Source organism: Lissotriton vulgaris, chromosome 3_1 (genome assembly GCF_964263255.1).
Source record: "Lissotriton vulgaris chromosome 3_1, aLisVul1.2, whole genome shotgun sequence".
NCBI classification, from domain to species: Eukaryota; Metazoa; Chordata; class Amphibia; order Caudata; family Salamandridae; genus Lissotriton; species Lissotriton vulgaris.
This window is the reverse complement of record NC_141689.1, coordinates 94,705,989-94,778,077: the sequence shown is the minus strand read 5'-3', so window position 1 is coordinate 94,778,077 and position 72,089 is coordinate 94,705,989.

Sequence of the window (72,089 nt, the reverse complement as noted above, 5' to 3'; positions counted from 1 at the left end):
AGGGTTACTTTTATCCCTCCACTATCCTTTTCAATCGAAATTAACAGACTAACATGTTCACTTCTCAAATTCCATATTAAACTATGCTAATATACTACCCAAATAACTGAATAAAATATCCACTACTCAAATTACTTCATAATTTTTTTTACTATACTAATTTTCAACAGTAATCCTTTATGGGTTCCAGAGTGGTGTGCTACTCACCAGAAAAGCGCTTCGACACCCATCAGGGGTAACAAGTGCTATATGAATGCAAATCTTTCTTCCCCTTTTATCTCTCCGCTATCCTTTTCACTCCAAGTAACTGACTAATATCCACCACTGAACTTACTTCATATTTTACCATAATAATTCACCACTAATCCTTTGTAGACTTCCTGAATAGCGTGCGTCAACAAGCGCTATATAAATACAAACCTTTGTTCTCCTCTATCCTTCTGCTATCATTCCAAACCCAATTAACTGACTAACCTATCCACCACTTAAAATGTACTTGCATGTTTCACTATACTAATTCAACACTAATCCTCTATGGGTCCCGGAGTAGCGTGACACTCGCCGAAAAAGCGATTTGACACCTCGTCAGGGGTAGTAAGCGCTATATAAATGCAATTACAATACAATACAATACTTAGTCCCTTCTCCTCGGGAGGAGTAAACAGAGGAAGAGGCATGCCATGGACAAATGGGGAGAGAGAATGGGAGCGCGACGATAGAGCCAGCAAATGGCAAGTCTATGGGTAGGCTGAATCACACAAAGACCATAGAACAGGTCTTGTTTCGAGGCAGCGCATGTGCGCCGTCTAGAGCTGAGACCTACAAAGTAACAGCTAACTGCTGTACCATATAAAACATGGCATACATTGTTACATTGGTAGAGCTTAAGTCAATATTCCCATGACTGTGTTTGGGTATGTGTGAGTCATCCATCCTTGCATACCTCTCCTTGTGAGCCCTGAGGTAAGTAGGGCCCCAAGTAAAATCCTGTTGTGAGGTGAGCCAGAGGGAAGTAGGGTGCTGAGGGGCTCATGCCTCTTTTCCAGTCTGTGGGGCATCAGGCACTCCCAGGGATGTCTTTGTTGCAGTTAGAGATTCCGCGCGAGAGCAATCGGTTCAACAAGATTTGTTTGGCTTACTTTTTGATTATGAAAGCAGATTGGTTGGTGCAAATCGGAGGTGGAAGGGAGCTCTAGATACTCAGGGCTGCACCAGAGAGAGTGCGGCATGGGCACTCATTCTCTTGAATCTCTGCAGTTCCAGTTGGAGGGAGGTGGAGCTGCATAGTGAACAGCTGCCTCTGGAAATGGCAACCTTACATGCTAGGTATTTGGGTATACCCGTATGTAGGCAGTACTTAATTTGAGCCAGTGTCATCAGGTGATCGGCACCAGCACTTAATTGTCAACATCAGTGCTTGTGACAGTCTAACATATGGTGGCGCTGTCTTTCTAACTTAGAGATGAACAGCAGTTGTTTATTAATTCAAACTAGATTTAAAATTATTATTACCAGCCGCCTAGGCCATTTTTATTGTTTTCGGAACCTGGAATAGTCAAATTGTCCCACTTACAGAAGTGTGATGGTTAGTAGTTGTTGGTTTTTAGCAGTGCTGGCAGGGGCAATGTGTGGTGCAAGCTGAAGTGGTCCTCTAACGAGGGCCCTGGCTTTTATTTTTTTTAAATTAAGCACTGATGTAGGGTTTTATGAGTTAGACAAGATATCTTTAGCAAGCTTCTTGCTTTGCTAGGGAGCCTCTGGTGGGATAAAAGAGAGGGTTTGACAAGTGTCTGGTGCCATTACCAGCGTGGCTGCAGCATTTAGGGCTGCGTTAACTGGCTTTAACCGTCTGAGGTAGATTTTTTAAACAACTTTTTGTGTTTATAGGCAGTATGCTAGCGTCATAATACCTTTTAGGAGAACGATGTGCTTTATAAATGCTTGTTTATAATAATAATCCTCCTCCTCACAGTTGTGGAAGACAGTTTTGATGGTCCTGTAGTGGTGCTCCACGCACACCTCAACCTTGAACTGACCTCAGACGATGAACAATTCTCATCATGAAAGTCCCAACTGGGAGAAGATGAGTCCATTCATGATGTCTGTACCTACCTTTGGGGAATAATGAGAATTTGTAAAGACAATGACTCTGTTCAATAAAGTACAGACACAGATCACTCTGGGCTCTCAGTTGGCTCACACGACCCTGAATACCATCTTGATGCCAGTGTTATAATCTGCTATGCTTTGGGTGCATTCTGTGCAGGGCCGGACTGGGGTCGCAAACCAGCGCTAGCAATTACATCCACAATCACCCTTGCACCATATTGCAAGGGTGCTTGCGTTGCAGGGAATATTGGTTTAGGTGCAGGAAGGTGTCCTCTCCTTCACATTAACAACACATAATGGCTATTACGTCTATAGGCACTCATTCTGCAGCACACATAGAAGTAGCAAATCGTCATTATGTAATGATGGTCTATGTGCAGGAAGGGGCACCTTCCTGCACATAAGAAATCATTCATGACTTTTTTCTCTTGCTATGTGTGTTGCAGAATGCAGCACACATAGAAAAGGCAGGAACAAGGAGAAATACATGTATTTCTCCTCGTTTTGCCATTCTAACGCCTGCTCTTGCATGGTGTTCTTTTTTGTCGCTGCCAAAGATTTACACCTCCTTGTAAATCTGGGTCAGCGTCAAAAAGCAATGGGTGTTGCAGTGGAACGCCCACATCAACACCCATTGCATGCCTCTTTGCCTCAGAGGACTGCGGCGGAAAGGGGTATATTTACAAGGTGGTGCTAAGCCACGCTAAGTGGCTTATCTCCACCTTGTAAATATTGAAGATGATGCTAAGCCATTGTAGCGTCAAAAAAATAACACTCCTTTGGTGATAGGGGCTTGTAAATATACCCCAGGGTGTTGTAAGTATGGCCACATGGATTATCCAATGCTAGCACCAAGAGGATGGATTCTGCTCGTGCCAGGATGATGGCCAAAGAAGAGCCGGCTGTAACAAGGATCTTTGAAGAAGAAATGGTTGAGGTCACCAGAAGGCAAACACTGGGCTGCTGATTAAATAGGAGGAAACAAGAGTCTGCATCACAATCGATGGATACTTTGGTAAAGACCCCCACTCTGAAATGGTATGTTCCAAGCAAGGAAAACATCTTCAAATTGTTGCAGAACAAACCACTTTGCATGTTCCTTGCTTGTGCCTGCTGTGCAGGGCGGCGCAGTAGATTATTCTCAAGATGAACGATGCCAGCCAAGTTGTTGCTAGTGAAAGCTCAAGAAGAGAATTGGTGAAGGAGGACTGATTGTAGGGAAAATGGAAAGACACAGAGACATCAGTAAAAGTGATGGACAAACAGCAAAATATTCAGCTAGAATCATGCCCAAATCTCACAAATTAAACAATATTATATAGAACAGATATGACTCAGCACTCAATACTATTTTCCAATTATATTGTCCACATGCAACTTGACCTGACAATAATTTCAGAATTAATTTCAACAAAGTGATATAATGCACAGACTTATAGTGTTGTTTGTCTTTCAAAATTAATTTCTTTATTCATAATCATCTTTTTTTTAAACGTCTTTCACTGTAGCCATAGCCATCACGTTTCGTCCCATCTGGGACTTCTTCAGGGCTTGTTTCACTATTTTTTGTGTATGTAGCAGTGGTGAGAGAACTTGAAACATAACATGAACTCTAAATCCTTCTTTATCTTTTCTTAATGCTTCTGAATATAAAATCCTTTCATCCTATGTAGGATGTTACCCTATAGAACCATTAGATGGGTCACTCCCTCGCATCATTTCATGCAGAGTCTGCTGAGTTTTGAAGATTTACTTCTGTGATAAGTGCGATAATTATTGCCTTAGTCTCTTCTGTAAAACAATAATTTTTGGTTATAGAAGACAAACACCTCTGACACCTCAAGTTTCTCGTCCACCTTAATGTTTTGTCCATCAAGGTGAAGATCTTTGTAGAAGAAAGTGTCACAGGCACAATCATTGGCTTTGCAGCTGCCGAGGACCTAGGGGTCATCTTATTTGCCTCAAGAGGGAAATCGTGTGAGGCAGAATGTGTGCGCCACATGCTTTATTCTCCTGAGTGTGTTGTGAGCACGACCCAGTAGATCCCTCTTGGCCATCAGGAAGTGTAGGTATGAAAGAAACATCTGAATTGAGTGGAAAGAACAGACACATCTTGACCCAAAGTTCACATTACCTGGAGGCAATGAATACTGAGCCCATCACTAATCTGCCAGAGACCGCCCAGGGAATTAAATGTATTGTTCTGAGTTCTGGTAAATGCTTGCTAAAGTACAAAACATCTGCACTGCCTTTTTAAAGACCTAGGGGCATATTAGCAAGAACCTCGTTAAAATTATCGCTGTTATAGCGGCAGGAAACTGCCGCTAAAACGGCGATAATGGGCTTGCAAATATACTTTATAGAATTCCAATAGGAGCCCAGGTTAGATGTCCTGCACATCTAACCTGGGCTTCTATTGGAATTCTATAACGTATATTAGCAAGCCCATTATCGCCGTTTTAGCGGCAGTTTCCTGCTGCTAAAACGGCGATAATTTTAACAAGGTTCTTGCTAATATGCCCCCTTCAGTCTGTATCATTACAGCTCTGCCATTTGTTAGAGGGTTCATTATTTCGATATAGTCGACCCATGTGGGTACCTGAACTACATCTATTTTTCCATTCCAAGGCCTCTCTTCAAGACCTGGCTAATGTATCTGTGCAAAAGGATGCTATGAGAAGATGCTCTTGATTCAGCTCTGCCAGGGGCCACATTGCTCTTTGTTGTGTCTTGGAATCAAAGCTCATTTTCTGTCACTGAGGACTGACAACAACTATTTTATTCCTTTATTTTGAAAGAAATAACCCTTGTGATATAAATGTGTGATGCAGCCACCTAGCATTGTTGCACAAAAGTGAAAATAAATGTTTCTGCAAATAAATAGCAACTTTTATGGCTTGAGGCCTCAATGAGCAATTAAACAGAGACATGTTATAAGGGGGCTGCCAAAAGACATATTAGGCAAAACAAAGGCACAACGTTGGAGAACATGTTCATGGATCTTTGCTGTTTAAAGCAAGGCCCCAGGTGGACACAGAGCTGAGAAAATGAGAATAAGAGGGTGTCATAGAGGAAGTCACTGGGTCTTGGACATTATTTAGGGGGCAACAGAGGTCACAGATACCCCTGACTTGCCCCCTGTGACCCTTGGCACAGCCTTTAAACCACCTTGGTCTCAGAGGAGTCAAGATAAGTCTTAGGGACACAGGCTGCTGGCCATCATGAGGTTTGAGGCTCAACTGCCCTTATCATTTTTTGGTTGAGCATCAGTGTGCATGCGCTGATCAAAAAGACCTGCTGTCATCACTCGTACTGAGTGTAATCCCGCCTGCCGCTTGCCATTGGTTCACTTATTTTCTGGCTCCTTATTGGTTGGTGCTCCTAGTACATCACTTCCGTTTTAAGGCCAGGAGCACCGGCCAACTACATTTTCATTACACTGTAGTTCTATTTGTATTTCTTTGAGGACTGTTTATTTTTTACCGTGGTGCCTGCTTCACTCGCAGCCACGCACATACCGGGCGTGACGGTTTGTTTCATCATGCCTGCTTCACCTGCAGCCAGGCACATACCGGGTGCCACGCTTTGTTTCATCATGCCTGCTTCACCTGCAGCCACTCACATACCGGGTGCCAAGCTTTCTTTCAGCATGCCTGCTTCACTCGCAGCCACGCACATATGGTGTGCCACGCATTGTTTCAGCATGCCTGCATCACTCGCAACCATGCACATACTGGGGGTCACACTTTGTTTCAGCATGCCTGCTTCACTCGCAGCCTTGCACATACTAGGTGCCTTGCTTTGTTTAAGCATGCCTGCTTCACTCACACCCATGCTCATAACGGGCGCTCCACTTTTTTCCGCATCACAATGCTCGCCCAGCTCAATTTTTCAATAACGCTCAACTTTAACTCTGCGTGGCGCCCATTTTGCAAGTGCCAAGCTTTATTTTATTTGCAGCTTCAAAGCTGCATCTGTTCCCCCTCCAGCCACCAAAAACAGGATGCCTATTTGACACTCCTCCCATGTCTTCATCAGCGGCTGGGTAAAAAGCCTCTTCCGCATCACCTTTACAGCCGCAGAGACCACGGTGTTCAGCGGCTGAGCCGGGCCCCACCCTGCCCACCTCCCCTGCAGCAGCTGATCAGCAGCCCACAACACCAGTAATGAGTTGTGTGGCTGGCAGGAACTCTGGACTCTGTGCAGTAAGGGGGGATTACGATGTAGGTGGAAAGCCTCCTCCCGACAGTTGGAATCTCCTCGACCGTGTCAGATCCCTTCAGACCGACTCGGTCGGTTTCCATTCCTACCGCCCGATTATCATGCTTACGGATGTAAACCGCACGGTCATTCCAAATCGATTCCGAGCGGCTTGCGGAGTATTTGTGTCAGTCGGAACCGCATCGACCACCCCTATGGACATCGTTTACTCCCTCTGGATTACGATGTCGATTTCCAACAGCCTTTCCACATCGGCCTGTCCCACACAGAAAGGCGGTTGGAAAGTGACTTTGGGGGCCCCTGGCTGGGCCCCCTTGGCCCCGCGGCTTACGTTGATGGCTGAGGGGCTACCTAAGGGACCCCCCTGTGAAACCCTGTCCTGTGTCGGAGGCACCATGGGGTGCCTGCGACAGGGTGCCGGGTTTTCCGCAAACACCCCATTTCCTAATAGGAGCCTGTGTTACGGCTGGTTGTCGGGTGGAACACGAGCTCCAATAGGGAACAATGGGACTCTGACCGAACAATGCTCAGTCGCATCGTCATCTGGCGGTCAGCACCGCCGACCGCAAGTTGGTTGGTCCCGATTCAGAGTCGGTGTCGGGTGGAGGTTTTCCTCTCGACATCGTAATGAGGACCTAAGTATTACATTGATCCCATGCTATTTGTTTTTTTTTTCATCATGTTGATGCCTGTTGGATCAGCATTAACAGTTCTGTGGAGGCGTGGATATCTTGGACTTTTCACCATGGCTAGGTATATATTTTGTGTTTTTGCAATTTTACACAGTACAAACATGGCCTGAAAGTATGGGAGGCTTTAATTGAGTACCAGTTACATTACACAATGACACATTTAATTTTGTTTTAGGCACAGGTAAATTAACTAACTTGCCCAGAATCACAAGATGCTAAGTCGATGCCAAAAATAAAACCTTGTTCCCAAATGAAGAAGTCTGCAACTCAGGCCGTGGCACCATATCCTCTGCCGCTGTTCTGCTTTTAATTTTTAAAGGTATAGGTTTGATGTGTTAAGAGCAAGGGATGGCACATAAAACTATAACCTTTTTAAAAATAAACAAAAGCGTATTGTGTTTACTTTTTATTTACTCAGCACCGATGGCTACTTTTGTCGTGAACCGGTGAGAACAAGAAAGAGCTGGCTGAGGGGATGTGAGAGTACATGACGAACAGGAAGCACCTTGGTGACCACAAAAGACACCGGCCTTGGCCAGACTGAGCAATGCTCTGCACGCAAGGTTGAGTGAGGCACAGAGTGAAGGCCTTCAGTGAAGTTTAAGCCTGAGCTAGTCCAAGTCATAAATCCATCTATGCATGTAAGTCACTGCTTTTGTTAAAAAAAATTGAAAGCACGGTATTACACCTGTTATCTCATCCGACAGCCTCCCTTCTACACCCACAGTATTGACAACATTGTTTGTGGACAAACGCAGAGTTTGACTATTAGCAAAAAAAAACGTTTCTTTTTAGCGGATTGACGAGTTGACATGCATTATAACTTTATTGACGCTGTGTTTGTATCCTACCTTATTGAGCCACGTGCTCGGCGAATCCTTAGACAGTTTCACGACTTGCAGAAGGATGTTGCATAACGCAAGTAAGTCCTTAATCTGTAAAAGAATGCTTGCCGATGCCCAAAATCTACTCAGAAGCCCTCGGCCGTGCACTTAAAGTGTTGGGACACAGAATGCCAGGCTGTGCACTCTTAAATCCACTTTATGTTCTCTTTAATCCACTCCCAGGCACTCCGCATTCCAAGCTCATCTTCCCTACCCCTGGCCCCCCTGCCCCAGGGATGAATGTGCCCACACCAGACCCTCCACCTCCCATATTACTGCCTTCAGGGAATCTATAGCCTGTCCAACTGTGGCAAAAGAAAACAAGCATTTGCAATGCAATAGGTCTAACATTTACTTGAGTGTGAGCTATTGGTATAGTAAATGACAATGCCTTTTATTTATGTTTTGGGTTTTAAAACATAAATAAAAGGCATTGTCATTTACAGTGCTAATAGCTTAAATGTAAATGTAAATGTAAATGTAAATGTGTTTCGATTTATATAAACTGTCGAAAATGCGAGACTTATTGCGTTCCAAATGCTTGTTAGGCCAAGCATTCGAGGCCTCTTGTATATACTTTAGTATATACTTATTATATACTTATAGGTGTATGTACTTTGTGGGCTCTAGAGATCAGCCCTAGGACTTGTCTGCTTTCACTTTTTTTTCTGTTCAACAGCATCTATTTAACTTTCTTGATAGAAAACGACCAACAGAGGTCAATAAAATTCCAAATCACTTTAGCATTCTCTAGATTCCAGTCCATAGACATTGTCTTCCACGAGCACCCGTAGACAATGATGTTTTTTTCAAATCTTGTATTTTCAGTGATAGGACCGCCGAAGGCCCTGATTTTATATCAAAAACAGAGCTTTGGACTATACCATTTCCCGCTGAAAGGCAATATTTCTCTCCATGTGTTCCCATAGCTGCTGTGTCACGAAGTTTGATGCTTACTTTCTTTCAATGTTAAAGATCAGTAGATGTCTCTGCACCCAGGCTAATGTGCTGCATATCTAAATATATATAAGGTACCAAATGTTAGACCGATTGCATTGCAAATGCTTGCTTTTATTATACTCATGATAAATATAAGTCTACTATTCACTTGACCATCGCTGGAAGTTGAGGTGAGTAGTAAGAAAACGCTTTTAAATGTATGTTGTGAGCATGCGTGTAGACAAGTGGGTGGGTGTGTGTGTGAGAGAGAAAGAAAGAGCATACATGTGAGCATGCATGCCTAAATATGTGTGAGCATGTATATGTGTGAGTGAGGGCCAGGTAGTGAGTGAGAATGAGTGAGACTTGATGTCAGTTAGTGACCATGAGTGAAGGACAGTAAGAGTGACCTCATTAGATCTACTCGTACCATTTTGGTGACTCCACTTCCTTGAAGGGCCCAGAAGTAAATCTCTCGAAGTCCTGACTCGGATGTGAATACCGTTTGCAACTGATCCCTGATTACCATAAGTAAGCCTATCCTTAGAAACTCCGAGGCCGAAGTATTAAGCCTTACATTGGAAACACAGCCCAAACAATCAACGAGCAGTACACTCCAATCTGAACAGCTGGACACAGCAAATCCATTGCCGCCAGCAAAACAAAGAAGACACCAGGCAGCAGAGGTTCTGGTATTTTACCCTCTATATACCTCCATGGGCTCTCAAGACAAACTAAACCGAGTTAACATCCTAAGACTAAAGGCATGAATAACTCATCTTGCTGGCACAACGGCCCCAACTATACAAATACTACTACATTTACATTTACATAAGGTCAAGGAATCTACTCTCTATAGAGTTCATACATACCACCAACCCACAATGTCCAGAGGCCACAAAAAGAGCGTGGACCAAAAGTGAAACTGCAGAGGCAATCATAGCTGAATTCGGCATATTTCAAAGCTAGGGCATTGATATTGCCCCCTTCCAAAAACCAGCTTATCCATCGCCATTACTAAGAGATGTAAGCCCAGAAGCAAAAACTCACCAACCTCACCTAAACTGTGAACTCAGAGAAGCACAGGGTAGATTCCGTAAACAGAGCACCAACATGGATTATGACCAACAAGACGGAGCCACGAGCAGCTGTTAGAACAAGCCAAGGTCTTAACAAGGAATCAATATCGCGTACTATCATATTATGCACAGAGGAGCACTGATGCGATCCGCGAGACAGAAGCCATGGCAGAGGAAAGGAATTCCTTCTCAGATTATGCTTGTAGAACATAAATGGCTTAACAACTAAAATTGAGGACCCAGATTCCCTGCAGTAAGTAAAAACTTTTGACATAATTTTCCTACAGGAAAACTGGCTATCGGCTCCCCAGCATATTGAGGGCTACACCTGCTTTGCTAGTCCAGCAACAGAACTGGCATATTTGGCCACTGCACTGGTGGGCTGGCAACCTACGTCTCTACAACAAGCATACCTTCATCAACTCTCATGGATTCAACGTCAAACGCAATAGTAGCAGTCACAATCTCAATCCGCATCGAGGACGAAGAAATGGAGGTGTGCCTGATTAATTCGTAAATCCACCCTAAACGCAAAGCGAAAGACTCCACAGCACTTGCAAACCAAACAGCAAAGTATGCTACAGTGACAGGGGACCTAAACCAGTATTTTATAAGTTCCTCACAAGGAGAGGAAGTAGCTATACAAAATGGAATTCACAATATCGCTATACAAAGTCATCCACCATACAGAAAGAAGTACTGCAACAGTTGCCTACTTGCAGATTTAGAACATTTAAATCTTCATGCCTTAAATGGAAGATTTTCAGATGATACTCCACCAGTTGACTCTTACTATTCCCCTACAATAAGCTTCATACTGAACTACACCTTTGCAAGTCTTGCACTCTTCCCATACATACTTGGGTATATAATGGGGGACAAGGGCGATAGCGACCATCGCCCCCAAGAATTCCAAATAACAGCAATTGTAGCAAGATCAATTAGCACGGACGCAACTCTGGGGCGTATCTCTATGTCCAACCTAAGAAGGATAAATTGTACAACAACAATACAAACTTCAAGGCCGAAGCAGCAATTTAACTCTACAACTCGTCAGCACTCAGCCCAAAAGATAAAATAGATCGATGGGAACAGTTCACAGCCAAGCTATTACATTGTCATGCAGAAACACTGGTCACAAAAAACAACTTTCAGAAAGCATGGGAGAAAAACAAACTTTCGAAGGACCAAAGACAACAGTGGAAACATTCCAAAATATCAATAAATGCAACTCTGCGCAGGCTGAGAAGATTCCCAGAGAACCCCACTGTACGAGCCTCCTTGAATGAGCAAAGGGCAAAACTAAAAAGTCTGAAATGGAACATCAACAGTGAGTGTGAGAATGTGTTTTGGGCAAAACTTCTACACAATGCAAACAGCAACAACAGCGCCCGCTTCTTGAAGACGGTGAAAGGGATTATTCACCCACACCATAAGGGCATTGGGTCACATATTTCGGAAGCAAACTGGGTAAACTTCCTTACCATCCACTTTAACAACCAAACAGACAGTGCTGGAACCCAAATGGCCAATAGTGGGACATCTGGAGAACAAGCTAGAGCAAGCAAAATGGAGATGAGAGATCAGGAGAAGTCATACAAAGAAAACAGAGCACTAAGCACAGATAACCACTCTTCGCCCCTCTTTATCAAAAAGCAGATAGCCAAAGGGAAGAAGGAAGGGGCCTCGGGTCCGAACGGAATTCCACCTGCCCTGTTTAAAGCAAAGAGTGAAGACTTGGCTGACATCCTGCAATTTCTATTTCTGGAAGTTAGGCCGGTAAACAGAGTGCCAGAATCATGGAAGTGCTCAACAATAGTGCCAATCCACAAAAAGGTGACAAAGCGGAGCCAAACAATTATCGCTTAGTAGCTCTAATAAACAACAAAGCAAAATACTAGAGGAGTTGACAAACTGGGCGGAGGAGAATTTGATAATACCACTGAATCAGACCGGCTTCCGCAAAATGGCCAGCACATCCCCTAACATCCTTACAAACTCACTATTAATCGATGCGGCCAAAGCTTCAAAACTACCTTTACATTTATGGTACATCGACTTCAGCGCTGCCTTCGATAACGTAGAGAGGAGCAGACTCTGGGGGAAATTGGTACAATGGGGCATACCACAGCATATTTTAAACATGCTGAAACTTCTTCATAAAGATACCTGGGTGCAGGTGAAACTAGATGGCGCTACCCACATCTCCAAGAAAGTGAATACAACAATGGGAATGAAACAGGGTTGTGTGCTTGCACCAACCCCGTTTAACCTGTATATGGCAGATCTCCCAAAGGCGCTCGATGTCTGTAACTCCCATTCACCAAGGATGGGAGGGAAACATTGTCTAATCTGATGTATGCAGAAGACGTAATTTTGCTCAGTCACACCCACGTTGGTCTCCAGCATCTACTGACAGAAATGCAGAACTACGCAACAGAGAGCAACCTAAAAATAAACCTGAGCAAGACACGGACAATGTCAATAAACTACAAAAGGAACCATCATAAAAGCTGGTTCCTTGGTGACACAAAACTTGACCCAGTTCAGGAATTCAAGTACCTTGGAGTCACTTTCGACAAGGATGGGTCCTTCTGGTGCCAGAAAGAGGAAGCCATAAGGAAAGGTCTGCTGATTGCACTAACAATGAAAAATCTTGCAAACAATCTGATGGGGCCTACCCTGACTCCGCTTTTAAAGGTAGTCCGGGCTAACCTACTCCCCTCAATTACCTATGGCAGTGAGGCAATGCGGGGAAGAGATGCAAAGGAGCTGGAAAACATATATGTCAAGGCCTATTGAATCATGTTTAGCCTTCCATCTAACACGTCACCTGCCCAAATAAGGCTGGAGTTTGGTCTCCTACGACAAGATCTAGCTAGGCACGGTGCTTACATCATCTGCTTGCACAGGATCAGAAGCGCCACCACAAACACACTAAACTATCTGTTGTGGTAGGATACACAGCATAGGAGCACTCCAAAGCTAGAAGCTACCTACAGCTAGCCCTAGAATCTACCCAACTTCCAGAACTCTGGGATGCACAAATAAACTATCCCAACTTCAAAATACTGGTCTAGAAAACCTTAAAACAAATCTCTTTGGTGGAAGACAAAGCAAGCTTCTCAAACAGATCACACGCCTGGAAGACCCTCAACTCCTATAAATCAGTGGCTCCACAATCATATTTTAACCAGGGTTACCCAAAGTCCATAAAAATGAACTTTCTGAGGAAAAGGATGGGAATCTTTCCGTGTGCTTAGCATCTTCCACCATGTGCAAAGGTCACCAGCACAAGAGCCATGCAGGTTGTGCAACACCAAACGAGGCGACACACACCATCTAATCTGCTTATGCAAGGACGTACAGCAAGCATGGTACAGCTTCTCAAAGAACCCTTCAGACAGAAAGGCATTCGCACCAGGAGCCAAGAGGTGCTAGCATGCTTAAAAACAGAAAACATGCAACTAAACTGTAGATTGGTCAAATGCCCCATGCTGGCGGAACAAAAAATCCCCAAGACAATATAAAGTGAACCAGGTTTGGGCAGCACACAGGAACATGTCCCTAACCAGACCACAATTAGAACATACTGCCAGAAGTAAAGGGATAACCCTCTTAATAAGTGGAGAAAACCTGACCAATACAAACACGATGACCGGTTTAAAAAAACCATGGCTGGACCAAAGGAATCACGAGTTTGCAAATCATAGCATTCAGACATAGAAGGAATCATATTATGACTAAAATCAACTCTGATTTTATATTCACAAGATTTATCCGACACTGGGTTTAATTTGGTTTTAACCTGATGATTCCAGTTTACAAGTTAACATTAAAAAAAATTGAAGGGAATTTGGAGGAAATTATTCACACACTGTTGAAATTGTAACTATACTTTTGTATTTTATGCAGTAATATTGCAATGGTTTTAAGTAACTATGCAGGAAATAAAGAACTTGAGTTGATCCCTGATTACCAGGAAACCTTGGATGAGCTCTGGGTTGTTTTCTTTGGCAGGGCCATCAAGCACTGATGAGCTCAGCAAAATGTAAAGTTGTGGAAGGTATATTTTGCATATATTTTAAATACATTTTCCAGCATGGAAGGATGTCTGAAATATGCAAGTAGCTTGAACCACGGGTCCCGTTGGCTTGGCTGGATTTTACACGTGTGAATATTATCTCACTTAGCAGAGAGCAAAACTTTTAACAACTTTGTGGGTGAAAATATAACTTTGATCCCAGTTAGTAAGCAAGGGCATGAAATAATCATATTCCATTCGTAAACATTGGTCACAAATTGTACACCAATGTATTTCAACTAGGATAGTATTTTGCGACCCAGACTATGTAACAATAGGTTAGTTCACAAAATACTAAATTACAAGGGCTCACAGAACGACCTGCCTAATTAATATTCATTAAGCGGGTCGCAATTTCCAGCCCCCTGTGATTGGCTGCAATCAAAGGGATGGTGGCATGCAAGGGACAGCGAACCACCATGCCTATAATTGCATTCCAAAACAGAAAACCTTTTATTAAAAGCAGCTCATATTCCTTAAGAGAAGCAGTGCTGCTTGTTAAAAACATGTTTTCCTTTTAGAAAGCTTCATTAGCGTCAGGCGGTTGCCCCCTAAACCACTGCCTTCTCATTCCCAGGCTACCAGTAATGGCGCCTTTTCTAATATGTCATTTTAAAGTGCGAGAGGGCTGGTAATCCCCAAGGATTTTGCTGCTTCTCAACTAACTCTGGGCAACTAAATTACAAAGAAAGCTGTAAAGCACATCCATCTTTACAATGACAACAGGACAGGCACTTAAAATTATTGAAATTGAAGGTTTATTAAAAGAGTCAGATCATTACAGAAAATAAATTACATGGTAAGGAGTCAGTCAGTGAATCAATTATCATATAATAACATAATGATCAGAATACAATACAAATAAAAAAATAGTAGAACCGGATATAGTTCAAATCAAATAAAATAAGTCAGAGGTCAGACTGACGTAGTGTCGCCTCCTAAGCACCAGGGGACAGGACAGGGTTTAATTTATAATGCATACTACAATGAAAGTTATACATCAATACAATTGGATGAGGGTCACACAGGTTGAACCAATCAGGTTAAGGAAAGAACAAATCCATTTCTGAAATCACATGATTCAGCAGTGCCCCACAGATTCATATCATGCCTTTCCTGTCCCTGGTGCCTTCCAGACACCTAAGCTGTAAATATAACTGTTGCTGCTATGGAGAAATCACTGTGGTCTTATAGGTGAGTCCTTGAGAAGACTCACACTCAGTGGAATAATGTGCTACCAGACTCTAAAGAAAAGATAGCTGCGCTTGGACATGGGAAACTACCATTACATATCAAAGCAGCTGTAGGAAATTGGCTTACTGGTTGAGGGGGTGAAACCCTACTCAAGCAGCACCCACAATCTCTGTCGGGGTGAAGTTGCAAGCAAGGCTTAACTCTTTGTTTTGGTAGGTTGACACAAAATAATTCAGGCTTAACTTAGAGGTAATTTGTAAAGTATTTACGCAGCATTCCAAACAGTAATAAAGTGAAATCACAACACAAGAAAACTAACACACTCATTCAGAAAAATACAATAAATAGAGAAAAATTATTTGACACCAAAACAATGTGGATTCAATCAGTAGAACCAGAGAACTTCAGTCATAAAGGTTTAAGTGAAAATAATGCCTAAAAGCCCAAACCACTAACTGTGGTCATCTGTTATGTTATGTTATATAGTTTTATAAACCTGCACAGCTACTCTGAGGAGTGTCCCACCGCGAGCCAACGAGGGGAGAAAACGTGGTGAATTATACAAACAGATAAGTCTTCAGGTTTTTCTTAAACAAGTAGAAGTTGTGAATACTGAGGATGAAAGGAAGCACTTTCCAGGCAGTGGCCGCTCTGACAGTAAGCGAGTAACCCCCCACTCTTGAAAGCCTTAAACGAGGTATGTGGGCCAAGAGCTGGGAGGATGACCAGAGAGGGCTGTTGGGAGTGTAGAACAGGAAGCTCTTCCGTAGATAAGTAGGGCCTCAGGCATGTAGAGCCCGATGGGCCTAAGTCAAAGCTTTAAACTTAACTCGTTGTGCTACAGGCAGCCAGTGGAGAGACCACAAATGCTATCTGATGCTAGTTCTCATCAGGATGTTAAAAACAAGTTGTGCGACCACATTCTAGACAACCTATAGTTTGTTGAGACAGTAACTTGGAAGGCTTACATACAAGGCGTTCGCATAGTCGATCCAAGAGAGAATCAATGCCTGAATCACAGTCTCCTTAGCAGCTCGAGGGAGAAGTGGGAGGAAATTCCTCAGGGTTCTGAGTAATACAAAGTAACTCCCCCATAGCTTCTTTATCTAGGTGTAAAAGGTGAGATTCTCCTCAACGCAGACTCCGAGATGTTTTGCGGGTGTTCCCATTGAGGCTGGCAAGGGTGAGTCTGCTGGCCATAGAGATTCTCTAAACCAGGGGTGGGGAGAAGGCCCACAGAGAAGAATTTCTGACTTATCCTCATTGCATTTAAGTTGTGCTGAGGACAGCCATTGAAAAAAGGCTGAAAGACACTTGCTGGACAGAGACGGAGAGCACTCTGATTTGCCCCAAGTAAACAGCAGCTGGTTATCATCAGCATATGCTATAATTTTAGCTCCTAAACCTTCAGCCAAATACATTGAGATTAAAAAGAAGGGGGCTCAGGAAAGACCCCTGAGGCATCCCTATCAACACCTCCTGAGATGATGAGGAGAATGGGGGGAGCCACACCTGTTGGGTGCACCCTTCTAGGAAAGATTTCAGCCAGTTCAGGGCAGCACCAGCAATCCCCAGATCCGCCAGGTGGGAAAGCAGCACGGAACGGGGGACAGTATCAAAAGCTGCCGAGAGATCTAACAAGATAAAGCAGCCCTGCCCCCGAATCCAGACACTCCCAAATGGCCACATAGACTTCCACCAAGGCAGACTCAGTGCTGTAAGAGGGTCTGAAACCAAATTGAGCTGGGTGAAGGAGTCCTGAACCTTCGGAATAGTTGGTAAGTTGTCCTTCTCGCAAGCTTGCACCAAAGCAGGAAGGAGGGAGATAAGGCCACAATTCACTGGAATCGAGGGTCCAGTGACTTTTTTTTAGAAGTGGCAGAATCTAAGCCTGTTTCCAAGCTATAGCAACATTGGCCTCTTGAAGTGACAAATTAATTAATCTGTTTACTTCAGGGTTCACGATCTCAGCAACTGAAGCCTAAAGTCTGGCAGCACAGGGATTGGTTGGGAGCCTGATTTTAAGGCTTTAAAAGCTCTCAATGACTCCGAAAGATCAATAGGAGAGAAAGCCGTCAAAGAAGGAGATTCAGTATGCGGAGTCTCCAGGAGCAAAAGTCTGGACAAAGCATAATTGTCCAGAGTAAAAGACGCCTGGATGGCCCGGACTTTATCAAAAAAGTAATTAGACAGCTCCTCACACCAGGTATTGGATGATTTAAAAGTAATGGATTCAGCACAAGGGGTTCTAAAGCTCTGGCCGATGGAAAACATTTCTTTAGAGTTATCACTAGCTAGCTCAATCCGATCTGCATAGTAAAGGCTTTAAGCCTGGGATATGGCAGAGTAGCACAGCTTCTGGGAGTTCCTGAGGTTTATCTTTGCTAGTGGGCAGTAATCAAGCAGCCACAGGCATTCTAGTTTTTTGCAGGGTTGTTTCTGCAATTTAAACTCCTGCGTGAACCACAGCTTTGACGAGGAATCCCTTGTGAGTTTAAGGAGGGTCACAGGTCAGAGACAGGCCACCGATCTCTTGATCCAGCTCGAAAAGCTGTCCAGAACATCGTCCAACGTGTCAAGGGGGGGCCGGTCTAGACTCGGCTAGGATGCAACTATGAAAGACTGGGTCGATTTTGGTGAAGGCCGCGCAACGAACAGCACGGCTAAGGGGAGTGTTACCGACCAAAGCCCAAGATAAATATGACAGAGGGTGATCTGACCAGGGCACTGGAAGAGGGTCCACCACCTTGATGGAAAAATTAGAGCAGATGGGTTCCAGATTATGGCCGCCTTAATACGTCGGGGTCTGGACCCTTTGAGTAAGCTGGAACAAACTGAGACAGTCTAAAAATTCCCTAGTATCCCCACCATCATCTTTATTCAGGTGGATATTGAGATCTCCCAGGAAGAGATAATGTGTAAACTGCACAGCCTTGGGAATAATGAAATCCACCAAATTTTTGAGAAAGGCCTGGCAGGCCTGGAGGGTCTATACACCAGAGTGCCACCCAGCGAGTCATGGGGGGAGACGGAAATAATGAAATCTAAGACTTCACCCTCTCCTAACTGTGAGGACTCTTCACTGCGAAAGCTCTATTTGTCCCTATAAATGACCGCGACCCCACCGCCCCTTCAGATTTCGGGTCTATCCTAGAGATCTTAAACCCGTCTGGGGTCGCCATCTCAATGATAGGATTAGGGGACTCATTGAGCCAAGTCTCAGTAATGAATAGTTAATCAACCTGATTTTCGGCGAGGAGATCAAAAACACCCTGATGATGTCTGTGAAGGGAGCGAGTGTTGATCAATGCTGCTTTTAATGAGGGCTTCTTTCGACTTTCAATAAAAGATGGCCCGGAATCCATGTAGTTGACCTTCACAGGGCCTAAACCAAAATTACAATCGCTACATAACGGAGGGGTTATCTAACACCTCCCATCTGCAATCATGGGAACACACTGATGGGCGTAGAGACAAAAGTTCATTGCGGCCACACATTCGAGGGGTTGGAAGGTCCACTGGAAAACACTGCTTCCTTGGTGCAGACGGGCTTGCCATAGGCGCACCTTCTTATGGGAAAAACAACTCTGACAACTAGAACGCGCATGGAACAAAGATGGTGTCTGTAGTTGTCAAGGAGAGGAATCAGGAAGTAACTGCCATCTGGGACTCCCCGTCACGTTCAGTTATGCAGCAAAATGCCCAAAACCCCTAATCTCCAATAAAAATTCATGCAGTGCAAGTTCCCCCTTTCAAATTTAAATTCATTCCCCTTTCAAATAAATGTTAAGAACAGTAAACAGTTTTAAGAGCAGTAAAACAGTTTTAAAAACGATAACAGTTTAAAAATGATAGCAGCGAGAGTGCCATTAGGCAGCGTGACAGAGTAACACCACAGTAAACCCCACAAGGCATTGACGAGCAGGCAACACGCATTCTTATGGGAAAAACAACTCTGACAACTAGAGCACGAACTGAACAAAGATGGCGTTTCTAGCTGTCAAGGAGAGGAATCAGGAAGTAACTGCCGTCCCGGACTCCCGGTCACGGTCAGTTACGCAGCAAAATACCCAAAGCCCCTAACCTCCAAAAAAAATTCAAGCAGTGCAAGTTCCCCTTTTAAAATGCCCAAAGCCCCTAACCTCTAATAAAAATTCATGCAGTGCAAATTCCCCCTTTCAAATTCATTCCCCTTTCAAATACATTTTAAGAACAGAAAACAGTTTTAAGAGCAGTAAAGAGCATCTACGACAACTTCGACAAAGACAACCAACACACTGAACCCTCACCAACCACCCGACACCCTAAAGCCAGCAATCAACAACTGGACAGCCCTCACTTCCGAAAACACTGAAGATGATGAAGTCAATCCACTCCGGGGCCCCCATGGACCCCTGCCCCCACCACAACAGAGCCGCCAACACCATCGCACCCATGCTCTGCCACACCATCAACCGTTCCCTGGCAACCGCCTCGTTCCCCGACGACTGGAAACACGCTGAGATCAAACCCTCATGATGAAACCCTCGGCGGACCCCACCCTAGGAGCTACCTCTATCAGTCTAGGCTCGGGTGGTTGTTTTCCGTTAGCTTCGCACCATTTTGGGTTGTTTGTGTGGGCTAGGTTGCGTGGTAGGCTGCACCCGTTTCGATTTCGCTTTCCGGCCGGTGGTGCTAGGCCGTGCGGGGTAGATCTTGGGGGTTACTTTGGGGCTAGTGCATTGGTCTAGCCGTTGGCTCTCTCCCTCGCTTCCCTTCGGCAGGCTTGCGGTGCTGGGCGTGCAGTGTTCTGCGGAACTCAGGATCGTGTGCGCGCTCACCTCATGTGTTGCATCTATGGTTTACAACAGCAATTGCAGTTATAAACCATTGATACCTTAATTTTGCAGTCAACAATTTGAAGGTGATCCCCCATTTCATGTCCCCCCTTATTTGTGATTTGAAGAAGATCGCAAAAGTTATTTTACAATTCAGAAAAGATTTTTCAATGAATTTTCTACATGAAGAAATGTCATTTTGCAGTTGCAAACCCTGTGATTTTGCGAATCTCATGTTTGTGATCATAAAAAAACGTTGCGCCTTAGGCACAAAATGACTAATGCATTTTGCATAGAACCTGCCAAGCACTTCTCAATTCCCCCTTTTGATTTGATTTCCTCCTTGGATTTGACCTGAGAGATCTCTAAGCTGTCTTTATACAGACCCAAAGAGGGCATACTTTGAACTACAGCAAGCAGGTGCTTAAAGGTGCATTTAGCATTGTGTTGATAGATTGGTATTGCACAACAACAGGCCTTGCCTCCAAAAAGTGCTTCTTTTCTGTCAAGGGAACAGAAACACACTCATTTTCTGCTTTAAAAGGGCATTGTTCTGAAACAACACCTCTTCACATGCATCCATTCAGCTCTAGACAGGCATTGTTGGGAAGCAATTTTAGTTTGGAAGTAATTTTAGCCTGGAAGTGTTTAGTGTTGACTTTCAATTGTCCTAAAATAATCAGTAGAGCTGCTAATGTTATGTTTCAGCACATCATGAAATGTAAAGAGAATGTGACTTTCAGACAGAATAATCCATTTAAAGCACTCGAAGCTCACAAACGTTGGAGTTGTGCAGCATCTAATCTCAATAAGTCAACTAACGCCTCTTTCTGTGCATATCGTAGGCAATATTAATGATAATTTCATGTATTTCAATATCTTGATCTTAGACATCTCTGCTCCACATCCTACTTGATGAACAGATTGCTCAAAACAGATGTGATCATTGCTTTAAATTTCACAGCACAGTAAATAGCCTCCCTATGTTCCCTACCATGCACGTGCTGCTTCTCAGGGGTGATGCAAGTTCTCGTTACTCCAGACTTTAAGAGGAGGGAGAATACATAACATAACACTAATGTGTATTTGTAAAACACACATTCACGCAATAGGGTGGCTTGGCGCTGAATAACAGGTGTTTATTATTACAAAACTCAATGGTGCTCAATTTATCGACCTCAGATGGATGATAGTCTGAACGGAGCCAACGGGATTAGAATCTGTGTGGAAGAAGTCGAGCACAGGCCCCCTGCAATGGACGCATTAGCCGGCTGAGACTCCAGGCCTGGCTTCTTACTGCGGATGTAATTTTGAATGTTAGTTTTCATTTAAAAACCTTCAAGATGGTTTCCTCAAGATCCCTCCCACACACAGGTCTAGTGCACCCGAGGAAGCCTGACATGTTGCTACCCGCCCTTCATCACAAAGGCAGGAACTCGTACTGTGTGACGGAACAATGAGGCACACACAATCGAGCGCTCCCACGAAGTCCACAAGTCATGCTTTGTCCTACAACTGGCCCCGCCCATGCAGATGTGCACAGCAAAGGGTGGTCTCCTCAAGAACAGATAAGCATTTGCAATGCAATAGGTCTCGCATTAGGAAAGTTTGAGCTATTGGTATTGTAAATGACACATTTTGTATTTATGTGTTGGTTTTGAAAATAGCGAAATTAATAGCTTTGTCATTTACAATGCCAATAGTTTTAACTTTCGCAAATGTGACACCTATAGCATTTGTAATGCAATATGTGTTGTATTTACGTGACTTAGATGTATTGATATTACAAATAACAATGGCTTTTAATTTTTTTAAATAATTAATACTTAAATAAAAGTTATTGTAATTTATAATGGCAATAGCTTAAAGTTTTGTAAATAACTTTTGTGCAGATTATGTTCAGTGTATTTTATTGTGACGAAAATCCAAGAACAGAAGTGAAATATTAACATCTTTTTGTGACATTTGTAATAAAGCTTGAAACATTGAGAGAACATATTTGAACCAGTTGTTGTTGAATGGTTGCACAGATTGATGCTGTGGTGGAGTTCAGTGATGCTGTGGCGTTCACTGATGCTGTATTAGCGCATAGTAATGTTGTGGTGCCCCTGAGTGATGCTGTGGCGATGCGATAGATAGATAGAGTGAGGGCGATAGATAGGTAGAGTGAGGGCGATAGATAGATAGAGTGAGGTCGATAGATAGATAGAGTAAGGCTGATAGATAGATAGAGTGAGGGCGATAGATAGAGTGAGGCCGATAGATAGAGTGAGGCCGATTGATTGATAGAGTGAGGCCGATAGATAGATAGAGTGAGGGCGATAGATAGATAGAGTGAGGTCGTTAGATAGATAGAGTGAGGCCGATCGATAGATAGAGTGAGGGCGATAGATAGAGTGAGGGCGATAGATAGATAGATAGATAGATCGATAGATAGGTAGATAGATCGATAGATAGATAGATAGATAGATAGATAGATAGATAGATAGATAGATAGATAGATAGATAGATAGATAGATAGATAGATAGAGTGAGAGCAATAGCTAGATAGAGTGAGGGCAATAGATAGATAGAGTGAGGCCGATAGATAGAGTGAGGCCAATAGATAGATAGATAGATAGATAGATAGATAGATAGATAGATAGATAGATAGATAGATAGATAGATAGATAGATAGATAGATAGATAGAAATAGATAGAAATAGATAGATAGAGAGGGCGATAGATAGATAGATAGATAGATAGATAGATAGATAGATAGATAGATAGATAGATAGATAGATAGATAGATAGATAGATAGATAGATAGATAGATAGATAGATAGATAGATAGCGATAGATAGATAGATAGAGTGATGGCGATAGATAGGTAGATAGATAGAGGGAGATAGATAAATAGATAGATAGATAGATAGATAGATAGATAGATAGATAGATAGATAGATAGATAGATAGATAGATAGATAGATAGATAGATAGATAGATAGATAGATAGATAGATAGATAGGGCGATAGGGCAATAGATAGATAGATAGATAGATAGATAGATAGATAGATAGATAGATAGATAGATAGATAGATAGATAGATAGATAGATAGATAGATAGATAGATAGATAGATAGATAGATAGATAGATAGATAGATAGATAGATAGATAGATAGATAGAGCGATAGGGCGATAGATAGATAGATAGATAGATAGATAGATAGATAGATAGATAGATAGATAGATAGATAGATAGATAGATAGATAGATAGATAGATAGATAGATAGATAGATAGATAGATAGATAGATAGATAGATAGATAGATAGATAGATAGATAGATAGATAGATAGATAGGGGGATAGGGCGATAGATAGATAGATAGATAGATAGATAGATAGATAGATAGATAGATAGATAGATAGATAGATAGATAGATAGATAGATAGATAGATAGATAGATAGATAGATAGATAGATAGATAGATAGATAGATAGATAGATAGATAGATAGATAGATAGAGGGCGACAGATAAATAGATAAGAATAAGTTTACTTTAAAAAAAAAGTTGTTGGTAGGACTTTCCTGTGGAAGTACTGGTGTTTCTAGCTGAAACTAAAGTCTACACATTCAAATAGTACACCGATAATTTGATGGAGCATTCTTAGAGATGTAGTGGTGTCAAAATGTTTTGTTCTGCTAGTAAAGGTCTAGATTTACTGAGAACACTGTCCTGTGTCTTTTTTTATCAAAAAAATGCATTCTGGCAGTTGTACTCGTTCACTTGGGATTATTCAACTGAACACACTAATGCCTTCATCTACGATTCAGTGACTATTGTAAACACCTCGATGGATGGCGGACATTGTTACTAAAACATAAGACATGAGCACACTTGCTTTGTTCCATTTATTGCTCAATTTTCACAACCACATCATTATTTACCATTCGTAAATCCGATTACTTTTGGCTCCTCACAAACAAAATCATTCACATTCTTTTTATTTAACACTTGTTACATGCCACCCAAGAAAAGTGGGATTGGAAGGCATGAACTGCACGTTGTCAAAGTTCCTGCCAAGTAAGAGGAACAAAACAAAATGGACGGAACTGGAGATGGGAGACACTTCCTGGGCCCCCGCTAAGGATACAAAGAAGCTAGCCACCAACAAGTCAGGCCTGTGAGCGGATGGACACATCAACAACAACTGTTCACATGTGAACTACATTCCGAGCAATGTTGCGGTTTATGTTTACAACAACCACACCACCAAACTGAGGCCCTGCATCTGAGACGCAGGCACTGCCACAAGGGCTGTCCTTACACGGTCAGGTCAGAGACAGGTGCCAGGAGTGTATTTTACAAGGCCTGTGATGATTGGAAGAGAGAGGCAAGTCACCATTAGAAACCATTCAAATGGACAGCAGATTCTGATTGGGCGAAAAATGGTGCCTGGCTCTTCATGGAGCTGAAAGAAACACTCAATTCAGTAGTTATTCCATACTCAGAAGCCTAAAATGAGGGGCATGGTGATTTTTTTTTAAAGCCAGCAAATAGATAATTAGTGGGTCTGTAAAACCATCATCGATCCTTCCCCACACGAAGCCTCCCACCCCTAAGCAACACCAAATGCGCACATTGCTATGTGTCAGTGGTAATTTTCAAAATATTGGTTAAAATCTACTATTAAAGAAAACAACAAGTGCCACACAGCACATGGCGCCGCGAAAGTGATAGAAATCGCGGCTCCGCAAAAGTGAAAGTAATCGCGGCTGGTGACACGAGTGGTGCGCACGCGCGTGCGCGTCGGGAAAAATTGCTGTGCACGTCGTGTGCGCATGTGCGCGTTCTAGCAAGCTAGTCGCCTGCAAGCTTGTGGTGGGTAGCACATTTGAAACCCGCTTTAAGCTTACTAAATGTCTCGCTGACAGCGCATGCGCGCTGGTTCAGCGAGACCTAAAAAACAAGCATCAGCAGGCTGGTTTCGGCCTCATTGAACCTCCTCGCTAAAATGTACCTTTGACTCAGTCTGTTGCAGAACCCACTTCTGGGCATACCCAGTATCTAATGGGCATAATGCTTTAGGGAATGCTTTGAAAACTGAACACAGAGAAAACTGAGGTTTTGTTCTTCTGCAAGAATTCCCCACCGCTGTCTGGTCTGTGGTGGCCGGAGGAAATGGGATCCTCACCCTGTCCGACTCCTACGGCAAAAAACCTGGGTGTAAAATGGAACTCTGATATGACATTTGCATCCCAAATACGGTCCATCACATTTACCTGCTTCGGAATTCTGAAGGGGATGAGGAAATTTCTATATCTACTTCCGGAGATATGCCGAAAATTAGTTGTTCATGCCACGGTGGTTGCTGATTGTGAAGCAGATAGAATTCAAGGCCTTGACAATTGCGTTCAAGGCCCAGAAAGGCAGCTGTCCCAATTACATTAAAAAACGCACCCGCCCCTAGTAGCAAACGTGCTCGTTATGCTCTAACTCACAAAATCTGCTGTGGGTTCCCCAATTTGCCAAAGCTAGCATTGGTGGCAGGGCATTCTCAGTAGTAGCAACCAGATTATGGAACGCCCTTCCTGACAGACTTCGGTTTATACCGTCTGAAGGGGAGTTTAGGAAAGCTTTAAAGACATGGCTTTTTAGCAGTGGCTAGCTTGAAACATTTTTCTGCTTGTTATCCTCTTCCTACAATGTCTTGCTGGATCACGCTAGCGCCGGGACACTTCTGTTTGAGGTAGCTGTTGCGCTTTACAAGTGTTGATGTATTGTATTGTATTGATTAATGCTGTCCATATAATTATTCTTGGCTAGATCCTAGTTAATTGTTCATTTGCTCACTGTGCTACTCCAGAGAGTGCCCAAACACTTGAAAATAAGCCTTGGTCCTTCTCAAACATGAGCAGTGCAGCCCGAAGAACTAGGCTACATCCCATTTTAAAAGTAGAACACAAGCAACACGCAACCTATGTGACAAATATCAATCTTTTTGTCCCTTTCACGTTGAGATACGGAAACCACACTCGATCACAAAGAGCTCTCTTAGTGAGAACTATTCTTCGATGGCCCTCATGGGCAACGATGATTACTAGTCAGAGACTCTCAGGAATAACAATTTTGTAGGAAGGTGTCTACCTGACTATGGTTACCCCAGATTTTTTGCCTTGTGTTTAGCTGGTTTTCGACTTAGTTGGCCTGGTTCCCTGCTAATCAGGGCCCCAGGCTATCTGCTCTCTCTGTAAAATGGATTCCATGTACCCTAGGTGCATAACTAGATTGGCTTGGGTCACCTTATCAGCCCCTGTACAGAGCACTATAGGTGCCCAGGGCACAGGTGCATCCAAGGCCTACCAGGGGCTGCAGCATATCTTTTGCCACCCCTGGCTGGCTATCTAAAATTGACACAACTGGCTAATCACTCAGCTGGGGCAAGGTGGTGTAATCACCCCTTGCTTAGATATAGTATGCCTATATCTAAACCTATCTGGACACATATAAACCTGTGAGCCACTCCAATGGCAGGCCTTAACAATCCTGAAGGCAGAGTGCGTGGTTTAATGTGAGATGGTGCTCTAGCATGAGCTGAGCCTGTCTGCAGCTGTCGGGACCAATTCCCTTAGCTGTTCCGGGATAATGCCAAACCATATACTATTAAGTGCATTATAATCCTTGCGGTTATATGTCAACTTTGGTTTGGCTTTATCAAAACATGTCGTGTAAGGTGTCATACGAATTGGAAAACTACCCCCTCGCCAGTCCTGGCGACGGGGGTAGCATTCCACCCCTCTAGAGGGGACGGGATGTTACTTTTGCTAAAACGCGGTTGATTTTTTAAAAGAGCCTCAGATCTACAAAATGGATGCTTCTGCCACAGACACATGTCTGACCTCCTGCTGCTGACCGAAACTCAGCAGAGGAGGCCTGGACAAAGGCTTTCCTGTCACAGGGAGGTGTCACACCACCCCAGACAGGAGATAGTGGATTGTAGCAGGGAGGTTTGAAAGAAACCAGACAGTGCCTGGGGAGCACAAGGCTTCCCCTTGCATAATCCGGTCAAACCGGTTCTGGGGCACACCAGCCCCAGCTCCAGTGTGACCTGGACAAAGGAAAGGGGGTGTAACCGCCCCCCTTCCTGGTCCCACCCATTGGGAGGGACCTAGCAGGAGATCCGCCCCTCAGATTGGAATAAGAGTGGGAGCAGTGCCAATGCAACTCAGATCATCCTGAAATCAACTTTAAACTAAGAAGACGACTGGACTTCGACTTTCTGATGAATAGAAGACTGAAGAGCATCTCCCTTGTGGCCTAGGAGGGGCCACCCTGTGAACACAGGCACCACCCAGCACATCAATGTCTGCTTTGCCACCACCTCCCACCGGAGCCCGAGTGCAAAGCCTGACAAGACCCAGCCTCCCAGACTTCTCACAGCCCGATCCACAGTCCCTGCAAAGAAGGGACCTGTGGAGGCACCGAGAGACGTGGGACCGGACATCTTGGACGACCCCCGAGACGCTGACTGCGCAGCACCCGAGGCACCCTCAACTCTGTGCTTTGGGGTTTAAGAAGCCCCACAACCGAGCAGCATTTGCACCAAAGATCAGCCCTCCAGCATCTCCATGATTTGCGTGGGGCCTTTTTGCTTTGTGCCACTTGACTCGCCATCCCGGCCACTTGCCACATAGTCAGCGGCCATCTTGGCGACGAAACCTACAATTTACACTGTGGGTCTGGTTGCTCCAGACCTGCCCTTGCTCCTGTAGAAAGGAGTACCCGCTCTAACCTTGCTGGTCCGAGTAATAGGCCTTTTTCACTTTCTGCATGGCTTGCATTAGCCAAGGCTTGTTTGCTTCAATCGAGTTGCCGACACCGCCATCAGCTAGAGCCTTTGTGGGACAACTCGTGATTGACTCCTGGAAGTCCTTGACCTCTTCATGTCCACGTGGCTGCAGAGAGAAGCAACACCTCATTACCTGTTTGCACCCGCCTTTGCCTGGTTCCAATCTGGTTCCTCGGTGGTCACAAGCTGTTTTACCACATACAATCCTGTAATACCAAATGAAAGGACACCACACAAGTATATATTATAAAAATATATGTGTTTATTTCTAAATTAATCCCCAGTACTCTTTATGAGCAAAGGGGCACAAGAGTTAAATTAAAAGCACAGTATAACATATACCACTTTTTTAGGTTTTGCCTAGCCAATGCGTACGAAGTACGCATGTGCTAGGAAAAACCTAATGAGTATAGTATATGTGGCTTGGAATACGCCCCCGTCTTTCATTGGCTAGCTCCATAAATGGAGGCTAGTCATTGGAAGACGGGCCTGTCCGTCAATGCCGGACCAGATTCGGGGGCGTTCCCGAGAATTTTTGGCTTTTGGCAACGTCACGCTACGTCACCCAAAAGCCCTCAGGAACGCCCCCAAATCTGTTCCGGCATTGACGGCACCCGGAAGAAGTCCAGGTGAGTGCTTGCTTTTATTTTTTGGCCGTTCCCACCCACTTTCCCGCTCTCCGTGTCTCCGGCCCCGTTCCCGCCCCCCTCCCGCTGCCTCTCCCGCTCTCCATGTCTCCGGCCCCGTTCCCGCCCCCCTCCCGCTCTCCGTGTCTCCGGCCCCGTTCCCGGCCCCCTCCCGCTCTCCGTGTCTCCGGCCCCGTTCCCGCCCCCCTCCCGACAAGAGACATCTGAAGAATTCTGGTTCACACTCCGATTACGAATGCATCGTGTTACCTGGCGTCCAACCTATAGCTCTGTGAATCCCGGCATCTAGGCGCATGAACTCCCTGGCCTGTGACTGTAAGCATCTTTTTTACCGACCTGTAATAAGGAAGCATAATACGCAGGATTCCTGGACACACCGGTATGAATGCCATGTACGACGTGCGTGGGCGGCTTGTTGGCAAAGCTTGAAGGAAACGGTCCAGAGGCTGGGAAGAGCGTGCCCGTCCCTTCCTCCCCGAGCTTCCCTCGGAGCTGACGCCTAGAAGTTTACTCCAGTCAGTCTTTCACTTTCGAGGGGGAGGGGGGCGATTTCGGCGCTAGGCACAATTTTTCTTTACGAGTGTCCACTGAAGAGTTTACCTTACGAGTGCGAAAAATTGGTATTTATTTACCTTACGAGTGTGGACAATTGTTATTTACCTCACAAGTGTGGAAAATACTATTTTACCTCACGAGTGTGAAAAATGGGTTCACTCTACAAGTGTCAACAAATGGGTTTACCTCACGAGTGTTGTTTCTCCGGTCCTGTGATGTCTCTTCGCGCGGATTTTAAGTGCGTGTACTCGATACGTTTTCCTTTTATACGGCTTTATACTTCTGATACCCGTATTTGTCTACGTTCTCTGTATTCCTGATAGAGATATTATATATATATATATATATATATATATATATATATATATATATATATATATATATATATATATATATATATATATATATATATATATATATATATATATATATATATATATATATGTGTATATATATATATATATATATATTTATATATATAATATATATCCCAGTTCTACATAGCAGGAACTCGACCCGAAGGTATCGGGCGCTTTACAAGAGCACTCGTGCTAGCATACATGGCAGAATGGCTGATGCTTTCAAATCCCTGCGCTTTTGTGTGATCTTGGGCGGATCAACCCTCCTCCTTTGCCAGAGCTCAGCAACAGGGAGCCTGAACTGTTGAAAGTTTAAAGGAGCGAAGTACACAGATGTGTTGGGGGGAGGGGAGTTCTCAGCTTGTGCAAACATTGCGTTTTACACCCGTGCGCCCGCACATGGCCCTGTTGTTGAGGGGAAGGGCTGGTGCTCGGGTGCCAGGCAGGCCCACCCCCTGGTCCATTGGAGTTTGTTGCAGCTCCGGCCCAGCCCCTCCCCCGGCCCTCTTCCCTCCTCCTTGTAAGCCGCGGCGGCGTTTCGTTTTCCGAGTTGCCTCTTCCGTGTGCGCGCCAGAGGGATCGCGGGCCGGCAGGGGCGGGCGCCTCGTTGAGTGGCAGTGTGTGTCTGTGTGTCTGCCTCTGTTTGTGTGTCTGCCTGTGTTTGTGTGTGTGTTGTTTGTGTGCGCGCGTGATCCAGGAGTCCCCCAATGGCACACCACCAGCAGAACGGACAGCAGTACTACCGCACCAACATGATGCCCCCGCCAGGAGGCAGGAAGCAGGAGGAAGACCCCGCGAAGGAGGGGGCGACGAAGGCACGGAAGAAGTGCAGCCCCGTCTGGCCCGCCACGGCTGTTATGGCCATCCTGGCGCTGCAGATCGCCTCCACCACCGGCCTCTTTGTTTACTTCACCATGTCCATTTCCAAGGTGAGCTGCGGGCAAAGTTACTGACCCGATTGTGCCCACAGGGGGCTGACCAGTTGGAGTCTGAGCGTGGTGGCAGGCACCGGCACAAGTAAAGTCGAATATGAGGGGGGCGAAGGGAAGTTGGGGCCAGCTGGCCCTCCAGGGTATGGGGGAGAGCTTGCAGGCACAAGACTCCAATGAAGTTAGATAACCCCTGTCCAGGCTAGTCTCAGTGGAAGCTGACCAACCCGAGTCCGAGGGGTGAACTGAACACCCTGAGCCTGAGGGCGCTTACCAGCATGAGTCTGAGGGAGAGCTGTCTAGCTAGAGTCTGAGGAAGAGCTGACCAGCCTGAGGGGTGCACTTACCTCTGGTCAGTGACCAGGCGAAGATGGACAATCACTCCTATAACATCACTTCTTATTTTGGGGCACATACCCACATATTCTGGTATTCGGAAAGAAGCACAGTACCGCCCCTTGACACGTGCATCAAGCACTGATTTCCTGGAGCTCTCACATTTGCAACATTGACAAGTACCAGCAGGTGGACGTGTTCACGCATGGAAGTAGGTTCGTGCAGAGAGTGTGCAGGTAGGGATGTGCCCAGCCAATCAGCTTCCAAGACACTTAAAAGTACACATGAAGAGTAGATTGTCTTGGGTTCCAGCCGGTGCTGCATTGCACTGGCCTCCGAGCTCTGAGCCTTTCATTCTGTGATGTCATGCCACTAGCATTTCAAGAGTAACATTTGTAAATCAAGCCTTTGTCATTCTGGATGACTTTTATCATCTCATTAAAGTTGTGTATTGAACAAATCGAGTCTTTTATGTCACACCCAAGACAATAGTTTAGTAGGGCTTGACTTTAAGCATTTCATATATTGGCATGTAAGTGAAGCAGGGTTTGCCCAGGATAACACAAAATGTTCAATAGTGAAAGCCAGGATTAGAACCACAGTCGCTTGGATACAGAATCTCGCCATGTGATGTCCAGGGCGATGACTCCTGATTTTCTCTTAGAAAGAGTACATCTTTTGGTATTTTTCTGCTTTTCAAACTTTCATCTAGGAATGAGTATGTTATGTTAGTGCGGGAACTTTCTCTGAGCTGCTGTGCACTCTATAAGGTCACTCAGTAAGTTCACTCTATCTTTCATGTTATGCTATGTTATGTTGTCTTATGCTTTCTATCTTGTTATCTTACATTGTTCTGGGTTAATTTGTTTTGTCAGACTTTGTGTGGCACGCTTCTACAATTTGTGTTTGCCATCTATTTCCAAATTTATGACATTGGAAATACAAAATAGTGGAATGTAATGCTGCGAGCCTTTATCAGACCAAGGCCACTCTGGCCTTCCTGGCTGAGCTGGGGGCTCAAAGTAACATGGGCCTATCACAAGTCCCTGAAACGGAGACGATACATTCGGAATATAATCTTTTGATAACAAGTAGGTCACAGTTTGAGTGCAGAATGTCTGGATTTAAATGCATGCGCTCGCAACTAATATTACATCAACGCCTCAATTCTCAGGACGCTTGCCATCCCCACGGCAAAAAAGATGCAGTGTTTTCAACAGTGTCTGTTGAGAATCTCCATACCATATGGAAAGTGACGTGGCTTCCGGTGAGCACAGCTCCACAATAGAGGATCTGTCCTAAAACTGAGGTCTGTGTGGCATAAGCCTGAAGGCACTCTGAAAATAACTTTCATGGCCATTGAAAGAGAAAAACCCTGCTATATTGTGTATTTTGGGGAGGGTTTGTGTGGTTCCTTCTGCTCACAGCACTTTTCACCTACCTTTACGTTAAAGTCAGCCGGGGGCTCAGTGCGCACGAGTTTATCCTTTCCTCATAGATTTCTCTCGCAGCCGAGCGCAGCCTTTCATCTTCATGAGGTCGATCAAACCGCAACATTTGATGCAAACATAGAATCTGTTATTAGTGCTGAAGGCCCACTTTAATAACTCTGCTGTGCAATAACTTGATGCTGTGGCTTGTAACTGTACGCATATATACAAGACCAATATTTGAACAGAGGTCTGTATCCTGTTACTGGGTGAGGAGGGACTTGAAGTGGTTGGAAGATGGAAGGGAATGGTTTTGGGAGGTTGGTGGTCAGAAACAAAGTCCATCCCAGGTGCGCCTTTGGATTTCATTAATTTCCCATCCTCCTGCCTGATTTTGAACCTGTAAATAGTTGCTATAAAAATCAAAACAAAATCTGTCCAATCTTGGGTTTTGAGTTACAGAGGCCTGCCATAAAGGTGTCTGTACATGTGGACTCTCTGTGGGGCTCCCAGTGGGCATGCATTGAGAAGCCAACCAGTGCCCCCAGTGGACAGTAGCAAACTCAATAGGAGGGGCAATCGCTGGGAAAGGTATCTGCACGATAAAACAGCCCATGTGGTTCATGTGCTAGCTGCAGATGTGTGTGCAGGTTATGTGTTTGGAGTGACCAGAGTGCCTGCTGTAAAGGACTGTGTATGTTTTAGGAAGTGTGATCTATGTGTAAACTGCAAATTATAGTGTTAGGCACTGCAGCCTTAGGGTATTTGCTTTAATGTGTATACATCTTGCAGGGACCGAAGGGGTGCGACCATGGTGACAGAGCACAGACACTTAGTGAACTTGCTAGAAAAACCTATGTGTAAACTACAAGTTACAGGTTTGATTACTTGCTGTTAATGGAGTGGCTTCATGTGCCATCTGTGAAGATCTGTGTATTTGTCCCGCAGGACAAGAGATTGAACCGAGAAAGATAGCATAGTGGTTGGGGTGCCTGTTGTAATCATCTGAGTACACAGATTGGGGGTTCGCTCTGACTGCTTCCATGGCCAATGCAGCCTGGAACGCCTGTCGCCACTACACCTGGCTCTGGTGCTTTGCAGCAGTTTAAATATTTTAGAGTTTCTGGTTGCTCAAATGGGTGTATTTTCTGATATTTATATGTTCCTCTCGTATTTATTGCTTGATTTTGCTTGTGAGAAAGTGTCACTCATAGTCGTTGAATGTCACTCATAATTACACTGAGATTATGAAAATGTCACACAAAAGCAATCTGAAACCTTGGCAGCTATGCCCAGCATCGGGGAGCCCTCCAGCGGGCAGAGGCAGACGGAGCTCCGGGGGTCACTCCCACCCCTCTGACACCAGGCACCGCAGCCGGGCTGGCTACTCGCACCCGCAGCCACATCCTGCTGGGGTGTCAGGGGATGCGCCGGGAGCAGCCCCACAAAGGGAGCGGCTGACACACGGAGAGGGTGGGACAGCCCCCGGGGGGCCTGCAAGATGGCTCTGACCAAGAAGCACATCTACACGCGGGTGAGTGGGGGCCAGGGGGGCGTGCACATACAATCTGTCTGCACATCTGGCTGTTTTAAATGTGTGTTATCAATGTACACGTATATGTGGGTTTAGGTTCATGATATGTGTTCACAGATGTGCATGTATCTATGTGCCTGTACATTGCACATGCGCATAAATATATATGTAGATATGTATACATACATACGTGTATCTTTTTAAAGGTCTTATAATGTCACTGAGGCCTCCTGTGACAATAAGCCATGAAGCCGAGGGCCTCGTGGCTTGCGACACCCCCACACCCACGAGATTGCTTTGTTGGACCATTACACGCAGATTACCCTCTATGTGCTCCCATCCACCACCTTTTAGGTTGGAGCAGTTACCAGGGCATTTTTTGGAAGGGATATGAATAGATGTACTGCAAGAGTCACATAGGAATGTTAGAATAGAAAGGTCTACTGCATATACTAGTGAATACAGTCCTCTCTATATACAGAAAAAATGAGTTATATTTAGAGGGGTTGGAGTGGGACACAGTGGGTGGATAGATGCATGATGGATGGATGTATGCATGATATATGGGTGGATGCATGGATGGGTTGTTGGTTGGATGGGTTGTTGGTTGGATTGCATACATTGTTGAGGGATTGGCTGTATATATGCATCTATCCATCCACCCATCCATGCATCTATCCATACACCCATCCCAACACCCATCCATGCATGCACTCATCCATGCATCCACCAACTCAACCATGCAAGCATTACAACAAGAGCCCGCAGCTCTCCGTCTCTCCTCGCCCCCCCCTTCCCTGAGCCCTCAGCTCTCCTTCGTCTCTCCTCGCCCCCCTTCCCTGTGCCCTGCTATTGTAAATGACAATGCCATTTATTTATGTTACAAAAAAACCCATAAATAAAAATAATGTCAAGAGCAATGTCAATAGCTCTAACTTTAACAAAGGCAAAACCATTGCATTGTAAATGCTTGTTAATATATGGTTTGAGTGGCTACCCGCCCTCATCCATAATTGTGCAACTTTATATGTTATACTGTGCTTTTGATTTAACGCTTGTGCCCCTTTGCTCATAAAGAGTACTGGGGATTAATTTAGAAATAAACACATATATTTTTATAATATATACTTGTGTGGTGTCCTTTCATTTGGTATTACAGGATTGTATGTGGTAAAACAGCTCGCTTAACACGACCTCTTAAGTTAAGCCTTTAAGGCTGCTTAGTCCATGCTACCCCTAGGATAGCTTGTCTACAAGGTTGACCTACAACCAGACACCATAAGGGATTGTTTGGACTGATACAAAGTGGTTCCAGAATTCGAAACACTACATATCAGGCCAACTTCTCACATTGGTGCGCAGCGGTGCGGATTTGAGCTTGCTGTTTGTTTTACCATTGCAATCTTTATATCAAATTGAAAGATCACATCAAGTACCTTAGGTACATATAAATCAAAAGCCTAGCATATTAAGTTCTACTGAACTTAGTAGTTGTAGTTTAAAGGGATTAGCACACCCTGACTACAACTCACTAGCAAGGTACAGTAGGAAAACACTTAGTGTAGGTAAGTGCACCACTTACACCTCACTAGCAGCCATGTCTGACACAGGAAGAGCTTCAGGCTCTGCCCCTGTGATAGTTGACCTTACCAAGGCAACTTCCAGATATGACGACCTTAGCCACAAAAACTTGTGTGCCTTGTGCACTGCAAGGGGGCTAAAGAAGGGCAGAGGCCCTACCATTCCTTCTCTGATAGCCATCCTGGAAAAGGATGACTTAGATAAGGCGAGTCAGGCTCCCTTAGATTTAGGAGATGGAGTGAACCCCCTTGAGCATGAGATAACTCCAGAAGAGGAAGAAGGAGAGGAGGAAGAGGAGGAAGAAGGCTCAGAGATAGATGAGCCTGCTCAGAGTCAGAGGGGTAACCAGGTCCCAGTGGGGAGGCTTAGCCAAGCCAACTTGGACCTACTAGGGAATGGAGAGGGCCAGCACCTCCCCAGATCCCATAACCTAATTCTCCCAGGCAACAGAAGGGTGAGATCTCCATCAGGGGACTCTCATGTTTCTAGTGTCTCAAGAGAATCTCAAAGGGGAATGACTTCCCCCCAGAGGAAAGAGCATAGGGCCAGGATGAGGGCTGTCCAACTCCAGATAGAGAGGGAAGAAATAGCCTTGGCTAAACTTGCTTTAGCAAGAGAAAGAAAAATGTGTGGATTAGATTCCACTGGTGGCAGCAATATTCCTAAAGAGAAACCCAGGTCCTATGATAGTAGAAACCTGACAAAGATTGTGCCCCCCTACAAGGAAGGGGATGACATCCACAAATGGATGACTGCTCTGGAGAGAGCCTGCATGGTACAGCAGGTTCCTGAGGAACAGTGGGCAGCAATCTTATGGTACTCCTTTTCAGAGAAAGGGAGAGATAGGCTCCTCACTGTCAGACATGAGGATGCCAACAATTACAAATTCCTGAAGAGTGTTCTAATAGATGGGTTTGGCTTAACCACTGAACAGTACAGGTTAAAGTTCAGAGACACCCAGAAGACACAGACACAGGAGTGGACTGATTTTGTTGATTGTGCAACTAAGGCTATGGAGGGTTGGCTAAATGGCAGCAAAGTACATGACTTCACAGGATTGTATAATTTGATTATGAGGGAGCAGATCCTAAGTAATTGTCAGAACTAGCTCTTACACCAGCACCTGGTGGACTCAGATTTGACCTTTCCCCAGGAATTGGGAAAGAGGGCAGATAAATGGGTCGGAACCAGGATTAGGCCTAAGAATCAGGACAGTAACCAGAAGAAGGAGTCTACCAAGCCTCAAGATAAGGGTGGGGATAAAAGTAAAGAAAAGACTTCCCCAGGGCCCCAAAACTCAAAGAATGGGGGTGGGTCCCAAGACACTTCATCAACTGAGAAAAAGCCTTATTGTCATGCCTGTAAACAGGTTGGGCATTACAAAACAGACAGCTGTTGTCCCAAGAATGGCAATAAAGAAAACATACCTCCAAAGCCAGCTCCAACACCTCCTGTTACTGTCAGCAGTAATCCCCAAGGAAGTGGGAGCACACCCAGGAATCTGGGTGGGTTTACTTTTGGAGCCCAGGTCCCCATCCCCAAATGATCTTGTTTATGAGACTGGCATGGGGTTTGCCAACTTCTCTGATTGCCCAAATACCTTGAGCAAATATAGACAAGAACCCATCATCAATGGTTTGAAAGTTGAAGCCTTTAGAGACACAGGGGCTAGCATCACCATGGTGGCTGACTGTATAGTCCCCTCTAAGCAACTTTTACCTGGTGCCACATACCAGGTAACAAACATTGATGGCATCCAAACAAATCATCCCATGGCAGTAGTAAGTCTCAGCTGGGGAGGTGTCATTGGCCCGAAGAGAGTGGCAGTGTCACCAAACTTGCCTGTAGACTGTCTACTGGGTAATGATTTAGAAATCTCAGCCTGGGCTGAGGTTGAACAGGAAATCCATTCTAGAATGGTAAATTCCAATGGAAAGGTTAGTGGGGCTGTACTGGCTATAGCCCCAATTCAAGAGGTCCTTCCTGAAAAGGATGGTAGGGCTGTGCAAGACTCAGCCCCATCTTTAAAAGAAGCTCTTCCTAAAAAGAATAGCAAAGCTGTTATGATAACAGCAGATACCCAAACTGAGTCTCCTCCTGAAAAGGTTGGTGGGGCTGTGATGGCCACAGCCCAAACTCAAACTGATATGTGTGTTGTGAAGCCTGAAATGATGGATCACTCCACCCAAACTGAGAGCATGGAGGAGGAGGATAAATCTCCCCCTCACCAGACATTAGGACAGGATCAGCCTCCTCAGGGAACGGATCTTACCCCTGATGAAGGAACTGCCCCAGAGGTTGTTAGGCCTGGCCTGACAGAGCCTCTGATGGCAGTGGAACCTTCTCAGGTGGGATCCAGTCTGGAGCAGGTAACCTGCCCCTCTCTACCTTGCCTTAGTCAGCCCAGGGCTGCAGAGGACAAGAAGGGCAGTGAGACCCAGAGGGCCCCCTGTCAAATAAAGCACCCCCATCAACAGATTAGGGGCACCAAAACTAGTAGCCCTAGTAAGGTGAAAACTTTAAAAACTCCTGAGGGAGCCCCCTTAAAAGTACTTAGGGACCTCCCACAGATGGATTCTGTTGGGTACAGACAAACCTGGGACCCAAAGGGCCCAAACCTGAACTGTCCCTCCAGCAAGCCAAACAGAGGGACCCAGCCTTCAGCTTTAGGTAGCCAGAGGCTGACCCTGAGAGCACAGTGCAACTCAGTTGAAGAAAGAAAGGCACACATGGTGGAAGATAATTGTAGGAAGCTGACCCCAAAATTAGTGGAGCCTCACTTCAATACTCCATATCCAAACCAGCCTTTAACTTTGCATAAACACACCCAAGGTAGTGATACCCTATGGTGGAGACCCTCTAATACCCCAAGGGTGAGGGACTGCTTAGTGGACCATGAGACAGGGGGTACCCATGCTAGTGCAGGTACTTCCTTATATGGCCACTCAGGCAATAAAGGCTTACCTGGACAAGGATAGCCTTATCTCCTTTCGTTTGGGGGTGGGGGGGGGGTTGTGTGGGAAGGTGGCTACCTGACTATGGTTACCCCAGATTTTTTGCCTTGTGTTTAGCTGGTTTTCGACTTAGTTGGCCCAGTTCCCTGCTAATCAGGGCCCCAGGCTATCTGCTCTCTCTGTAAAATGGATTCCATGTACCCTAGGTGCATAACTAGATTGGCTTGGGTCACCTTATCAGCCCCTGTACAGAGCACTATAGGTGCCCAGGGTATAGGTGCATCCAAGGCCTACCAGGGGCTGCAGCATATCTTTTGCCACCCCTGGCTGGCTATCTAAAATTGACACAACTGTCTGATCACTCAGCTGGGGCAAGGTGGTGTAATCACCCCTTGCTTAGATATAGTATGCCTATATCTAAACCTATCTGGACACATATAAACCTGTGAGCCACTCCTATGGCAGGCTGTTAGAACCGGCTGTCTCTAGTTGGAAGAGGTATGCACTTCTGACAAATAGGGACACACCTTTTCTAGTCAGGGCAAGGGGATCACACCCTTCGATAACCCTTGCTCACCCCCTTGGTAGCTTGGCAGAGCAGAACAGGCTTATCTCAGAGGCTGTGTGTTAAGCATTTATGACCACATACAGTAATACAGTGAATACACTACAAATGGACACGACACAGTAGTATTATAAAAATAAGTATTTTTATATAAGGCTTAGCACAAGACCAAATAACGACAAAAATGTACACAATCTTAATAAATACTCGGGGAAGGGAAAAAGGATAGTTCAACGGTAGTTTCTTCTTTAGCACAAAAGTCTTGAGTATCAAGCAAATCTTCTTCTTGGCAATACAGTTCTTAGCAACAGGGTAACCCTCACGGGGGCTACACGACGTTGAGGCAAAATTAATCCAAAGGTTCGGCGTCGACCGCGAGGAGCGCTACGTCGAGCCTGGAGTCCCACGGACCCCCAACAACACAGTACCTTCGGAAAATGAAGCACACGATGATCAGCGGCGTCAAGCAATCCGGCGTCGCGTCTTCGGTGTCGATCAGGCCTCAGCAGGCGTCGTCGATGATGCGGTTGCACAGAGTGAGCAGCGCTCACTGCGTCGAGAGGGCACACAGTTGATGCGATCAGCAGCGGTGCAGACACGAGGTCCTCTGGAGCTAGAGCCGTACTCCCACTCACTGGCGTTGCTGCTGGCGTCGGTCGGGCCCGGCGGCCTGTCGTCGAGGAAGCGGGACACTGGGGCCGTTACCCACTGCGTCGAGCGGGATTCGGCCGCGTCCGTCGGCGTCGAGATTGCTGGTTCTTTCAGAGGTGCTGGATTCACAGTTCCAGCAAATAGCACTTTAAGCAGATTTTACCCCTGTGACTTCAGCAGGAGACTGGCACTCTTCCAGCCCTTGGAGATTTTCTTAGCAAGCGTGAGAGCACACACAAAGTTCCTCTCTCCTGGTTCCTTGGCAAAAATAAAGAAGCACTGCAGGATTCCCCCCAGCAAACAGCACACTGGCAGAAGGGGTAGGCAAGTCCTCAGATCAGCAGTCCTCTTGTCCTTGGTTACAGGGTTCCTTGTCAGAAGTGATCTGATTTCTTAGTTCAGGGGTCCTTCTCTTATACCCCTTTCCGGTTTTGATCCCTTTGTCCATGTCGGGGGCTTTCCCAACATCCTGGGTCTGTTGTGGGTGGAGCCAGGCAGAAGCACCTGGCATATTCACTGAGCAGGGCTGGGTCCTCAGATGCCCAGCAGGAGGTGGAGCCAGCATTGACACTGGCAGGAGCAGAGCTATCGGCCTCCTGGCAGGAGGTGGGGCTAGGATCGTCCATGGCAGGCACAGAGCCATCAGTCGCTTGGCAGGAGGTGGAGCCAGCATTGTATCAGGCAGGGCAGGCTATCAACAACTACTCTCCCCCTACTCTCAACGCAAATGTCCCACTCATCCCACACTGACTCATCCAGACCTGTGGAGCCACCCAGCTCCTGTCACACACACGCAAGACCAGCAGAAACCAGAAATGGTTAGACAAGAAAATAGACACTTTCTAAAAGTGCTATTTTCAAACCCAGAGTCCAAAAACCATCCACACCAACGGATGCGTAATTAAACCCCGAGTTCAGGGATACCAAACTCGACATTGCACCATGCTCCCCGAGCCAGCTAGGATTATAGCATTAATAATCCCGGCGGCCCATTCTACCCAACGGAGAGCAGGCTACCTTGCAATAGTGAAGAACGAAGATGGCGGTAATTCACTATTAGGACATGCCAACTTGGTCAGGCGTGTCCTACCTTATACTTACAATGCACCCTGCCCGTGGGCCTACCATAGGGGTGACTAACATGAAGTCAAGGGAAGGTTCAAGGGGCTGGCAAGTAGGTATACCTGCGCAGCCTGCGTGACAGCACGAGGCTGCACGTGGGTCTCACAATGACCGACCCGTAGACATTCTTTTACGAGGCCGCTCCTGTGGGTGGCACAACACGTGCTGCAAGCCCACGAGCGGCATTTGTATTTACAAGCCCCGGCACTCCTGGTGCACTAGACTAGGGACTGACAGTAAACCAAATAAGCCAAACATGGATACATTAGATACAACAATTTAACATAGGGAGCACTTGCGCTGTGGCACTGATCAGCAGTGACACCGCGCCCAAAGCATATACCAGCAAAACATCGTAAAACAGTGGAGGCAAACAGAAAAAATGGAGGAGAGACTCAAGCCAATGATGTCAGGTCTAACACGTGTCCCCTCCAGCTGAAATGTGGGGAGAACTACCCTTGACCTAGGGAGTCCTCATCACTAAGGCGGAAAAATCTGGACAGACCATCAGCATTGGCGTGATCTGTACCAGGGCGGTGTTCCACCGTAAAGTCCATCCCCTGTAGGGAAATGGACCACCTCAACAGTTTCGGATTCTCACCCCTCATCTGCATCAACCATCTGAGGGGCCTGTGGTCTGTCTGAACCCGGAAGTGAGTCCCAAACAGGTAGGGTCTTAGCTTCTTCAGCGCCCAGACCACAGTAAATGCTTCTCTCTCTATCGCACTTGACCTCGTTTTCCTGGGAAGTAACCTCTGACTGATGAAGGCTACAGGTAAGTCTCAGCCCTCTTCATTCACCTGAGCTAGAACAGCCCCCACGCCATGCTCTGAAGCGTCCGTCTGGACAATAAATTCTTTCAAAAAGTCGGGTGCCTGGAGTATAGGTGCTGTGCACATTGCAGTTTTCAGGGTGTCAAAGGCCGTTTGACAGGCATCAGTCCAGATCACGTTTCGTGGCTGCTTCCTGGAAGTCAGCGAAGTCAAGGGGTGCACAATGTTACCGTAATCCTTGACAAACCTCCTGTAATAACCCGTGAGTCCTAAGAAGGCTCTCACCTGAGTTTGGGTTTTGGGCGGCGCCCAAGCCAGGATGGTATCAATCTTGGGTTGCAGGGGGGCAACCTTGCCGCTCCCTACTTGGTGCCCCAAGTACACCACGGAACCCTGCCCAATCTGACATTTACTGGCTTTGATTGTGAGGCCTGCTCCGCGCAGGGCCAACAACACTTCCTGGAGGTGGCGCAAGTGTTCCTCCCAGCTGGCGCTGAACACTGCGATGTCGTCCAGGTAGGCGGCACTGAAATCCTCCAGTCCAGCCAAGACCTGGTTGACCAACCTCTGGAAGGTGGCAGGGGCATTCTTCATCCCAAAGGGCATCACCCGGAACTGGTATAGCCCATCTGGTGTGGAGAATGCTGACCTCTCCTTTGCCCCGTCGGTTAAGGCGATCTGCCAGTACCCAGACGTTAGATCGAACGTACTGAGGTACCGGGCAGCCCCCAACCGATCGATGAGCTCATCAGCTCTGGGGATGGGGTGCGCGTCAGTCTTCGTGACCGAATTGAGTCCTCGATAATCCACGCAGAACCGGAGTTCTGGTGAAGCACCAGGCGCTGCAGCCTTCGGGACCAAGACCACTGGGCTGGCCCAAGGACTGCTAGAGGACTCAATCACCCCTAACGCAAACATTTTGGAGACCTCCTCCTTAATGTATGCTCTAACCTTGTCAGTCACCCTGTAAGCCTTGTGCTTCACAGGAGGGCTGTCTCCGGTGTCAACGTCATGGACACACCAATGAGTGACACCCGGAACCAAGGAAAACAGATCCGGGAATTGTCCCAACAGGTGGCGACAATCCTGTTTTTGCTCAAGGGTCAGTGTGTCAGAGAGGACTACACCATCCACTGACCCGTCTTGCTCTTTAGCACACAGGAGGTCAGGAAGAGGCTCACTCTCCTCCTCCATTCCAGCATCTGTAGCTAGGAGCATGCCCACTTCGGACCTTTCTAAGTGGGGCTTCAAACGGTTGACATGCAGGACCCACAAGGGGTTCCTGGGAGATTTCAAGTCCACCAAGTAGGTGACATCGCTCTTCTTCTCCACAACCTTAAACAGTCCAGTCCACCTGTCCTTGAGCGCACAAGGTTCCACAGGGGACATGACCCACACTTCCTGACCAGGCTGAAGCTCTACCAGAGTGGCATTCCGGTCGTACCAACGCTTCATCTCCTCCTGGCTGGCCTCCAGATTTGCCTGAGCAAGTTCTCTGAAGTGCCGAGTCTGGTTCCGAAAGGCCAGCATGTAGCTGTATACATCCTGGGGAGGTTTCCTGGGAGATTGCTCCAAGCCTTCCTTGACCAGACTCAAAGGACCTCTTACCGGGTGACCGTACAAAAGCTCAAAGGGGCTGAACCCTAGAGACTTTTGCGGCACCTCTCGGTAAGCAAACAACAGGCATGGCAAGAGGACGTCCCATTTCCGCCTCATTGGTTCTTCAAGACCCATGATCATGCCTTTAAGGGTACGGTTGAATCTCTCAACCAACCCGTTTCCTTGAGGGTGGTAAGGAGTGGTGAACTTGTAGGTTACCCCACACTCCTTCCACAGAGACTTCATATAGTTCGAAATGAAGTTGGTGCCCCGGTCTGACACCACCTCTCTGGGGAACCCCATCCGGGAGAAAACACCCATCAGTGCCCGTCCCACCACGGGGGCCGTCACTGTTCGGAGAGGGATGGCTTCCGGGTACCGTGTGGCGTGGTCCACCAAGACCAGGATGAACCTGTTGCCCAGGGCTGTCTTGGGGTCCAGGGGCCCAACAATGTCAATACCCACCCGGTCAAAGGGGGTACTGACCACTGGAAAAAGTTGGAGGGGAGCCTTCTGCTTCCTTCCACTTTTCCCACTTGCCTGGCAAGTGCGACAAGTCTTGCAATGGATGTCTACATCCCTTCGCATCTGAGGCCAATAGAAATGGGTGACAAGCCTGTCATAGGTCTTGTCCTGCCCCAGATGTCCAGCTAAAGGAACGTCATGAGCCAAACCCAGTAGGAAGGCTCTGAAGCGCTGGGGTACCACCAGCACACGGGCTGACCCAGGCTCAGCAGCCTTAGGCTCGCTATACAGGAGGTCGTTCTCCCAGTACACAAAATGTGACCCTGACTGATCACCTGAGGATTGGGCTGAGGCCTGCTGCCTCATGCCCACAAGAGAAGGGCACACCTTCTGTTCGGCACAGAATTCCTCCCTGGAGGGACCACCATCCTGCTGCCAATGGGTCAGCTCGGGCAGGTCTCCCAGTTCGGCAATTTGTTCTCCTGTGGGCTCCAGGGCATTCCCCTCGGGGTCTACCTCCTCCTGGACCACGGGAACTACGGGGGCTGGTCTCCCGCGCCTCCTGCCTCTTCTCTTCACAGCTGGGGGCTGGGCCGTACTTTCAGGCTCCGGGACCCCATCAACACCCTTACTCGCTGTCATCGATCGAGTGGTTGCACACACCCACTCTGGCACACCCAACATTTTCAAGTGCGCCTCTCTCTCCACCTTAGCCCAAGGGCAGTCTTCTAAATCATTGCCCAGGAGACAATCGACAGGCATGGCGGGCCTCACAGCAACCTAAAGAGTACCTGAAACTCCCCCCCATTCAAAGGAAACCTGAGCTACTTCACACTCTTTCTGGAAGTTGTCAGCAGCTATCACAGGGTAGAATGCGTGGGGAACCACCTGCTCTCTGGACACCATGTGACACTTGACAGCTGTCACACTCGCTCCGGTGTCTCTGAGAGCTTCCACTCTATGGCCATTAATGGTCACCCACTGCCTATATTTACTAGTGTTACTAGGCAGAGGGGGAGGAGGGACCATTTGTATGTCTCCTAGCGAGACCAGGGACATTTCTGCGGGACCCCTCCCACCTTGGACAACCATCTCCTCCCCTCCCTGGGCTACACTCGCCAACTGACGGGGGGGTGCACTCGGCGGTGCATTCGATTTCTTCATGGGACACTGGGGATCGTAATACCGGTGTCCCACCTGCCCACAAGTGTAGCAGGTTAGGGGGCCCCTATGAACAGGTTTACCCGTCGGGCCCCTGGCTTCTTTTCAGGGGGAGGCTGGGAACCTTTCCCTTGGTTCCCTTGGGGATTACTTTGGGGCCCTTTCTGAGACTCCTTCTGTTTACCCTTGTCCCCCCACTCTTCTGCTGGGGACCCTGCCCACCTTTGGCTGAGTCTCCCACTGGACCCTTGTGGACCCTGGTACTGACCCAGCGGTCCACCTCCTCAGCAAGTTTTCTAGGGTTAGATATCTTGCTATCAATCAGGTGCTGGCGCAGCTCTGGAAAACAGTTATTAGACAAATGCTCCCAAGCAAACAAATCATAAAGAGCTTCGTAACTTTCCACTTTGCTGCCCTTTACCCAACCATCCATGGCTCTGCCAAAATAGGACACATATTCAACCCATGTCCTACCAGGCAACTTCTTACATTCTCTAAAGGCTTGTCTGTACTTCTCGGGGTTAGGCCATACCGCAACATTAAAGCATCCTTCATATGAGCATACGACATCCTATCAGCAACAGGCAGGTCTAACAGGGTATCTCTCCCCTCATTCACAAAGCGACCCCACAACCCCGCTCCCCAATTCTTCTCAGGGACCTGGTGGGCCAACAATGCTAGCTCATATGCTTTAAACCATTGACCAAAATCTTCGTTCCTATGATAATCTTTTATCACATCTTTGGGAAAGTAAAACTTACTTCCTGAAGGCTCGGATGGGTTGCTGCCACCAGAGGGATTCAATTCTAACTTCTTAGCTTGGATGTCCAACTCCCTCAACTTGGTTTCACGCTCCAAAGCTAACTTCTCTCTTTCAAATTCTAACTTTTTGATCTCCAAATCAGCTTCTCTTCTACCTCTTGCATTTTCTAACTCCAACTGCCCATTTATCTTTAGCCTTGCCATTTCCATGTTGTATGCTCGCTCTTTCGCCCTTTCTTCTCGTTCTTCAGGGGAAAGACCTTTGGAGGAAACACTGCTTCCGGGAGAGGACTCAAGCCCATTCGCTGGCGCCTCCTCATCCCCTTCCACTGGCGGTACCACCACCGGATCAGTGGGATCTCTTGATTCCAACCAGGCCTCCAAAGCTTTGAGATATTGCTCTTTTCTTGAGAGGCCTTTGGCAGGCACTTTCAACTGCTTGCAAAAGGACTTCAGCTCCTTCACGCCGTAGTCGTTTATCTTTGCTCTGTCGAATTCCTCCTCAATAACAACAACAGGGGTAGTGACTCCGGTGTCACTCATGGTCAAAACTGGCAGTGTTTAAAAAATCAAGCTTCAGAAAAGCGGAGAACCAAAAATAGGATCCTTCCCAATTAGATTGTGACTGCGTTATGGTCTGCTTTCACTATGTAGCGCACACTAATCACTGCACATGAGTCATAAATGCAAGGTCCAAATCCTCACCGCTGCATCCAATGTTAGAACCGGCTGTCTCTAGTTGGCAGAGGTATGCACTTCTGACAAATAGGGACACACCTTTTCTAGTCAGGGCAAGGGGATCACACCCTTCGATAACCCCTGCTCACCCCCTTGGTAGCTTGGCTGAGCAGAACAGGCTTATCTCAGAGGCTGTGTGTTAAGCATTTATGACCACATACAGTAATACAGTGAATACACTACAAATGGACACGACACAGTAGTATTATAAAAATAAGTATTTTTATATAAGGCTTAGCACAAGACCAAATAACGACAAAAATGTACACAATCTTAATAAATACTCGAGGAAGGGAAAAAGGATAGTTCAACGGTAGTTTCTTCTTTAGCACAAAAGTCTTGAGTATCAAGCAAATCTTCTTCTTGGCAATACAGTTCTTAGCAACAGGGTAACCCTCACGGGGGCTACACGACGTCGAGGCAAAGTTAATCCAAAGGTTCGGCGTCGACCGCGAGGAGCGCTACGTCGAGCCTGGAGTCCCACTGACCCCCAACAACACAGTACCTTCGGAAAATGAAGCACACGATGATCAGCGGCGTCAAGCAATCCGGCGTCGCGTCTTCGGTGTCGATCAGGCCTCAGCAGGCGTCGTCGATGATGTGGTTGCACAGAGTGAGCAGCGCTCACGGCGTCGAGAGGGCACACAGTTGATGCGATCAGCAGCGGTGCAGACACGAGGTCCTCTGGAGCTAGAGCCGTACTCCCACTCACTGGCGTTGCTGCTGGCGTCGTTCGGGCCCGGCGGCCGGTCGTCGAGGAAGCGGGACACTGGGGCCGTTACCCACTGCGTCGAGCTGGATTCGGCGGCGTCCGTCGGCGTCGAGATTGCTGGTTCTTTCAGAGGTGCTGGATTCACAGTTCCAGCAAATAGCACTTTAAGCAGATGAAGTCTTTTAGCCCTGTGACTTCAGCAGGAGACTGGCACTCTTCCAGCCCTTGGAGATTTTCTTAGCAAGCGTGAGAGTACACACAAAGTTCCTCTCTCCTGGTTCCTTGGCAAAAATAAAGAAGCACTGCAGGATTCCCCCCAGCAAACAGCACACTGGCAGAAGGGGTAGGCAAGTCCTCAGATCAGCAGGCCTCTTGTCCTTGGTTACAGGGTTCCTTGTCAGAAGTGATCTGATTTCTTAGTTCAGGGGTCCTTCTCTTATACCCCTTTCCGGCTTTGATCCCTTTGTCCATGTCGGGGGCTTTCCCAACATCCTGGGTCTGTTGTGGGTGGAGCCAGGCAGAAGCACCTGGCGTATTCACTGAGCAGGGCTGGGTCCTCAGACGCCCAGCAGGAGGTGGAGCCAGCATTGACACTGGCAGGAGCAGAGCTATCGGCCTCCTGGCAGGAGGTGGGGCTAGGATCGTCCATGGCAGGCACAGAGCCATCAGTCGCTTGGCAGGAGGTGGAGCCAGCATTGTATCAGGCAGGGCAGGCTATCAACAACTACTCTCCCCCTACTCTCAACGCAAATGTCCCACTCATCCCACACTGACTCATCCAGACCTGTGGAGCCACCCAGCTCCTGTCACACACACGCAAGACCAGCAGAAACCAGAAATGGTTAGACAAGAAAATAGACACTTTCTAAAAGTGCTATTTTCAAACCCAGAGTCCAAAAACCATCCACACCAACGGATGCGTAATTAAACCCCGAGTTCAGGGATACCAAACTCGACATTGCACCATGCTCCCTGAGCCAGCTAGGATTATAGCATTAATAATCCCGGCGGCCCATTCTACCCAACGGAGAGCAGGCTACCTTGCAATAGTGAAGAACGAAGATGGCGGTAATTCACTATTAGGACATGCCAACTTGGTCAGGCGTGTCCTACCTTATACGTACAATGCACCCTGCCCGTGGGCCTACCATAGGGGTGACTAACATGAAGTCAAGGGAAGGTTCAAGGGGCTGGCAAGTAGGTATACCTGCGCAGCCTGCGTGACAGCACGAGGCTGCACGTGGGTCTCGCAATGACCGACCCGTAGACATTCTTTTACGAGGCCGCTCCTGTGGGTGGCACAACACGTGCTGCAAGCCCACGAGCGGCATTTGTATTTACAAGTCCCGGCACTCCTGGTGCACTAGACTAGGGACTGACAGTAAACCAAATAAGCCAAACATGGATACATTAGATACAACAATTTAACATAGGGAGCACTTGCGCTGTGGCACTGATCAGCAGTGACACCGCGCCCAAAGCATATACCAGCAAAACATCGTAAAACAGTGGAGGCAAACAGAAAAAATGGAGGAGAGACTCAAGCCAATGATGTCAGGTCTAACACAGGCCTTAACAATCCTGAAGGCAGTGTGCGTGGTTTAATGTGAGATGGTGCTCTAGCATGAGCTGAGCCTGTCTGCAGCTGTCGGGACCGGTACACAGACAAAATATCGAGTTTTAAATATCGATATACCAAAATATCGAAGTTTAAATATCGATATACAAAAATATCGAAGGTAAGTAATATCGACAGTCTAAATATCGATATTGGTATGATATCAGTAATATCGAAGTTGTAAATATCGATGTTAACAATATCGAAATTAATAACTTTGATGTTACTAATATCAATTTTTAAATAAATTTAGTGTATATTATATTGTATTTATTATGTTTTATATTTATTTTTAATGTAATTTAATTAAATATTGTCTTTTACTACTGTAGCGGGTTGTGGGTTAATAGGGGAATAGGGTGGGAAGTAATTTAATTATGTTAAATTAATTATTAATTAGTAGGAATTATTAATTAATTAATTGAGAATAAATTTTTAATGATTTTTAATTAATTAATTAATTGATAAATATGTTCTGTAGCGGGTTATGGGTTTATAGGGGAATAGGGTGGGAAGTAATTTAATAATAATTAATTAATTGATATATGTTTGTACATATTTTAATTAATGATTAATTGGTAATTAATTTCTATTAATTGGTTAATTAATTATTATCATTTTTTACATATTTATAATTATTAATTAGTTGGTAATTAATTATTATTAATTATTTTATTACATTAATTATAGTAATTTTTTATATATAATTTATTGTTATTCTTAATGTGCTAATATATTTACTTTATTGTTATTGTTGATTAATAATTAATTGGTAATTAAATAATATTAATTAATTTTGGGTACAGGGCTATTTTTAGGGTTCAGGGTCAGTTTTCAGTTCATGGGTACAGGGGTATTTTTAGGGTTCACGGTCAGTTTTCAGTTCATGGTAAAGGGGTATTTTTAGGGTTCAGGGTCAGTTTTCAGTTTTTGGGTAAAGGGGTATTTTTAGGGTTCAGGGTCAGTTTTCAGTTTTTGGGTAAAGGGGTATTTTTAGGGTTCTGGGTCAGTTTTCAGTTCATGGGTAAAGGGGTATTTTTAGGGTTCAGGGTCAGTTTTCAGTTTTTGGGTAAAGGGGTATTTTTAGGGTTTAGGGTCAGTTTTCAGTTTTTGGGTAAAGGGGTATTTTTAGGGTTCAGGGTCAGTTTTCAGTTTTAGGGTAAAGGGGTATTTTTAGGGTTTAGGGTCAGTTTTCAGTTTTTGGGTAAAGGGGTATTTTTAGGGGTCAGGGTCAGTTTTCAGTTTTTGGGTAAAGGGGTATTTTTTGGGTTTAGGGTCAGTTTTGGGTTTTTGGGGTACAGGGATATTTTTAGGGTTCAGGGTCAGTTTGGGGTTTTTGGGGTACAGGCGTACAGGGTAAAAACAAAAAAATATTGCATTACATCAAATAAATTAGATGAAAAAAATTAAAATTACTTTAAATTTTTCAGTGTTTTATTTATTTTAAATGTATATGTATTAGTTTTAATTTTGTTTTAATATTTTTATTTAATACTTGTAAAATTATATGTATTTAAATTTTATTTTTACATTATTATTAATACATTTAAAAAAACGATATTTTTGATTCCGATATTTTTGTACTTCGATATTATTTTTTCGATATTTTTGTACTTACCTTAATGAAGATAGGATTCCGATATTTTTGCTGTCGATATTTTTGCTCCGATATTTTTGCATGTCGATATTCTTTCTGTCGATATTATGTCAGACATTCGTCGGGACCAATTCCCTTAGCTGTTCCGGGATAATGCCAAACCATATACTATTAAGTGCATTATAATCCTCGCGGTTATATGTCAACTTTGGTTTGACTTTATCAAAACATGTCGTGTAAGGTGTCATACGAATTGGAATACTACCCCCTCGCCAGTCCTGGCGACGGGGGTAGCATTCCACCCCTCTAGAGGGGACGGGATGTTACTTTTGCTAAAACGCAGTTGATTTTTTAAAAGAGCCTCAGATCCACAAAATTGATGCTTCTGCCACAGACACATGTCTGACCTCCTGCTGCTGACCGAAACTCAGCAGAGGAGGCCTGGACAAAGGCTTTCCTGTCACAGGGAGGTGTCACACCACCCCAGACAGGAGATAGTGGATTGTAGCAGGGAGGTTTGAAAGAAACCAGACAGTGCCTGGGGAGCACAAGGCTTCCCCTTGTATAATCCGGTCAAACCAGTTCTGGGGCACACCAGCCCCAGCTCCAGTGTGACCTGGACAAAGGAAAGGGGGTGTAACCGCCCCCCTTCCTGGTCCCACCCATAGGGAGGGACCTAGCAGGAGATCCGCCCCTCAGATTGGAATAAGAGTGGGAGCAGTGCCAATGCAACTCAGATCATCCTGAAATCAACTTTAAACTAAGAAGACGACTGGACTTCGACTTTCTGATGAATAGAAGACTGAAGAGCATCTCCCTTGTGGCCTAGGAGGGGCCACCCTGTGAACACAGACACCACCCAGCACCTCAATGTCTGCTTTGCCGCCACCTCCCACCGGAGCCCGAGTGCAGAGCCTGACAAGACCCAGCCTCCTAGACTTCGTACATCCCGATCCACAGTCCCTGCAAAGAAGGGACCCAAGAGACGTGGGACCGGACATCTTGGAAGACCCTCAAGACGCTGACTGCGCAGCACCCAAGGCACCCTTGACCCTGTGCTTTGGGGTTTAAGAAGCCCCACAACCGAGCAGCATGTGCACCAAAGATCAGCCCTCCAGAATCTCCACGATCTGCGTGGGGCCCTTTTGCTTTGTGCCACTCGACTCGCCATCCCAGCCACTTGCCACGTGGGCAGCGGCCATCTTGGCGACGAAACCTACAATTTACACTGTGGGTCTGGTTACTCCAGACCTGCCCTCGCTCCTGTAGAAAGGAGTACCCGCTCTGACCTTGCTGGTCCGAGTAATAGGCCTTTTTCACTTTCTGTGTGGCTTGCATTAGCCAAAGCTTGTTTGCTTCAATCGAGTTGCCGACACCATCATCAGCTAGAACCTTTGTGGGACAGCTTGTGATTGAATCCTGGAAGTCCTTGACTTCTTCATGTCTACGTGGCTACAGAGAGAAGCAACACCTCATCACCTGTTTGCACCCGACTTTGCCTGGTTCCAATCTGGTTCCACGGTGGTCACTGGTCAGTGACTTTGAACATTGTCCCCTCTGTTTTCAGGTCTTCACCACTTCAGATCCACCCTTGTATCACACCTGACACTTCTGCTTCCCATCGCCTGCAGCTTCTCCAGCTCCAAGCACCAAGAGCCTGCGTGTCAAAACCCGACGCCACTTCGACCCTGTGCACCCACTTCCTGTGGGTGAGGTAACATTGCAACGCCGGTGTGCCCACGTTGGTACACACCTCTAGGGTCTGTGTCTTAAGTTTTGTTCCTCTAGGTTCAGCGGAAGTATCTTTAAACTAACTTTGTGTAACCTTTACGCACAATTGACATTGCATTGGTGCAAGCCGCACTTTACGTGCTGCACCCGAATTCTGCGGGCTTCTCCCGACTTCAGCATTGCTAGTCCTGACTGCTCCCAGTGATTCTATAGGCCCTAGGCCTAACCACTGTTCGATTGGTATCTCTTATACCATTTTTTTAGTATATGGTTTGAGTGGCCACCCGCCCTCATCCTTAATTGTGCAACTTTATATGTTATACTGTGCTTTTGATTTAACGCTGGTGCCCCTTTGCTCATAAAGAGTACTGGGGATTAATTTAGAAATAAACACATATATTTTTATAATATATACTTGTGTGGTGTCCTTTCATTTGGTATTACAGGATTGTATGTGGTAAAACAGCTCGCTTAACACGACCTCTTAAGTTAAGCCTTTAAGGCTGCTTAGTCCATGCTACCCCTAGGATAGCTTGTCTAACAAGGTTGACTTACAACCAGACACCATAAGGGATTGTTTGGACTGATACAAGGCGGTTCCAGAATTGGAAACACCACATATCAGGCCAACTTCTCACAAATTTGTTTACCTCGCTATTGGCACTGATATTGTTGAGGCAGTGCACTAGCCAGGCAGAACCTGCCACTCATGTCAAGGTTACACAATAAAAACACTGAGCGTCACAGAAGAGACCTCACAAGTGGTGTATGTAAATAAAGTTTGTATTCAACACATACATTAATTAACAAAACATGAAAGTTATGTATTTCTGGGCACAAATCACATTCACAAATATTGCTAGCAGCACTAGACTTAACAGTATTAAAATAACAACAATAATATGCACACTTGGGAAATATCTTATTCTACCCCAGCACACTTATACTGTGCCATACGTTGTCATAACTGAGCCCACCCTGGTAAATAACACAATTCAAATCCGCACAATTTTAGGGTGCACCCCAGGTCACAATGATATCAGGAATATATATATATAGGAATCTACAGTATATTTTAGCAGCACCATGGGTCAACACCACATGGGAAAACCCAATGTCAAATGGAGTATTTGTTAGGTAATGAAATACACAAGTAGAACCACACTGTGGTGCAACTGTTAGTAGGCTGTTCTCATGCAGCACACTCTCCCACACTCACATAGCACATCAATGCAGTCCAAAGGATATCAACATGTTGCACACACTCGCACACACACGCACTTGGCACCCTAACCCAGTCCAACTAAGATCTGTCGGGTCAGTTGATACTATGAATATAGACCCAGTAGCACAATCTCCTTCCACACCTCTCAGTTACCCACCTCCACTACTCTGCCCACAGGTTAGAGTTGGAAACCCCCACCCCTTACTATACCGGTTTTTGCCAGAGTCACACTTCGTCAGGGGCCCGGGGAGACGGCTGGAGTGACTATCAGGGTAACCAGGCTACAGTTGAGAAATGGAGGGTTGGCCACCACCCACGAAGTTCATACATTATATGGAAAGCAGAAATGGCTAGAGGCGGTCCTAGTTCATCAAGAGGTTCACAAATCATCTTCCGGCACCAGCCCAGTTCTGGGAAACAAGGGAGGGGGGTTGGGGCGGTCACACTGTCTCTCTACCTGCTTTTGACCACTCTTGGGAGGGTTTCTCAGCCCAGTTACTTACTCTCACCACTCAGGCCTGATCCGGGAGATATTACCTGCCAACACAAAGTCACCAGGCTGGGTTAGGAGAAGGCAGTTGATTTGCCACAAGATGGAACACTCATTGAATGGGGGGTGAAGCTGTCCCCGCAACCCAGGGGAAGTTATGCACAACATCAGGTGCGCGTTGATCCGAGTTGCCAAAGACAATCTGGTCACAATGAACCACAAGTTGGGGGGGCGTGGCTTGGGCGCCGATGGCGATGGTCGCCTGAGAGCTCGGCTCCGGGACTGAGCCCGAAATTATCCTGTAAATCGGAGGCTGTGGGGCACCCCAGACCCCGCACTCCGCTGAGCGGACCGACGGAGACCTGCCGGGGCCCCTGGTGGGGCTTGGACGAGGGCTGATCCGGAGTAACACCGAAGTTTGCGGAGTTGCGGAGTGCGACCCAACATGGCGCCCGGATTTCTTTGTCCCCCTGGTCGGACCCACTGACTCGGAGGAGCGGCGCGAGCAGCGACCTGCGCCCGGCTTTGCCATCCCCGGCGGCTCTGTGCACAAGATATCAATTGGATCGGACTTTTTACAACGAGCCTACGCTCTGTTGAGTGACTGGGCGGCTGCCCACGTTATAGGGGACCCCGGGAGCGGACGCCCTGTGATCCAGACGGTGGCCCAACTCTCGACTCCGCACCTAGCTACGTTTTCCTGGCCAGTCCACTTCCATGGGAGGCGCGACACTTTGGCGCCACAAATCGTCCGGTGGAGTTGGTGACCCTCACCCCGGGTCTCTAGCGGCTGAGCGGGCCTGCCCGACTCGGCGGCGGTTATCTCCGCCCCCTCATCGGTGCCCTCGGACGCCGTGGCGGTGGCGTGAGCCGAAGCGGAGAAGTCTCCACAGGCCCTGGAGAAGGAGGTCTCCCATACACGATTTGAAGACCAGTAACCGGGAGGGTCGTGGTCGACATCTGCACCCGGAGACGCCTACTCCGGGACCTTCACGGAGTGCCCCCGGTGACATGGGGAAACCTAGAGGAGCCAAGGGGACTACCCCGACTGCCTCAGACTCGGAAGCCCAGGACAAAGAGGAACGTGGGGACCCAAAGAGTTCGGATGGCGCACCGATGCAACAACAGTTCGACCGCATCCTGGAGGCGATAGCGACCACGAGATCGGCCCTCCAACAGGACATTGCCCAGGTGGCGACGAGCCTAGGCCTCCTCAGAGCGGACCACGGCAAACTTTCGGACCGGGTCAAGGAAGTGGAGAGCTTGGTGAAAACCTTGGAGCCGGCGCAGCGGACCTTGGCTGCAACGATGAAGGATGCCTTATCCCGAATTGCGTCCCTGGAGCAGAGGGCGGAGGATGCGGAAGGCCGCAACAGAAGGAACAACATCCGTGTAGTGGGCCTCCCGGAAAAGATCGAGGAGGGCGACATGGTGACATACTTGGAGACCTGGCTCCGTGACACGGTGGCCCCGGAGGGGCTATCCTCCTTCTACACTCTGGAGCGTGCCCACCGAGTCCCGGCGCGGCCACCGCAACAGGGACGCGCCCCGAGACCGGTGGTGGCACGGTTATTGCACTTTCGGGACAGGGACTTAATCCTTAATGCCGCCAGACATAATGGTCCATTCAAAGTGGCGAACAGTCAGGTGAACATCTTCCCGGATTACACCTATGAGACTCAACGCAAGCGGTTCTCCTTTCTGGCGGTCAAGCGCGAGCTCAGGAGCGAGGGCATCCAGTACTCGCTCCTCTATCCTGCGAGGCTCCGCGTCATTGTCGATGACAAAACTCAGTTCTTCGACACCCCGGAGGATGTCTGTGCCTGGCTCGAGCTTTACAGGACAGGGAAAGATGGCTTCGGCTCCTCGTCCCAACAGGCAGATGAGCCGGAACAGAGACGGCGATCCAGGAGGATCAGGAATCGCCGCGACCGTACAGGAGGGCCCTCAACTGCAGAGACATCGTCGGAGCGGAGGGGAGTGTTGGAAGTATTGTCGGAGTTGTCTGGTGCACGGGACGAAGCCATTGTGGAGGAAGACAACCCGGGTGATGAGGAGGCACCATCGGAATCGGAGGACTCAGTGACTGATAGTGCCCATACACCGGTGATCACACCGAAATCGGTGGAGGACCTTTTGGATGGTCAAGGGTAACGGGGTGTGCTGCCTTATTTTGGGTGGGGGCCCGGCAGGGGGGAGGCGGTTGCCGTCCATTGATGCTGACTAAGAGGGAGGGAGGGGTGGGGTGCCCCTGTTTCTGCCCCGAGGGGGTTTTGGTACTGTTTAGGGCTTGCTTTAGTCCTGGTGGCTTGAGCGTCGAGGGCCCACTGCCTCCGCCCGGCCCGCACCTGGCCCTTAAGGCCTTCCTACGGTGGCGACCGTAGGATTAGTAGGGGATATTGGGTTGATGGAGGGCGAGGTTTGGATGGGATCTGGATGGTGTAGTTTGGGTCCTGTTCTGGGGTGGGTGGGTGGGAGTTCAGTTTGTTCTTGGGTTGTGTGGTTTTGGTTGGGGAAAATGGCCGCCATCAGTACTGGGATGTATGATGTCTTTTCTTTGTGGGAGCCCGCTCGGGGAAACTGGGCGAGAACAATATGGGACAATGGCTGATGTTGCTAACTTGAAATGTGTTACTTGGAACGTAAGGGGGCTTCACACTATGTCCAGGCGCCACAAAGTCCACGCTTATTTAGTGCGTAGGGGAGTGCAAATGGCGCTGCTGCAGGAAACTCATCTGACCAAGGCGGAAGGGGCGGCGCTACAGCGTAGATGGCGGGGGCAGATCTTTTCCACGTCGTACTCCGCGTATGCCAGAGGGGCGCTAATATGGGTCAGAGCAGGGGTCCCCTTCCAAGTCACGAGAACAGTGATAGATCCGGAGGGGCGTTACGTGGCCATCTCGGGCACCCTAGGAGGGAGGGACTTGAACGTTTGCTGTGTGTACGCCCCTAATGTAGACCAGACTGCCTTCCTTTCCAGGTTATCGGGCTCGTTGGCCCACTTCTTCTCCGGGCCCCTTCTGCTTGGGGGAGACTTCAACTCCATAGTGGACGTGGATATTGACCGCTCCCATCCACCACTTCCCGATTCCCCGGTTCGTCGCACGGCTAAGGGGCGTCAGGATTGGCAGACCCGTTGGGGTTTGACGGACATCTGGAGGGCGCACCACCCCGCGTCTAGGGATTATTCATACTTCTCGAGCCTTCATGAGTTGCATGTCCGACTGGATGGCTTTCTTGGGTCGCCCGAACTGGTTTCGGCAGCGGTTAGATCTGAGTACTTGTCCAGAACCATTTCAGACCATAACCCACTCCTGCTGGACCTTCGCTGGTTCCCCGGGGCGCCGGCGGTGCCCACCTGGAAGCTGCGACCCGAGATTCTTGAGGACAGTGTTTTCAGAGCGGACCTGGGGGACAAGGTAGTGGAATATTTTGCGTCCAACGGTGGCACCGCGAGTACACGAGCGTTAGAATGGGACGCTTTTAAGGTAGTGGTGAGGGGTTACTGTATTTCTAAGAAAGTGGGCATGAGGCGCGTGATCCTGGCTGACTTAGATGCAGCGGACCAGCAACTCCGCGAGCTTGAAATTCGCTGCCCTGGGCACCCGGAATTGCAGGTACGAACGGCAGAGGCGAGGGAAAAGGTAGCGGCAGAGGTCGAACGACTTCGCTGTTTTGATTATAAAGCCTATACGGTCCGATCCATCGCAGAGGGGGACAGATCGAGCGCGTTGCTGGCGTGGTTGGCCAACCCTACGCGCCAGTCCCAATTGACGACAAGTATGCGTGAGGCAGACGGCACCGAGGTACACACTCAACCGGAGATTCTTAGCTGCTTTCGGCATTATTATGAACGTCTGTACCGCAGTCGTTCCGCACGAGACCCTGCCCGGCTAAATAATTATCTACGTCCGTTGGAGCTCCGCGCAGTGGAGCAAGAAGTGGCGAAGGCCCTGGGGTCCGACATTGAACTGGGGGAGATCCGCGGGGCCATTAAACGGATGGCGAGAAACAAGACCCCGGGCCTGGATGGCCTACCCGTGGAGTTTTATGCAGCTTACGCTGATCTCCTAGCCCCTCGATTGTTGGTGGTCTACAGGGAGGCGAAGAGGCTGGGGCGACTCCCGAGCTCGATGTGTGAGGCGTTGGTGGTTCCTCTCCTCAAACCGGGTCGAGACTCGTCCGACCCAGGGTCTTACCGTCCCCTATCGATGTTGACGGTGGACTATAAAATACTTAGCAGCGTCTTGGCCTCGAGGCTGCTGGGACACATGAGTTCCCTAGTGCATGAAGACCAGGCTGGTTTCATCCCACGGCGAAACACGACTATGAATATTCGCAGGTTGTTCCGTTTGCTAGGGGAACCTTTTGTGGATGCTCCGTCCCCGGTCGTCTTGTCGGTGGACCTAGAGAAGGCTTTTGATAGCCTGGAGTGGGACTACCTATGCACGGTGCTGCGGAGATTCGGCCTCGGGGAGGGCTTTGTTAGGTGGACCGCGGTTCTTTATGCCTCTGCATCAGCCAGGGTCCGGGCGGGTCCACTGATTTCCTCACAGTATCCGGTAGAACGAGGCACGCGGCAAGGGTGTTCATTGTCCCCACTTCTCTTTGCGCTAGCGGTGGAGCCACTCGCGCTGCACCTTCGATCGGGAGCCCACTATACGGGCTTGTGGACGCCTGCGGGCCAGCATTATGTTTCGCTGTATGCGGACGACCTGTTGCTCTTCCTAGAGGACCCGCTCGACGCTTTACGTGGAGCGGCGGTGGCGCTTACAGAGTTTGGGGAGGTTTCGGGCCTCCGAGTGAATTGGTCCAAGACCTGTCTCTTTCCGGTGTGCAGAGGTGCTCCCGCCCCTACCCTAGATAGGGAGATTAGATGGGAACCCGACTGCTTTAAGTATCTTGGAGTGTTCGTCTACCACGACCAACCCGACCTCCTGGACGGGAACATTGCCCGCAGCATTCGAGCACTTCGAGGCTGCATGGACTTTTGGGCCACGCTGCCGCTTTCGGTGGCGGGACGGATCGCCCTGCTTAAAATGGTGGCGCTTCCCCGGCTCTTATATTACTTTCGGACCCTACCGATCTGGGTCCCACCGGCCACGTTTCGACTGTTACGCTCTATCGTGGTCGGATTCCTCTGGGGATCGGGCCGCCGGCGGGTAGCCCTCAAAACCTTGATGAGGCCGAAAGACGAGGGGGGGCTCGCGGTGCCGGACTTTGAAAAGTATTATCTGGCGGCGCAGCTCCAGACCTTCACCCAGGAGATCGCCAGGGAATTCCGGGGCCCGGAAGACAGGAGGGGGACGGGCATGGCCAGGCATGTTCTCTCCTTTATAGTGCTGCGACAACGTTTGGCCCTGCGGGATTTGTCGAAGGAGGAGCGGACTGTCCGCCTGTGTTGGAATCGGGCCCACGCCCGAGGCCAACTGAGAACACCGTATGCGCCTGAAATACCGTTGGGGATGCTGACGGCCCTCCCCCATGGAGGGGATTGGTCACGGTTGGCGGCCTGGGAGGTTGCCGGCTTACAGCTGGTTGGAGATCTGTACGAGGATGGAGCGCTCTTGTCCTTCCAGGATCTTATTGACCGCTTCGAGATCCCCCGTGGTGATTTTCTGCTGCACTCGGCCATTGTCCGAGCAATCCAGGCACACTGGAAGAGCGGGCAGGAGGAACCCCCCTTATCTCAGGTGTGCCAGTATGTGATGATGTCTGCGGGCACGGTGAAGGCGGTCACTTGCCTTTACGGCAGGTTGATCAACGAAGGGTTGGCTCCTCTTACCACTCTGAGAAACCGCTGGGAGGAGGACATTGGCAAGGAGATCCCGGAGACGACCTGGGACCAGTTGGTGAGACGAGCCTGGAAGGGCACACGTAACGCCCGTTTCCAGCTGGTCCACTATTACGTGCTCCATAGAGCGTACCTGACCCCAGTGAAAATTAGGCGATATTTTGCCACGAATTCGGCGGAATGCCCTAGGTGCCCAGCTCCGGAGGCGGACCTTCTTCATATGTTGTGGGCCTGTCCGGGATTGTCATCTTATTGGCAGGAAGTAGAGAAGACCCTGGAGGAGGTGACGGGGAGGTCCTTATCATTTGATGCGGCGGTAGGGCTCTTGCACTGGTTCCCCCATACCCCCAGGAATAAAATTTCTAGTAAATTTATCGACCTAGGGCTCCCCCTTGCTAAACGAGAGGTGACCAGGAACTGGAAGGCACGAGTTGGTCCGACAGGCAACAGATGGCACAGTGAGCTTTTGAAATGGGCGGCGGGGGAGAGCGCGCTGAGATATCAACTAGCTTGGAGGCAGCGTAATGAAAAGGCGCAGGAGGCCGCGTTGGAGTGGGAAATGTTGGTGCAGGCCCTCAGGGATTATTGTGCCCCCAGCGACTCTGAAGGTGAAGAAGCGACTCGCCCCGAGTCCCGGTAAACGTTTGCACTGTTAGTCCTATTGCTTTCCCCGTGGGTCCCATGGCAGATCCTGTAGCGGTAGCTCCCAGGCGCTGGTGGCGGGGTTGGGTGGGTTTTCTTTTGGTTCGAAGTAGTATTTTGAGGGTGGGGGGTTTCTTTTGGGTTTATAGCCTTGTTTGGAAAAGCAGATGACGGACAGTGGATCATCCGGACCAGCTCAAGCATCCTGCTGAGCCCTCATTGCATTTCGCCACCCGACCCCAGGGTTGTGGGCCGGATGGCTGTGTACGAAACTTACGATGGGGGGCCAGAGGGTTTTACCGTGTTGATATGGCTTATGATACAATGCTGGTCGATATTGTAACGATTTACTAATTCCTGCAATAAAAATATATTTAAAAAAAATAAAAAAATAAAAAAAATGAACCACAAGTTGGGTTCTCCATACCTCCCTGGAAATGAGGCACAACATTTGGTGCACGATGACACGAGTTGCACCAGAAAATCAGGTCACAATGAACCAACAGTGGGGTTGCTGTACCTCCCTGGAAATGGGACACAATGTCTGGTGTGCCATGATCCGAGTTGCACCCAACAATCCCTTCCCACTCAACATAGTGGCAGGATCGCCCTACCTCCCTGGAAAGGAGGCACAACTTCCGGTGCGCGATGATATGTGTTGCACCAGACAATCCAGCTACAAACAACCCACATCATACCTCCCTAGAATGAGGCACAACTTCTGGTGCATGATGATACAAGTCACACCAGACAGTCCTGTACCACACACACACAGTTGTAAGTTCAGTAGTACCGCACAAGGTAGACTTAGTTACTACTATACTGTAATTTGAAAAGTGTCAGGTCTTCTCAACAGCACTGCTTTAGGAGGATTTATTTAGAGCTGGAAATGTCCTGGCAATCTTCATCTGGCATACTGAAAATCTTCACAATTTACTGAGCTAAATTAAGATTTTGTGTAAGATTTTGTGGTTTCTTCAGTTTAAGGGAAAGGATCAAACTTTGTACTCCCAAACTCTACAGTGGGTTTACATTGAAAAAGAAGAAATGAAAGAGTTCTTGTTTTCAGTCTTCATACTAACTCTCGCACCTGGGCTGTAGCAGCGTTTGTTGGACGGTAGAAAGCAGCCATACTTGAGATACCAAAATAAACATTTAACATTATCTTAATAGGCTGGCATTAGAGGACAGCAGACCTTGAATCCCAAATGTGCTTTTGTCAGATAAGGTGGCCATTCAAAAGAACCCAAGAAAAGGGCAATTGTTGAGTTAATTGTCTGCTTCACAGGGGCATTGTTCTGAAGCAGCACCCTTCCACACACAGGCTTTCAGCTGCAGACAGGCATTGTTAAAAAGCAATTTTAGCCCTGACCTCAAACTGTACGAACAAAATCTGCAAGAAAAATAAATAAATGTGACTCTTCAACAAAGTAACCTATTAAACCCTCACTTTGTTTAGTGCATGTTAGAGATAGATGTATGATGGTCTTACGAACTGAGTAGGTCATTATAATGTATGCTAAACATTCTCAGAAGAGAGCTTGCAATAATGTGGATAACATGTTTGGCTCTCACAGATATATGCTCTCTCTCTCCAATCTGAATTTTCTTTCTTTTTTTTTAAATTATTAAGTTAATTAAAAATGAATTGCTCCTAAATGTATACATGTTTACACAGCAGCAATCCACATGTCAAGTCCAGTTCCATGGTTTAATATGCATCAAAGTTAATATTTGGTTGTTTATGAAAAACAAATGGTCCTTCAAACAGTTATAAGTCAAAAAAGAATAAATATACACCAGAATCAGTACTATATTAAGTTTAAGATGTCCAGCCAGATATTTGAATTTAATAAATTCAAAAGCGATCATTTGCGATAAATCAAAACGTCATTGAGTTGGACACAGTCCTGTATCCTTCAAGAACAAAACATAAAGACAATCAAAGAATAAACAAACATTTTTCAGGCAAAACAAAAGAAAACATTTTTCGCCAAAGCAAGTAGTGGGGGCAAGCTTTTTAGAAATAAGCAGTAATGCACTAGCTTTAACAAGTGAGTTTAACGTGCATGCTGTTTAGAGAGTCGACAACGTTTCAATCTATAACTAGATACATAGATCATCATCAGGACAAGAGTATTGAGCAAGCCTGAAAATACGCTGCCTGAATGCGAGCACGGGGAGGGCAGCATCAAGGTGTATGGGAGTAAATGCAGCTATTTAGATCGGAGATGGCTAAAAGCGGTATCCGATATTAACGGATGACCAGAGCAGGGTAAATTACGGCGCCAGGGTTAAGGACGGCGTCCGTGGGTTTAGGTGCGGCGGCTGCTGAACACAGGAAGGCTCCTTGCCGGTTGTTCCTGTTGGCCGTCTGGAGTTAATATCAACCCTCATCCTCCTTGAGCCCAATAAAACAAAGCAAAGCAAATACAAAAACAATTACCAAGCAGCATTGCTTCAAGTGCCAGTCTTATAAAGAAACATGGGCCAGATTTACTAACATTTTGTGTCATGATTGCACCACTTTTGTTGGGCATCGATGACGCAAAATGCTAGTAGATATTTACAAAGCCGTGCAAGGGGCTTTGTAAAAAAATATAATACAATGCAGTGGCTGGGTTGCATTGAGTTACACTTCATTGTGGGTGGTGCTTCATGGGCGTCCCCATTTATCCACCCATGGATTTCAAGCAATCCCAGATTTAGAAAGGTTTGTGAACCTGGGTTGCGTGACATTGCTACTCCACCCAGAGGATGGTATAACAAGGAGAAAGATTATTTTTTCACCTCAATATTTCCTCTTTCTATCTGTGCTGCATCATGGAGCACAGATAGAGACAGGAAAATGCCTCAAGAGATTGTTCTTGTGCAGGAAGGTACCCCTTCCTGCACAAAAATAGTTGTATTTGTAATGCAGGCTCCCTTTCACCGCGGTGCAAGGGTGCCTACTTTGGCGCTAAGCTGCCTGAAGTGCGCCACCACAAGGGAATGACAGAATTGTGCAATATGATATTAAATACGGTGCATTCCTGTCCTTTCCCTTTTACACAACACAGCGCTGCAAGTTGGCTTGCTCTGTTGCGCTGCATGAAAGTATGTTCAATATGCACCTATATGTATATGGATATATAATTATTTAAATGCCACGCTCCCCTTGAAGAAAACTGTTTTCAAAAGATCTAGAATCTCAGCTCCCTGGTACTCTAATGAACTACGGGAGAAAAAGCGATATTGTAAGAGACTAGAAGGCAAATGGCGACTAGGATATGCTGAAGCAGACAAAATTATCTATAGAGAGGCCATTAGGGTGTATAAAAAAGACATAAAAAGTGCGCAATCCCTATATTATTCAAACCAAATCGCAGAGGCCAGCTCCAGCTCTAAAGAGATCTACAAAATAGTAAAAAGTCTTAACTCCCTCCCCACACCTCCACTTATAAATGAGAATCCTCAGCTCCGTTGTGAAGATCTGGCCAACTTTTTTCCCAGAAAAGAAATCTCATTTACTCCTCCTTCCCATCTTCAGAGCAGACTACTTTGACCAAAGCATCTTTATGTCCCCCTCAAGAAAATACATCTAACTGCCCTCCGGTATTGGCGGAATTTCACCGGTTAGAGGTGGATCACCTTACCTCCCTCATGCATCAAATAAAGTCAGGCTCCCCTAGAGACCCAGCACCCCCACATATTCTAGTCTCTGCTATACAGACCATCCTTCCCATACTACTCGGAGTACTCAACACCTCGATCTCTACCAGCACAGTCCCAGTAGCTTGGAAACAGGCTATGGTGAGGGCTCTTGTCAAAAAACCTAACCTGGATACCAAGAATCTCAACAACTTCCGACCGATCTCCTTGTTGCCTTGGGCAGCTAAAATCTTGGAGAAATATATAAACAGCTTACTAACAACTTTTCTCGAGCAAAACCAGCTGCTCGATCCCTCCCAGACTGGCTTTCGCCCCAAGCATGGGACCGAGACGGCACTACTGGCAGTCACAGAGGAGTCCAGGAGAATCTTGGATCGGGGAGGATTGGTGGCAATCATCCTCCTCGATCTGAGCGCGGCATTCGATACCGTTAACCACGGTATCCTTTTGCAGCGTCTCCTGGACACAGGAATATCTGACAGAGCTCTGGAGTGGTTCAGGTCCTACCTGAGTGACAGATCCTTCCAGGTGTATGAGGGCAATGTCACCTCCTCTAGCAAGCCTCTGGGATGCGGAGTCCCACAGGGATCATCATTGAGCCCGACACTATTTAACGTCTACATGAGGCCACTGGCTGAGATCGTCCATCCGTATGGTATTAAGATCGTTACCTACGCGGACGATACTCAGCTGGTGGTCTCTTTGGCACAGGTAGGGGGATCTTCGGCGTGTGTAGATCTTGCTGGTTGCCTGGAGATGGTCAAGAGCTGGATGTACAAGTCTTGTCTCAAACTCAACGGAGACAAGACTGAGCTCATGCTCTTAGGTCACACTGCACCATCTTCCATACACACTCTCTGGCCATCCAGTTTAGGTCCTGCCCCTGTACCCAAAGACGCTATTAAGAGTCTTGGTGTCTGGCTGGATAGGTCCCTGTCATTCGATCAACAGGCAATAAAACTTTCTGCCATCTGTTTCGGCATCCTGAGAGTCATCAGGAAGATCCTACCTTTACTCCCCTTCGAAGCAAGAAAAACCGTGGTTCTGGGCCTGATCCAATCACGGCTGGATTATGGGAATGCGTTATATCTCGGAGATCCTGACTTTACTTTGCGCAAACTGCAATTGATATAGAACTGCGCAGCACGAACGCTTTTACAAATCCCCCGCAGATCCTCAGTAAAGTCCGGACTAAGGAAACTGCACTGGCTTCCCGTAAGGGAAAGAGTAAACTTCAAATCACTATGCATTGCACACCAGGCCTTCTGGTCTTTAGGTCCGGCAATTAATCTCCCTCTCATCACACCCTATCTTCCCACCAGACAGCTGCGCTCTACCTCTGCTAATCTAGCCATTGTGCCGCAAATAAAGAAATCAAGATCTGGAGGCCGCTCCTTTTCTTATAATATAGCCAAGCTGTGGAATACCCTTCCTCAGCATCTAAGATCTAACCCCGACATCCTCTCCTATCGTAAACAGCTGAAAACGCTCCTGTTCACCACGTAAATAGTGGAGCTGACACTCCTCTTTCCCTATTTTAGCTTCAGTTGGTATTCTTAGCGCTTGGACGCCTCAGGGCAGCTATGTGCGCTCTAGAAATCTAAATTCATTCATTCATTCATGTCTAATTTCTAAACCTTAAGGGCCTGAATTTTTTACACACACGCGTACGTTTTCCTTTCTGAATCATGCCCATAGTGTTTAGTTTTGCGTTTCAATTGCAATGATTTATTCTGTTTCTCTTTTTACTTATTCAGACCAAATCTGGAGTTTAACATGGCTGATCTCAGTGAAGTAACCTAAGCTTTTGGCATCATAGGATTGAGTCCCTGTGTAGGGAAAGTTTCTCTGTAGGCTCACATGAAGCAGTGGACACCTCAAGCAGCTTTGTGTGTCTTTATAGTGAACCTTTCAAAACAGCACATATACCAATTATATAACCACAATAGTTCTATGTTTTAGGGAGAAGTATGTGTAGGTCTGTCAAGCCAAAGCAAAGATTAAAAGCCTTCATTGGCTCCCAGTGGCTCAGCGCAGCCTTTTCAAACTCGGCTGCCTGCTTCATAAAGCTCTTTCTTCTCAGGGACCCTCTTTCATTTCTTCTCTTTTGCATCGATATGTTCCTCAGCCTGACCTCCGCTCTTCCACTCACAATCTCCTCAACCCCCACCCCTTTAGGTGGAAAAACATGGAGGATTGCGGCTCTCTACACAGGCCCCTCTTTTTGGGAATTCCCTTTCCCCTGCACTGCGTCTTCTTCCCTCCCATGCTCACTTCAGAAAATCCTTGAAAACTTGGCTCTTTCCATTTGCATACAACTGACTTCTTCAGACCAGTTTTAGACAGCACTTCCACCCCAGCGCCAAGATACCGTAGGTGAACGTGCGCTTGACAAATATCATTTATCATATCATATCATATCACATCATTAGTTTTCTGGAGCACTGTGGCCCAGACCTTTCACTTTACCTGCATTTACTGGAGGGAGGTGATCATTGGCAAGAGCAAACTCTATGCTTCCTTTGTTGATCATCACCCAGTGTTTGATTTGGTTCCCTGTGCACGTTGGAGGGTCCTTGAGGAGATGGGGGTGCCCACACCCCTGTTGGACATCTCAGTGAGGCTATATGCTGACACACTTGCTCAGGTGAGGTGGGAGAGGATGGGGCCCTGACAGACCCTATCCATATTGACCCGGGGGTTAGACAGTGGTGTGCTTTGGCGCCCACTCTGTTCACGCTTTATAGAAATGGTGTAATTGGCTTCTTGGACAGGGACGGCAGTTATGCACCTAAGATAGGAGGGCCCCTGCACTCCATTTTTACGGATGACACTTTGTTAATATCTAAGTCGCCGCAGGGTCTGCAACAGAACCAGAACTATTTTCATATGTTTTGCATTGTGTGGGGATTGGAGCATAATAGCTCCAAGACCAAATGTATGACCAATGGCAGATGTCAACCCTTTGTAAGAGGAGACGGGTAGTTGGTGACACTCCCTTAGATGTGGTGCCAAATTTTAAGTATTTGGGTATTAAAGTCACAAAAATTCTATATTGAATGGAAAAAGCACAGTCAACACACTGCATGTATAGGGAAAAGACTGAGAAAACCCTCATCTATAAGAGTAGCTCATGCAATGTAAATATATGATGTAAAGGCCTTAGGGGCAGTTTTACATGGTGCAGAATTATGGGGTTGTTCGCATACAGAGAGGCTCTCCATAGTACAACAAAGGTTCATAAGATCTTTATTGGAACTTCTTGTAAGCACACCGCTGAACCCATTATATTTAGATTTGGCCCAAAAGAAAACTGCCTACAAGATTGAGAGTAGAATGTTGATCTACTGGTACCAGTTATGGACACCCACCCTCGAATCCTATCGGGAGGGAATCAAAGACCTTGTGGTCCCACAATGTGCATGTAAAATTATGTGGCTTTCTGCTACTAAAGCCCACTACGAAGCCTGAATCTGGATAAATTTTGGGTTTCGCCAGAGAGTATGTGTTTCATTGGTAAGGCCAGTATTAAAGCAGTTTTCTGGCTGTGTGTGGCAATTGACCTCGGTGTGACTGGTCCTCAACATCCCCTGACACAGCCAAATCACCCCCCACCTGAGAAACCTACACTGGCTCCGATCAAGAAGAGGATAACCTTCAAACTCCTCATCCACGCGCACAAAGCCCTACACAACGCAGGACCATCATACCTCACTGAATGACTCAGCTTGTACACCCCCACCCGCAGCCTCCGCTCAGCCAGTCTCGCCCTCGCCACGGTCCCACGCATCCGGAAAACGACAGACAGCGGCAGATCCTTCTCCCACCTCGCCGCCAAAACCTGGAACACCCTCCCAACCAATCTCCGACAAACCCAAGACCTGCTGTCCTTCAGAAGACTTCTCAAGACCTGGCTCTTCGATCAGTAGCGGCGTGCCCCCCTTCCCAGCGCCTTGAGACTCTCACGGGTATGTAGTGGGCTTTACAAATTCTTTGATTGATTGATTGATTGAATATATTTATTTATTTATATTCTTATATAGCGCAGGATTCGACCCCCGAAGGGGTATCTTGCGCTATTGCTAGAAGTGCCCAATCAGGTTTTGTAGTCTGTAAAGTAATTAGGAAGTCGCAAATAAATATGTTTTGAGAGACTTCCTAAAAGACTGGAAATTAGTATTTTGTTTCAAAGTGAAAGGGAGTGAGTTCCAAAGAGTGGGGCCTTTATACGAGAAAGCTCGACCTCCCTGCCTAATCCTCTTAATCCTGGGGACCTGAAGTAGTAATTGATTGCTAGAATGCAGGGAACGTCCAGGACAATAGAGGTTGAGCTTTTCAGTCAGATATTTAGGGCCAGAGCCAAAGAGACTCTTATGTATTGTGCAACAGATTTTAAACTTAACACGTTGCCGGACAGGCAGCCAGTGGTGTTTGTTCAAAAGGGGACGTGAGGGGGTCCTAGGCAAAGCGTTGAGAACCAGTCTAGCCGCGGTGTTCTGGGCCACTTGTAGTCTATTGAGTTGTTCCTCATTGGCCAAGATGAGAAGGCCATTACAGTAGTCCAGCCTGCTGACTACAAGAGTCTGGACAAGCGTCTTTCTGTGGCTGTCGGGCAGGAATGGAAGCACACACCTTAAAAGTCCAATGACACGATAGCAGGATCCGGTAACCTGACTAACATGTTCTTTAAGCAGTAGTGGCTGATCTAGTCGCACACCAAGATTCTTTACAGTCTGTTTAGGGCTTGGTACTGGCCATAAATCCAGAGGCCACCATTCTGGAGACCATAGGAGGGAGGCCTCCCCGAGCAGCATAACCTCTGGTTTGCCTACGTTGCATTGGAGGCAATTTGAGGCCATCCAATCTGATACTGCCCTCATACCATCCGCAAAATATTTTTTTATTGCAGGTGTGAGGGACTGAAAAGGGAACAAAGTTGGGTGTCGTCAGCGTACGACACCGGGGTGAACCCATATGTTCTGACAATGTCAGCCAAGGGGGCCACATACACATTAAAAAGTGTAGGGCTTAGACATGAGCCTTGTGGCACTCCCTTGGTGTGGTTCCTTGAGATGGAATGGAGGGAGCCCAATCTGACTCCTTGTGAGTGGCCTGAGAGAAAGCTCTCCAACCAGGACAGAGCCGCGCCTTCTATGCGTCCCTCCCTCAGACGACGAGAAGAATCTCATGTGACACCGTGTCAAAGGCAGCGGATAAATCTAACAGCACCAGAATCATAGAGCCCCCTCCATCCAGTGCCATCCTGATGTTATCGGTCACGGAGAGGAGGGCGGATTCGGTGCTGTGATTGGGTCTAAAGCCAGATTGAGAGTAGTCTAGACCCTCCACTGCCTCGATGTATTTAGACAAATGTGTGTTCACATGTTTCTCGGTCATCTTGCTAAGGTATGGCAGGGGGGAGATGGGTCGGAGGTTAGAAAGGTCTGTCCATGGAAGTGCTGCGTTCTTTCGAATGGGATTCACCACCGCTTTCTTGTTATGCTGACAATGTTATGCAGCGTAAGGGTTCCCTATCAGTGGCCTTCATTGATTAAAAACCTATGGCTCTCTATGAAAGTACCATGGATGGAATTGTCCCTCCTCTAGCCAGCAAACTCTACCTCCAGTTTAGGTATTGCACTTTGCCTGTCAAATCGTTCACTGGTCGAGCGCAACACGATATGGGTCCATATGATGACGTGTGTAGGCTGTGAAGGGTGTTCTTCTGAACTGTTTATCCATGTTCTGTTCTTCTGCCCCTTGGATTAATCCCCTTTGTAAACACTTGGGTAGTAAGGAGTACAAGAAAACGTTCAGATTACTGCAGTGTGATACCAGCCTGATTGTGTTTTTTTTGCCTAGCCAAGTTTTTAATGGCATTTTGAATAAACCTTGCACAGCCAGTTTTTGACCCATGAAATGGATTGTCCAATGGTTTTGATGTACTGTGGTCGGATGTGCAATACTGTCGTAGATTCTAATTTTTGTCACTGTCCTTTTTCATGCACTTTAGTTAGTGGTCCTGTGCTTAACAAATTTGTGGTTTTTATATTGCTTTTTTAACTAATGTTCAGATGGAACTTTTTATATATTATCATATTTATTGTTATTTATATCTGTACTTTTATGTAAGTGTGTGATGTTGGTCGTCTTGTTTGTCCATACTTTTGTGATCTATAGGGTATACCACTTTTACAACAAATCTTTTACCATGCACTACCATTACAACGCAGTCATTACAACGCAAACCATTACAACGCATTGCGCTGGGGGGCGCTCTAGGATAGGGAATAAGTTTAATTTACTATCCAACACCTTCCCTAGTGTCCACGGGGACTGGAGTTGGAATAGTAAATTAAACTATTCACTATCCAGCGCCCCAAAGCGCTATGCGTTGTAATGGTATGCGTTGTAAAAACCGCGTTGTAATGGTATGCGTGGTAAAAGTATGCGTTGTAGCGTCATACATCTGATCTATAGTGATCGAAATAAAGTTCTCTGATGACGGTACACACCATTTAGCCTTATTCCTGAAAAGCCCTGCACTGGGCATCCTCTAACTAACATTCCATTCCATTTTTGACAAACTAGAGTTAATTGCATACTTGGGGAGATGTGCTTGGGTGAGAGGGGTAAATGTGAGAGGTGAAGAGCGCAGGGAAAGGAGTAACGGTGAATGGAAGAGACAGAGAGGTGGAAATGGGAGAGACACAATGCTTGATGCAACATGTGCAGAAAAGAAAGAGTGGATTGACGAAGATAGTGGGGAGGGGAAAGTGGGGCAAAGGAAGGCAGGGTGCATGAGAAGTAGGGCTGGAGAAGGTCAAGCTGAAAGGTACAATTATAATTTTAAACAAGTAAGGAACCTGCCCTATATCTTGTGCAAAATTAGTTGTGGGGGCCCTATATAAATTATTTTTACCCTACACCGCAGAAATATTCTGTGACATCCCTGCCTCCAGAAACCTTATAAGAAATATGATGCAGGGTGTGACTCTTTAAAAGAACATGGTGGAAATAGGACTGAATGCTGTTGCAGGCTTTCAAGCTCCCCCGCAAAAAAGGGAAGATATTTGACCAGTTTTGGAATTTGCCCATGGAGGGTATTTATAGAATTTGGAGCAAACAATTGAAGGAAAAATAAATAGTGATTTTGTATCTGGGCTCATTTATATGTGTAATATTTTTTGTGAACGGACATCTATGGTATAATTGTGTGTCCCTATAAAATATTTTTACCTTTCTGAAACGCATAACACTGTTACTAATTTGTGTGCTCTGGACATTTGTCTATTGTATCTTGCAATTGTCCCCCGCAGTGAGCGCCTTAGTTACACCTTGTTGTAGCAGAGGTGTGGTCTGTTGAAGCGTCTTGTTTAATTTAAAGTTGCTCTTTGAATAATAGGTTGTATTTATATTGGGGATTGTGCGGGTTTTCTTCTTCCACTGCCACCTCTGCGATGGTCCAATTTTTTGTTTCCAGGAAACCTCTGCATTTGTAATTAAAGTGTACTCTGGTGCACAGCATTTCACAGCCCAAGGAAAATTAAAATTCGCCATTTGGGTTCTCCCTCACTCTTTTGAAAGTATATATTCTGGCACCCTAGTGTGGCCTTTTGTAGTAGTGCCGCATGCATCTACCCACAGTAAGTAGCTTTAAAGAACTCTGAAGCTTAAAATACGACACAAATTCTGGTTCAGATTTAGAAAGCTGTCATGGAACGGAGCACCAAAGTTGCTGCACTGCAGTGTGTGGCAGGGACAGAGCAGGACAGCAGCATACCCACAGAGATAGGGCACTCTCGTCCTCTCCCGAGCGCCTGTCCACAATCAGACAGCCGAGAGCCATGCACACAATTTACGGCCACAGTGCAAAGGTGCTTGTGAGTCTAGCATAGGTTTTGTACTGGAAGGGTGTCCTTCCACTAGAAAATACTATGGCAGATTTACTAAGCCCTTGTGTAGTGTGTGCACCACACAAATGGCTGCATTACAGCGCAAGGGCCACATTCTTATTTACCAAACACGACAGGGGTACATTTGTGTTGGATTTTGAGGGCTCCGTCGGCAAGTCCTATGTTGATATGCCTTGCATCACGCAGCTTTAACCCTTTCGATGCTCATGACGAGCTCAGCTCGTCATGATGCACAGTTGAGCTGTGCTTATGACGAGCTGAGCTCGTCATGACACCAGCAAAATGGCAATTTTCAGCACAGGGGGAGGGAAAACGCCTAGCAGCCAAGGTGTTAAATTAATGCAAGATAGGTGTTCCCACACAAATTGTAAAGCATGGCTACCGCATTGTGATTTACAAAGTACAAACTGCATGACGCATAGTCACGCAAAGTATCGTAGCAGGAACCATGCGTCAGAAAGCTACGCCTGGGCCCTAACAGGCGCAAGTACTCACACAGACCCCTGTGATGTATGGATATTGGACCACAAACACATTCCACATCATTCCTAGGTATGCTGCAGATTAGAATGAGTCTAGGTCTGGGTCAACAACAGCGTCAGTGGGGGAGGGAGAACAGCCATGACAACGCGGGGATTACCCCGCACTGCTATTACAACGCAGGCATTACAACGAAAGTCGTTACAACGACTTTCCCTGG